This window comes from Telmatherina bonti, assembly GCF_933228915.1.
Source record: "Telmatherina bonti genome assembly, chromosome: 3".
In the NCBI taxonomy this organism is placed as follows: Eukaryota; Metazoa; Chordata; class Actinopteri; order Atheriniformes; family Telmatherinidae; genus Telmatherina; species Telmatherina bonti.
In genome coordinates, this window is record NC_136621.1 from 7,406,989 (window position 1) to 7,479,077 (window position 72,089).

Consider the following 72,089-nt stretch of genomic DNA (forward strand, 5'->3'; position numbering starts at 1 on the left):
CCTTCCAACAGGGAGCCTATAAATGCAGTCTGCATTCATCATCATCACTGTCTGCAGTCACTATAGCCACAGTGTAATGTTCCTTTTTTTGCACTGGTTACACTCTGCCTCTCAGTCAGTCAGTCTTTCAACATCTCGTCATGCAGAGCGCCAAATCTGCAGTGCTTTGCGGGACAATGTAGTGCCGTGTGAAAGCTATCTACAGACTCGTCTGGTTCTTTTTGCCTCTGATTAAACTTTGCTCTCTCAAAGATTACATTTGCTATGAAGTGAGCATCCAGTTTCCCTTTGACAGTTCCACATTCTTACGCTTCCTCAGAGCCCCTTCTGCCACCTCTCCCATGCAGTAAATCAAGGCATTTACTTGATTTTCATCTGCTTGTGTATCTAAACCCGGCACGATGCGATACCTGTCAAAGTGCTTTATCCACTTTGCCCAATCATTCACCTTGAATGAGAACTTCTTCAGCAGTGAAACCTGGAATTGGTTCATATTACAGCCTCTTTCCAGCTGTTCGCGCCAACCCCTCACTTCTTGGAAGGAAGGAAATAAAAGCTGTGCAGCACTGTGTAGCTACACAAACTTGCATTTGCTCTTAACTGACAACTTTAACTTCTGACACAATTTTCAAAAGCCAATATAGTGTATCAATTATTTAAACTGATCTGCTCATAAAAGATGACAAGACGCTCATGTCGTCAACTTGGTGCTCTTCGTTTTATTATGCCCCCCCCAGAATTGTTCTACTCCAATGTTGCTGTGAGCATAGTAGCATAGTGTTCAAACCATTACTAATGTGGTCGTAGCTGGTGCGCAACTGTCCTGATGATGGATGCAAACATTGGTTGGGAAAAATAACTGTGGCCATGACTTGAATCCTCCACTCCCAAAGCTGACCAGTCACACTTTAGGTCAAGGTTAGAAAATCCCACATCATTAGCATACACTCAGGGGAGTAAAATGGTGAAGAAAGGTAAAAATATGGAACAGTGGTGAAAAATATGTATACCTTAGGAAATGTGGAAAGGTAAAGATAAATGCATAAATAAAAAAAGGTGGAATTAAACACATTACCACAGTAACAAAATGTGTAAATAAAATAAGTGTAAAAATAATAAATTACTGCTGAAATAAATATAAATGTGGGATAAAAAAAAGTTTGTAAAAATTTACTATGTATTCATAGGTCAAGCAATAGTAAATGGTCATGAAGAAGCAAAACAAGATAGGATGTACAGTAAAAAATAATACAAAGCATGATGGACCACCATGCTTGAAAAGGACCATGAAGAAGAAAAATTCTTTAATTATGTGCCCTTTTATAAAGAAAGTAACACAGCAATGAATGGTCTTTCAATTTTCTTAACCACAATTAATGGAAAAAAAGAGAGAAAAAAATATTTGTTGTAAATATTCATAGCAGGTCATAGATGGATAATTTTAAATTTTTAATTAAATTTAAATTTAATAATTTTTAACTCAGTTTGTAATAATTTCTGCAAATTTAAATTTCACATACATATAATTATATACATACTCACATTTACATGTACATAAATGTATACACATACATGCATGTACATGTATATATGCACACATAAAACACATACATACATGCATACATCATACATAATTCAAAGTGTTTCTGTCCTGTAAGTTTGTAATATGTGATTTTTAAAAAAAACATTTTTAAATTTGATAAGAGTGGGACATAATTTCACATCATCCCCTAAGTTGTTCCACCACTTAACTCCAGTGGTTGTGATACAATGACATTTAGTTTGTGTTCTTACTTCATCTGTTTTTGGCATGCTTGTACCTCGTAGTGCAAATTAAGTTTCCCTCATCTGAAACAATTCCTGGATACTTTGAGGTACTTTTTTATGAATTACTGAAACATAAATTATATTATTTTAAAATTGACTAGATCTCTGAATTTGATAGGTTTCAAATGACAAAGAGTTGATTTGTGGATTGTCTGTACTGAGTAATTGCGTACAATTTGTATTGCTCTTTTCTGAATGATGTATATTGGCTCTATATTTGTTTTGTATGTACTCCCCCAAACTTCCACTCAATAGGTGTATGGGAGTATGAACAGCACAAAGTATATAATGAAGTTGAATTGATGAGATTTTTTTTTTCTGAGTAATATTGCAATTGATTTAGATATCTTTGTCTTAAAATAACTTATATGTGATTTCCAATTCAATTTATCATCAATTATTACTCCAAGAAATTTGATAGTTGTTACTCTATTATTTATTTTCAATTTCTTGTTCATAATAGTTTGACAATTTCCAAAAACAACATATTTTGTTTTATTCAAATTCAGTGTCAGTTTATTGTCGTCAAACCATCCATCCAATCATCCCTCTGTCCATCCATTTTCTGCCGCTTATCCGGGGTCGGGTCGCAGGGGCAGCAGCCTAAGCGGGGAAGCCCAGACTTCCCTCTCCCCAGCCACATTTGCCAACTCTGTGGGGGGTATCCTGAGGTGTTTCCAGGGCAGCCGAGAGATATAATCCCTCCAGCATCTCCTGGGTCTCCCCCGGGGTCTCCTCCCAGAGAGATATGCCTGAACACCTCACCAGGGAGGCGTCCAGGAGGCATCCTGACCAGATGCCCGAGCCAACTCAACTGGCTCCTCTCGATGCAGAGGAGCAGCAGCTCTGCCCTGAGCCCCTCCCGGATGGCCGAGCTCCCCACCATATTTCTAAGGGAGAGCCCGGCCACCCTGCGGAAGAAACTCATTTCAGCCGTCTGTATGTGAGATGTCATTCTTTTGATCACGACCGACAGCTCATGACCATAGGTGAGGGTAGGAACACTGATTGACTGAGTGCTTTGCCTTCTGTCTCAGCTCCTCACTCAGTCATCAAACCATCTCTTCAAAGTTGTAAGCTCTCTCTACACTGTATTCAGGAGTATGTGCAAATTTTTCTCACTAGAAAATAGAGTCATCTGCAAATAATATGGGTTTTAAGTTGCAGTTCTGTTCAAAACAGCAAAAAAAAAAAAGAGAGAGAAAAAGAACTGAACAAACTAAAGTTAAAGAGTCATTTTAAATTCTGGAACAATCGAGTCAGGTGTGTTGCAGCAAGGAAACATTTAAAATTGTTGGTTTGGTATTGTTGGTTGCAATAAACTGCAATGTTAGGTTTTAAAAGTTTTCAATGGTCAAGCTGAATTTTTGTGCAGATTAAAAACTTTTGGATAAGATATGTTAAGAGCATATTTGCTAATCTGAATAAATTTCCATGTATTTACAGGTTTTCTGAACTGTCCAGACAGACAAACAATGAATTTTTCAGTTTAAGCTAAACATCAGAGCTGTTACTATATGCCGGTTGATAAAGGTTGAGTATAGAGTTTAAATTATTTGGAAATTACAATGTCTTCTACAGTAACATGGCAGATTATGCATTACAACTAAAATGTTGTCAGTCCATGTCAGACCTGTACCTTGACCTGGACTTGAGCCTTTAGACTTAAAACTTGACTTGAACCTCTCACTCATAGACTTGAGACTTGGATTGGACTTGCAAAAAACGACTTGTGAACATCTCAGATAGCAACCCAACCCATGCCAACTTGTTCCATACCAACCTGTCCCATCAATTCAACCCATTCTGTACTGACCTGTTCCATTTCAAACTCTCCTATACCAACCTGTCCCCCACTGATCTGTCCTATACCAAGCTGGACCCAAAATGACCTGCCGCTCACCAACCTGACCTGTCCTGTACTGAGCCATTCTGTACCAGGCCGAACCCTATAGTGTAAAACTCCGGATACACGTGGACAGAGCAACAACACAGATTTCAGATAATTGCCTTTTTTTTTCAGTGGGATTCAACAAGCATGTAAACTTCTTCCATCAGCTTGCCTCTAATTTTAAAAAGGTGCATTTACTTCTCCATGGAGTTCTGTGCTGTTTATAACGCCTGTCTGAGTGCATGAAAGCAAGCTGCATGTGTTTATGACTAATGGAGAAGGGTGCCAGTTTTCACAGCTGGGAAGTATGACATAGAATAAATATTCTCAGCTTTTTCTATTAGGTGCTGAGCAAATGCTGCTGGTGAATAAAGCACACTCAGCATGATGTGAATATTCCACTTTTATACATTAAATATTTTATAGCTTATATTCCAAACTTCACCAATTAAGATTGCCCTGGGGAGGAAGCTCTCTACTTCTCTATTGTTCTCTTTTCTCCTATAGCACAGCGTCAATTAAAATGGCATCTGGTGTCACTGTCACCATCAATGAAATGACAAGTTTCTCCTGAAATCCCTAATAGGATCACCTCTCTGTCTCTCCACCCAAACATGCTGTAATTGTCCGACATTCAACCGTCAGCGTTGGCTCCTGCATATCAGCCCGTTAAATGGACAAAGGTTTCCTTACTTCCATAAATCTTCCACTTTTTTAAAAGGTGCAAAGAAAATTAACACAAAGTCAGCTGATGACTCATAAATCTTCGTTTTACAATGAAAGAATCTACATCAGAGCACGTGCATCCTAACACATGGCACGTCAAGACATGCCAACACCTGCAGATCAGGGACAGTCTTTGCTATGGGACCTTTTTGGGGGCTCTAAAAAAATTTTAAAAAAAGTCAGACTAATACTTTCTACGTCAAGCTAATAAGCGCTGGACACTGGACGCACTACTGACATGTCAACTTGCTGCTGAGAGTCATGTAGGCCCTTACAGGTTGTGTGTGTGTCAGAAGAAAAGGCAGGGGGGAGATGTAAGATGGGAATAAACTCGCAACTGCAGCGGTTGTAAGCAGGTTTGTCTCACTCACGAAGGAAAAGCGAGAAGGGGGGCAGAGGATAGACTGAACTTTTATTACCCACACACACTGCTGCATCCAAATATATTTATATTTCGTTTATAAAATTAACACGTGTGTATAATGCTACATTCATTGCGTGGAAATGTTTTAAAAAAGGGAAAAGAAGAAACACAGATCTGCATCAATGTGAATTCCTTCACATCACATGACGGATGGAAAGGTGATGTTGTTTAATAGAGTCAAAGGAGTGGTGGTATAATGGGCAAAAGACCAAGGAAACCATGAGGTTTCAGAAAGTTTTCAGTCATGGTAATCCCTCATATGAAGCTATAAGCCTTGTTTTAGTTTTCCTTCAAAGTTTTGTGAAGGAACCATCGAACAGTAGAGTCTTCTGCGCCTAATTCCTTCAACATCTGCCCAACGTTTTGTGCCCGGAGATATTTCCAATTTACCTTAAAGTAAACAAGATTTTTGCATCCATGTCCGCCCATCTGAAATGTGGCTTCATCCAGTTGCTCCTCTCAAATTGCTCTGAAAGCAGAGTCTTAAACTCAAAAGGTCCAGCAGTATTCATAGGATTCATTTAGAGGTTTTTCAACAGTATAAAGAATGGGAAATAGTTTTTCCTTCTGCTTGTAGCTACAAAGTGAATTTAAACTAGCGTACTTGCAATGCAATGATGCTTCAGAGAAACTAGTTTTAAAAAACCTCCCGCTTTTGTGTTACTACAAGTACAAGAAGGAAGGCGCGGCAAGGCGGCTTGATTAATAACACAGGCATGTCCAAATCCTGTCCTGGAGATCTACTGTGCTGCAACTTTTAGATGCATCCCTTCTCCAACACATCTGACTCTAATGACTGAATTCTCTCATCTGCCAATTATCTACCTCCCAGAAGCCTGGTAACCATTTATCTGGTTCAGGTGTACAGGATGGGAGATCCCCATGACTGGATTCAGGACCCTTTAATATGAAACATTTCATGCACCAGACAATTTAAATTTCTTTACATTCAACATTAAAAGATTTATGGCAAAGTGCAAAACAAATAATATTTGTTGTAATATTTGAATTACAAAAAGAGGGAAAAAAAAAAAAAACCAACTAAAATAATCCATCCAGCTGGGCCGTTTACTGGTTCTGTTCCTCTTCTACAAGCAGAAACCTTGAGTTCCTGATAAGTTGTAGTTGAATCACTGACTCATAAGTTCATTCATGCATAGAAGCTCTAGAACAAATTACCACTGCATGAAAGCAAAGCATTAGTTTCAAAATGAAATACTGACAGAATGAAAGATAAATTCCAATGAGGTGAAAGTTACTGCTGATCACAGCTTTTCATGCTTTCCCTTTGTTCGTCCAGTAAAAGTTACAACACTAAGACCAGGTGGAAATAAAAGCCAAGAATAAAAACTGAGAAAATGATTTCCTGTAAAAAACCAGTTGACTTTCTTCCCAAAAGTGAATGCTCCAAGTTTAGTTCTGACTGTTGTTCCAGTGAGTAGACCTGATCTTTGTGACCTGACAGATTCATGAATGGATTTTGACCATTAACTATTCAGTACTGAGAGGAAGTAAAGATCTGAGGACTGTTCAGTATCCCTGTGTAACATGTGGTTGGGAGTACAGGGGCTGTGGCCCCCTTAAGCTTATCCTATAAGGAAACCCCTGGACAGAGCACTTCAGCAGGCTAAGCAAGACAGATTAAAACGTTTGTCTCCTGTGCTTACAAAATGTAGCTCCTACCTACTACCTGAAGTGATCTTCAGCATTAATTCCAGACTGGTAAAAACACACAACCCAAATAAAAAAAAAAAAAGAAACACAAACCACATGCAATAAAACCATTAAAAGCCAATCCAGTCTAAAATTACACCCGATCACCAGGCAGGCGGAGGCAACTCTGTACAACAGGAGACCACTAAAAGGAAACAGATAAAAACAGTTAAAATATGAAAAGCACTAAAAACAGGTTATACAAAGAGAGAGAACCTCCCCAGGAGCAACCAGGATGAGTGGCTTTTGCTCAATGGTCTTAAAGTCCCAAAGTAAACTTTAACCTTACAGTTACCAGTATAACTTCTTTTTACATTACCACACTTCCCTTGTCACTTCCACCCTGCTTGCTCTCCCGTCAAGGTAAGCAGGACTGCCTTTTCTAGTGCCACTGGTCCTGATCACCAATTGGCAGCAGCTGTGACCAGGTTCAGCAGAAAGGCAGGGCAGCTCAGCCCAGGTGTCTATGTCACACAGAGTTCTTGTGATTCCAGATGACTTCCCACTACTAAGGAACGGAATGTCAGACAAATGTCAGGGGGAAAACACTTTTATTAAAAGTCCCTGGGTAAAAAGAAAGTATTTTGCTTAAGACAATCCTCTAAAAATTGTCCCACACTAGGTCAGGGAAGTTGGGTCAGCCTTGGGCCAGTGTCCTGCAGGGGGGAATCAACTGCAACCAGCATGGGGCATGTCCTCCTGGATGCACTCTGATGTTTGTGCAACTGCCTGCCTTGGATTTAGCCACGCCGCTGCCAGGGAAGACACATACAAGGAGGGCTAAGACCACACATCCAGCCCACCCACACCCAACAGCTAAGAGTGTCAACCTTCCTTTGACTTAGCTGTTCATGGGATTGGGTTCTCTCCAGGCTGGGGATCCTTGCTCCAGTTCTGACATGGTGTCCCGGTGTTCTTTTAATGCCCCCCGTAAGCAGCCACAGTCGCCGTCGTCGTCGTCGTCCTGTACTGCAACGCTGTCCCTCCTCGTTGCCGTTAGTGTTGCTGTTGCTGGTGCCAGTGTTAGTGTCAGTCCGGGGCCAGTCGCCCAGACCTGCTCCCTTTTATGTAGTCCTCTGCCAATCCTCTGGCAGGGAGGAGGCATACCAGTTGTGGCTAATTGTTAATCAGTCCCCTTGCCCACAAAATCAAATCCACAACAAGATCATGCATAAAAACAGTAAAACCAAAACATAAGGGCAAGGTTTTTTCTGATAAATAGTTCTCCACTTTGACACCCACACCTGTTTACAACATAAAATGAGTAGATGTCGAAGTAGCTATTGGTGCACTAGAAATGCAGCCGCCATATTGGACCAGTAGCTAATCCAATAGCACTCCTTGCAGAGCACCCAAGCAAGAAGATGCCAGAGTATTGTGCAGCTTATTTTGATCGGATTTGTGGACTCCCAGGAACAGGGCACATGGGATTTCTTTTTGTAAGTATGTTTGAATATTGCTGTTAATCATATTGTGTGAACCAATTACTGTCCTATGTGCCCATCAGTAAAATTGTACCGAGCTTGGTAGGCTATGTTTAGTATCGGCGTTCACCAGGCAACAAACTGAGACCTGATACAACTAACACAAGAACACTACTATGGAAATATTACCATTATTGCAATATATTACATTAAGCAGCTAATTTTACACCAGTGTCACAGCCTGTGTTATTCACATATATTTCACCAACAGTAAGCTACTTCTCAGTTTCTTATTCCAACCATATTTACTCAAAAATGCATATTTAGGTCTGTAATTATAATACTGGTACAAGAGGGAAGATGTGGACGTCCCCTTTTCATGTTTTGCCAACAATAAAATAATTTTTTTTACAAGTTTATAATTAAAAGACAATCCAAGCCATCAGGTGCAGTCTACAAAAAAATAAAAAGAAGGATGGAGGAGGAAAAACAGGCCCAAATTTGAGGTTTGTCTAAGTTCATTAAAATCAAGGCAGCACACTGCCATTAGCCAGTGGGCTAATGCTAGCTTAGATGCTATTATCATTAACATTATTCACACATCATAATTATTAAATTGCCACCTTTTTAAAAAAAAGTTGCATGACTTAATGTCAAATTGACAAAATGTAAAGGTTTAAAACAACATTCTAATTTTGTAATTGAATTTGCAATGCAGTATTTATGCAATGGGCTGCACGGTGGTATAGTGGTTAGCACTGTGGCCTCACCGCAAGAAGGTTGCTGGTTTGATCCTTGGCTGGGGCAAGGTTCGGGCAGTGGCCTTTATATGTGGAGTATGCAACAGTTAGTCTGTTTATTGTAAGGGCAGGCTGCTGTTTTTTAGTGATACTGCTTAAACTAATGTATCAAATTTATGTTTGTCCAGATGCACTGAGAAAATATTTGCAGCAACAACAGGCACCTGTGGAAGCTACTAGAGAGGCTCCACATCACTGTCTTTACAGGAGGCTGGAAGTGAAAAATGGAAGTTAATTCAACCAAGTAAAATGACTGCAGTACTATTACTTTTTATAATGTATTTATGTAACAATTATTAAATAATATTCAGATCTGTAACAAACAGATCTAATGAAGAACCATGAATGTACAGCAGAAACATCATAAGGATGATTGCCTACAGATAGACTGTTTTAATGCAGGACTTTTGTATTAAACTTGAAAATATTTATTTTGGGTGTTTTTTATTATTGTAACTGATTTCACTGTTTTATATTGGCAAAGGATTTGCATTTGTCCCATTGCTTCCCTGGACTTTTGTGCTAAACACTAAAGTGTCATTTATTTTGTTCTATTGATCATTTCTGTTGCATTTTGTTTCATTTAGTCTTTCAGTGTGACTAATTTGCTTGTTTGTGTCATGATGCCGTGTTTCATGTGCTTTCTAAGTTCTGGTTTCCTGTTTTATTTTGTAGTTTTCCTTGTTTATTTCCCTTGTGTCCTGTTTCCCGTTTTGCTTTCCCATTCATTTTGTTCCCCTAGACTCATTTTGTTATGTAACTCCACCTGTGCCTTGTTCTGTGTCTCTATATAGCCCTTGGTTTCAGTTCTTGTTGCCGGTCCATTGTGGTTGTTTCTCTGTGATAGTTTGCCTTCAGTTTTGTTCTTGGACATTAAAAACAGCTTGATTCTGCATCCCTGTCTCCCTACCCTGCATCTGGGTCTACACCTCCATCAATCCTTGACAGTTTGTTGATAAACATTACCAGCACATGTGCATTACTTACAAAATGTGTGCAACAGAGTTGTGTAGTTTCAGTTTTGGTAAAAAGTTTTGCCATGTTTTGCCATGTGGAATGGGGGCAATTCTCCTATTTGCTTAGGGCCCCTGTCGGCCTAGAGTCACCCTGGATTTGAGGAAGAAGTAGTTAGTGCCTTTAAGGGGATAAGGATTTACTATCAGTATGAAAAACGGTCATCTTTCAGGGATTTTAGCTTTAAAACCTCTGAGAAGCTTTGTACATGTGTAAATTTGGCTTGGGATGGACATGATGTGTGTGTAAACTTGGGGATGTACATTTACATGCCATTTTCTTTTCTGTATACTTTGTACATCCATAAATATTTCTCTTTCTCTCTCTGCAAATATGCAGTATGTCAATTCTCTATGCAAAATTTGTACAAATTTTCCATTTCTCTGATGTTGAACATTTATTACATTTATATGAGTGATATCGGTAGGCGAGAACTAGGTTGGTTGTCACATATTTTACTTTAATTTCAATTCTGAAAATTGGTAGCCACAGCTGGATCCATTTAAATGTGTAATGAAAGACTAAAGTGTCCTCTCAAAATGAAGGGACTTTTAAATCTGTACGAAAGATTTGGACCACGGAACACAACATGGACTGCTGTTACAACCATTCCCATTGTGGAGTTGGTTGCCACAAGATTATTTCAATGAGAAAATAAACAGAAAAAAGTTATTTTAAAAATTTGTATATTTTAGTTAAATGTTTTCATTTAAAACATTTACGATTTTAGTTGAAAGTTTTAAGTGTTGCTTTATATACCGTACTTTAAGTCCAGCTGTTCTCAAATTAAGTGTCTATAACATGTTACAGTAATTTCAACTTTTAAAATGTTTTTATCCACACTTTTAATAAACAGGCATTAACATCTGTCAGTAAACGTGTGTTGTGGCTTCAGTCTGGCTGTGCAGCAAACGTGATCACCTCCTGCTCTGACTGCAGCCAGAAGCTGGATGCTGAAACAAAGTTTCTTCTTGTTGTTTAGAACCAGAAAGGGGTTTATGCTGCTCCTGCTAACAGATTAGAGTAAAATACACATTCTTTCACATTACTCACCAAAAGTCTCAATTACCTCTAGAAAAAGTTGTATGAATGAATGAATGAATGAATATACTTAGGAAGCAACACTGACTGACAATCAATTCCACAGGCTGTTGTGCAAATGGAATAGACAACAGGTGGAAATTATAGGCAACTGGCAAGACACACCCAATAAAGGAGTGGTTCTGCAGGTGGTGACCACAGACCACTTCTCAGTTCTGATGCTTTCTGGCTGATGTTTTGGTCACTTTTGAATGCTGGCAGTGCTTTCACTCTAGTGGTAGCATGAGACGGAGTCTACAACCCACACAAGTGGCTCAGGTAGTGCAGCTCATCCAGGATGGCATATCAGTGTGAGCTGTGGTAAGAAGGTTTGCTGTGTCTGTCAGCGTAGTGTCCAGAGCATGGAGGTGCTACCAGGAGACAGGCCAGTACATCAGGAGATGTGGAGGAGGCCATGGGAGGGAAACAACCCAGCAGGAGGACCGCTACCTCCTTCTTTGTGCAAGGAGGAACAGGAGGAGCACTGTCAGAGCCCTGCAAAATGAACTCCAGCAGGCCACAAATGTGCATGTGTCTGTTCAAACAGTCAGAAACAGACTCCATGAGGGTGGTATGAGGGTCTGACATCCACAGGTGAGGGTTGAGCTTACAGCCCAACACCGTGCAGGACGGTTGGCATTTGCTAGAGAACACCAAGATTGGCAAATTCACCACTGGCGCCCTGAGCTCTTCACAGATGAAAGCAGGTTCACACTGAGCACATGTGACAGATGTGACAGAGTCTGGAGACGCCGTGGAGAATGTTCTGCTGCCTGCAACATCCTCCAGCAGGACCGGTTTGGCAGTGGGTCAGTAATGGTGTGGGGGGGCATTTCTATGGAGGGCCGCACAGCCCTCCATGTGCTCGCCAGAGGTAGCCTGACTGCCATTAGGTACCGAGATGAGATCCTCAGACCCCTTGTGGGACCATATGCTGGTGCGGTTGGCCCTGGGTTCCTCTTAATGCAAGACAATGCTAGACCTCATGTGGCTGGAGTGTGTCAGCAGTTCCTGCAACATGAAGGCATTGATGTTATGGACCGGCTCGCCTGTTCCCCAGACCTGAATCCAATTGAGCACATCTGGGACATCATGTCTCGTTCCATCCACCAATGTCAAGTTGCACCACAGTCTGTCCAGGAGTTGGCGGATGCTTTAGTCCAGGTCTGGGAGGAGATCCCTCAGGAGAACATCCGCCGCCTCATCAGGAGCATGCCCAGGCGTTGTAGGGAGGTCATACAGGCACGCCGCGTGGAGGCCACACACACTACTGAGCCTCATTTTGACTTGTTTAAAGGACATTACATCAAAGTTGGATCAGCCTGTAGTGTGTTTTTCCACTTTAATTTTGAGTATAACTCCATATCCAGACCTCCGGTTGATACATATGATTTTCATTGATAATTTTTATGTGATTTTGTTGTCAGCACTCTCAACTATGTAAAGAACAAAGTATTTAATAAAAATGTTTAATTCATTCAGATCTACAACATGTTACTTTAGTGTTCCCTTTATATTTTGAGCAGTGTATAAATGTTTGCCTGCATGTATGTGTGCAAATATAACTTTCAGTGAGTGAGCTCTAAATGTGTGTTTTGTGTTCGGATTTATTTCCAGTATTTTATGTGTCTCATTATTGATTTGTCTTTCATTTTACTTACTTTATATTTCTAAAGATAAAATCTTCTGGTTATAAAATTCTCATGGAAGATGATGAAAAGTTCTGCAGATGATTTTACCAGGCTGCAAAGTTGTCTTAAATTGACAATTCATACTTACAGAACAAAGTTAAGTTTTCCTAAGTGCCCAAACAATTTTTATGCTCAAACTGACATCGTGTGAACTTTTACCGCCAGGACTGCCTTGAGGTAATATGTCCATCACACCCGACTCCCATAGTCCAAACAGATACCAGCTTTTTTTTTTTGCCCCTGAGGATTTCTGCCAATCACTCCTCTCATTGCGCTAAAGAAAATAGGAAATGTGTTACTTTATTTTTATTTATTTCCACTCCTACAAAAGGAGAAAAACTGTCCACTGCCCTAAAACTTGTCACAGGGATCAAGAAATGTCAAAGTGTTGCTGTCTCACATTTAGACAACATTTACCCACACATGCACACACGTTAACACTCATGGATACCTTTAAGGACCTCTGAGTGTGTGTGTGTGTGTGTGTGTTTGGACCATTAGGGACCCATGGGAGGAATGTCAGTCTGTGACAAGGGACCGGTCCATTCCCCAGAGGGGACAGCAGGGAAGGGGTAATCATGGCGGTGATAGGTAACTTCCACTCCGTCTTTTTTCACTTTCTGTGTGAGTGTGTATGTGTGTTCCCCATCACATCCACATGAATGTGCAAGCTTGCCTAAGGGTCTTGGCTTATCCTTGTGGGAATACTGGAAGTGATGATGATTTAATTGCTGATAGTAATAATTTTTTTAATCATATTGATGATGAGGGAATTAAAATTAGGGAGTAGGCCTAAACCTGATTCCACTGATCATGAACCAATAATTATAATTAGCTGTGAAATGGATCAGAGGTGGGCGATATTTGTTATCTAAATTAAGTATATCTTCAGCACTGTGAGAGCTGTATGTATAACCTTGGTTTCCACAGAAAGCTAACACATTTAAGATAACAATGGATAAGTCAAACTCAACATATGTGTTGCTATGTCTGATTGAATTCACATGTAACTCAGTAAAAAATGTAAACCTTACTTCATCCCAAAGAAAAATAACATTAGTTTCAGTGAAAAGCAGCAGCTCAGTTTGAGAAAATGAAAATAGCCCTAACAATGAATAATGTAATCCTAACACCATAATAATCCAATGAATGAGAAAAGTAATAATACGGATAAGCAAAGTAGTCCAAGCATTGAGTAAAACGATCATAGGCACAAGTAAAATAGTCCACAGGATTAGTAATCCTAAGAATAAGTAAAATAGTCCCAAGAATGAATGACGTAATCCTTGAAAAAAATAAATGAATTCCAAATGAATGAATGAAGTAATCCAAAAAATTAGTAATTTAATCCCAGGAACAGGTAAAATAATCCTAAAAGTAAAGTAAGGCAATCATAGAAACATGTAAAGTGAATGAGTGAGTCCTAGAAATAAGTAAAGTAATCCTAGAAATCAGTGATGTAATTTCAGGAGTGAGTAAAGTAATTTTCCTTGTGTGAAACTATTAGACTACTACTGAAATTACTGTCCTATAGTACTCTCTCCTAACCCTCCCAACCTCTCACTGGGCTCAAACAAACCTAGTATCCATTTGCAAGTGGATATGATGGCAATTATGGTGAATCTAAATAAAATCTCCTGGTGAATGTGTCTAATAGTTGGTCAGTGGTGTCAATAACTAACCTCACAGAGACAATGGGAAAGTTGAAAGAAAGAAGATGTCAAAATGATTTAGACAACTGTAGTTGACGGAAATATAATTTTTCAAACAACTTAGTGATCATGCATATGATTGAAATTAGATGAAAATTGCTTACATCAGTGAGATCTCCTTTAAAATTTGGTCTTACCCTTTCAGTTTTCCAAATGGGAGGAATAGAGCAAGTGTTTTTAGATAGAACAAACAAATCAATTAGCGGATACACAAGTACACTAGATCCAAGTTTTAGAAATTTAACCTCAAAACCATGTGGGCCCACACTACTGTGCTCGTCATCTGGTCTGATCCGGCTATAAACTTGTCTTGTGGTCCGATGAGTTCAGTCTGACCTTGTTTCAGATTTGGCGTTTGGTTTCATGAGTCGAGATGGACCTAATTATTATTTTATAATTATTTATCTTGTGGTCTGATGAATCCAGAATGACACCGCTGTTCCGGACCCATCTTTCAGTCTCAAGAGTCCAGGTCGACCCGGTTCCAGATTCATCATGTGGTTCCATCTTTCTGTTCAGATGTTTCTGTGGATGTCAAGGAGAACTCTAGCGGGCAGGATGCTGGTAGAACTGTTCTCTGAACCAACTTCCCCCCCATCAGCCCCCTCTCTCTGCCTCTCTTTGGCCCCCCTCCCTTTCTCTCTCTCTCTCGCTCTCTCTTTCCATCTCTATCACTCTTTCTGTTCCTGAGAAATACTGGAACATTTTCTTCTCCTAAAGTTTTCCATTCTGTTTGCTTAGACACTTGTGGCCATAATTTGCTTTTAGGTAATTGAATTATGTTACGATCTTATTGTTTTATGATTTGTTGCTGCTGTGAGCTTGTCGTCCCTGTAAATAAGGGAAACCTCTGTGATTAATGAGTTAAAATAAAAGTTTAGATAAAAAGAAATATAAAAAAAAAAATTGATAATGACCAGCCTGCTTGTGAGGAGATACCTACCATAGCAGGTGACCGCCGACTCGCTCTCATTAACCAGCATAAACAGCTCAGCTGCGGGCTCAGCTGACGGCCTTCCTGCCTCTCTAAGTTCCCTGCTCGGGGCTCCTGTTTATGACTGTTAGGGAAGGAATATTGTCAGGGGACTATAACAAGACAGAATCTGTCTGTCTACCTTTGTGTGTGGGTGTGTTTGTGTGTGCGCGCACCTGAACATGTTTCTGTGGTCCCAAAGCAGTGATTGATCATTAATATTTTATTTTTTTCTGGTTTGGTGGAGCCCATCCGGAGGAAAACATGTTTTTATTATTCACACACATTCACCTGTCTCACACATCCACATAGGCACCAACACACCAGCACACTTAGCTTCAGCCACGCAAAACCGCAGAGACATGAGCTACAAAATCCTCACACACAAACACACACATGCACAGTCCAATTTGACTCCTCAGTGGTTGATCTGTTTTGGACAAGAGGTCTCCAGGGGACCAGCTGTGTCCACTCTTGGACCATGTGCTTTGTTGTGGTATCAACATACTTTTCTAATGTGTGTGTGTGTGTGCATGTGTGTTTGAGCATGCATGCTCAGAGTCAACTATTTTATGAGACCATCAGAGTGAATCAAGACACATCAAAAATCATAAAAAGCTCTGACAAAATTACTGGATGGAGGAAACGAAACAATAAAAAGAATGGATAAGATAGAGGTTTTTACCAGAGGTCATCTGGTCTTCTGAGCTGGCTCTCATTGAGGAAACAAGTTTCTGTCCAGGTTGGCCCCAGCCTGCGCATCCTACTTTCTTTATTCATGTGGTGAATGTGAATGTGTTTTATTCCCACTTAGCCTGTTGGATTTGAGTTTAAAGGAGTTCACTTGGCAGCCATTATTCACCAGCACAGAAACAGAGGTCGATATTTTCATGCTGCATGCAAGACGTAAAACACCAGCATAGAGAAAGGAAACGGGCATACTTGTTTTCAAGCCAGTTCATAACTGATTGGGAGAAATGGCAAGCAAAGTACTGCAACATCTGCTGAACGTGAATTTATTGCCGGTCTGGATGTTTCTTTCAAATTGTGTTGGCTTTTTGATTATTTCTATAGAATGGACTTTGTGCTTTACACTACATGTCACAATCACCCATTCACACACACATACCCTGATAGGTAGTCAGGTAAAGCCTGAAATTGATCCTTAAACTTTCTGGTTAAAGGACAACTGCTCTTCCTCCTGAGCTACAGCTGCCACAGACATGCTAGGCATTTTTTCAAATCTTACCATTTTTACCTGCATGGCTCCTGAATGCAGAGTAAAACCTCTGGAAAAACTGTTCTTCATGTTTTCAAAAAAACAAAACAAACAAACAAATTACTCTTCAGACCACACAATAAATCTGGACCAGCGGGGCCCACAATTATTATTTAAATCATGATTATTGCATATTCCTTATGTGTTTTTAGGATAAAGTATTATTTATTTGAATTTGGTCTATAAACAAATACTAGTATTTGCATAAATGTATTAACCTGCATTTCACAATTCAACTCCTTGTATTCTTTCCCCTTACCTCACTCTGATGACTTGGCATCTGCCAAGCCTGTGTATCCTGGACAGTAGCTGCACAAAAAGCCTCAACCACACTTCCAAATGCTCATCAGTCATGGTAGAATGGTTTAATGGATTTAATAATCTTCATATGGGAAAAGGCTGATGTGCAAAAATAGGTGGAACCAAATTATGCAGTTAGGAAGGTAGCACAGTTCATTATGTTGGGGTACTTTTCTTCAGCAAGTTCCAGAAATGTCTGTGAATCCTGGACTTCAGCTCAGTGTCAGATTGTAGAGTCATTCTCAATCTCATTCTCGCAGTGGTCGCAGTAAGCCTTCTCCAAGTTTGCATGCAAGAGCAGTGTTTGAAGAGATCTGGCACAAATATAGCAGGCTAAAATGTCCTCTCAAAAGACCATTCCAAGACCAATAAAGAGTCACAACTAAGCTGTGTTACTCACACAGGCTTCACAGTGTCATGTTACTGTATTTCATGATAGCTGGAGAACTTTGATTGAAAATAACATTTCCTTTTTGTTTTAGAAATCTCAGAATTATGAATCAACTGCTTCAAGAAACGCGTCTTTAATCATCTCTCCCTTTTGGAAGGTCTTTTTTATGTTTAACAGTTAAGTGACTCACCCAGAATGACGCTTTGGTGGCAGCCTTAACTTTTTTGTTCAGATGTAAGAAAAATGACTACTGTCCAGACAACTGGGATTTTAGTGCTTTTACCTTTTTCTTTCTCAGCTCGCTTTTCGGAGGAAATCTATTGTCATAGTGTCTGTGAATGGTCCAAAAACACCCCTGACATGTCTCTCCTTTGGAATAACAATGGTACAACAACTGATCAGACAAATGCACTTTGAAAATTGCATTGTGGAGAAAAAAAAAACTACTCCCATTTCATATGGAAGTGATAAGTTTTGGGTTTCTTATTTGGACCAGCTACAGCACTCATTTTTATAACCTTTCTAAAAAGTTAGATAAGTAAACTAGAAGCAAGCTATGCAAAATTGTAGGTAAAAATAAAAACAATGGATCTAATAAAATATGAGTGTGGCCTATTGAATGTTAGATCCCTCTCAAATAAGTCTTTATTAGTCAATGACTTGATAGGTGATCACCCTATTGATTTATTCTGTCTTAAAGAAACCTGCTTACAGCAAGAGGATTATGTTAGTATTAATGAAGCTATGCTAACTATTTAAACTTTCACATTCTTAGAACTACATGCAGAGTAGGAGGTGTTGCAGCTGTTTTTCATTCAGAATTATTTATTAGACCTAAGTTCAAAACAACTATAAATCCTTTGAATTCCTGACATTAACTTTTTCTCATCCAAAATGGAATTCAGAGAAACCGCTACTTTTAGCATTAGTGTATCGCCCACCTGGACCTTACTCAGAATTTCTGACGAACGTCTCAGATCTCTTGTCTGAGTTAGTGCTGACTACTGATAATTGTGTTAGGTGATTTTAATATTCATGTTGACAATGAATAAGATAGCTTAAACATTTCCTTTAGTTCTATTCTAAACTCAATTGGGTTTTCACAAAATGTCCATGGAGCCATTCACTCTCATGGTCATGCTCTTGATCTTGAAGTTAACATGTGGTATAGAGAGTGACAAGCTCAAAGTTTTTCCTCAAAACCCTGTCTTGTCCGATCACTTCCTATTAACCTTTGAATTCACTTTATTTGATTACTCACTGACCAAAAATAAATTCTACTATCGCAGATGTTTATCAGACAATACTATTACAAAATTTAAGAAATCAATTAAATAATTTTTTCCCCCTCTACCATGTGCTAACATGACTGAGAGTCCCCCTTTAAGCCTTACTCCTGCTCAGATTGATCCGCATATCGATACTATAATAGCTTAAATGCGTACAACTTTGGATAATTTGCTCCCCTAAAGAAGAAGAAATAGGGTAACATTATGAAGGCTCCCTGGTTTAATTCCCAACTTCGAGCTCTAAAACAGGCGTCAAGGTGTTTGGAAAACAAATGGCGTTTATCAGGATTGAAGGGACTCACTTAACCTGGAAAGAAAGTTTAATTGTATACAAAAAAGCCTTACGTGTGGCAAGAACAGCTTCTTATTTATCATTGATAGAGGAAAACAAAAACAACCCTCGGTTTCTTTTCAGCACTGTAGCCAGGCTTACTATGAGCCGGAGCGCTGAGGAGCCATGTATTCCTTTCTCACTTAGCTGTGATGATTTCATGTATTTTATCAGGAATAAAATTGATACTTTTAGAGAGCAAATCCACAATATTCTTCCTTCTACTTATAATGTTGAGCTTGTTGTGGTCTCCAAAGCATCCTTAGAACCTGGATCTGACTTGTATCTAAATAGCTTCTTTCCTGTTCAACCCTCTGAATTAACTAAAATAATAGCTTCATCTAAACCATCGACCTGTATCTTAGACCCTCTCCCAACGAGCCTCTTTAAGGACATTTTCCCTTTAGTTGATACATCACTATTAAATCTTATCAATATGTCTTTAGTGACAGGATATGTACCACAATCATTTAAAACTGCTGTAATCAAGCCTTTACTTAAAAAGCAATCTCTGGATCCAGAGGTGATAGCAATTTATAGACCTATATCTAACCTCCCGTTTATGTCCAAAATTCTGGAGAAAATAGTTTCAGCTCAGCTACATGCCCACCAGAGCAGAAATAATTTATTTGAAAAGTTTCAGTAAAGATTTAGATCTCATCATAGCACTGAGTGCATTGGTGAAAGTTACTAATGACGTTCTTATGGTCTCAGACAAAGGACTTGTGTCCGTACTTATCTTGCTTGATCTTAGTGCTACATTTGATACAGTCAATCATAACATTCTGTTACTGAGACTAGAACAGGTGGTTGGAATTACAGGTACAAGTAATCATATTTATCTGATAGACTTCAGTTTGTTCATGTAAATGACAGGTCCTCCTCACAAACTACAGTAAGTCATGGAGTTCCTCAAGGTTCTGTACTTGGACCAATACTCTTCACGCTATATTTGCTCCCTTTAGGCAAAATTATTAGACAGCATGGAATAAACTTTCATTGTTATGCAGATAATACTCAGATATACTTATCCTTTGAACCAGATTAAACAAATCAGCCCGATAGGCTACAAAATTGTCTCATAGACATAAAGACTTGGATGACTTGAAATTTTCTCCTCTTAAACTCAGACAAGACTGAAGTAATTCTCTTTGGATCTGAAAAACTCAGAGATAAATTTCCCAGTTTTGTAATGAACCTGGATGGCATTACTTTAGCTTCCAGTGCTACAGTGAGACACCTTGGAGTTATATTTGACTCGGACCTGTCCTTTGGCCCATCATATTAAGCAGGTTACTAAAACAGCCTTCTTTCATTTACGTAATATAGCCAAAATTAGGGACATTCTGTCTCAGAGTGATCCAGAAAAACTGGTCCATGCTTTTGTTACTTCGAGACTAGATTACTGTAACTCTCTATTACTGGGCTGTCTTAAATATGCCCTGAAAAGCCTTCAGCTGATCCAGAATTCTGCAGCCAGAGTCCTGACCAGAACCAGCATGAGAGATCATATTTCTCCAGTTTTAGCCTCTCTTCATTGGCTGCCTGTTGAATCTAGAATAGAATTTAAAATCCTTCTCCTTACATATAAAGCCCTCCACAACCAGGCACCACTATATATCAAAGACCTCATAGTTCCTTATATTCCAAGCAGAGTACTTTGTTCCCAGACTGCAGGCTTACTTGTGGTTCCTCTCACAGAGCTGAGCGGGAGGCAGAGCCTTTGGCTATCAGGCACCTCTCTTATGGAATAAGCTCCCAATTAGTGTTAGGGAAGCGGACACCCTCCCCCCCTTTAAGACTAGGCTGAAGACTTATCTTTTTATAAGTCCTATAGTTAGGGATCGTTAGCATTCCTTAGTTATGCTGCTATAGGTCTAGACTGCTGAGGGATATTTCCTGATACACTGAGCTTCTTTTTCTCTCTCTTTATCTCTCTCTTATCGCCCCCCATAACAGTGTTGCATCATAAACATGTATGTCTCCTGTATCAGCATGTCTTAGCCGGGAGTAGCAGTTCCTCTTGTCTGTTCCCCCCACACAGCAGAGGCAGATATGGCTGCCTGTCCTTGAGCCGGGTTCTGCCAGAGGTTTCCTTCCTGTTAAAAGGGAGTTTTTTCCTTCCCACTGTTGCCAGTATGCTTGCTCAGGATTGGAGATTGAGTTGGACCCTCCAACTCAATCTGTTGGTTTTCTTATATAGACTATAATCAGTTGGCTTTAATTATGGTTTTTTTTTTTCCCCCTGTCTGTAAAGCGTCTTGAGATGGCATTGCCGTGATTTGACGCTATATAAATAAAGATGAATTGAATTGAATAGCCTGCAAAGCGAAAGTTAGCATGTTTAAATATGCATGCATAGGGTGGCAACCTGAAGGTGATCAAACTTCAGCTTGGCTACCCAGTATGTCAATAAAAGACAGACATCATCATACAATGGACAACAGCCTGTCATCTATCCTCTCCTTTTTTAAATGGTGTAAATGTATTTTGTAGGCCTTTTGTAAGATTGCACTGTCTTTGCAATTGACTGGTACGTTGCGATCAACATATTAGGTCACTCCTAATCTGAATTTGTTAGAATTTGGTCTGGACTTATCACACGAGTCTGGAAAAGTAATTAATTTAATTTCATTTGATTGCTGCAGCTTCTCTGGTATTCTCCTCCCCTCATGGAGGAACATATTCTTCATCGATCAGTTTCCAACTGTCTCATGTAGCCAATGACAGAGCAGCTCTGCATGATGGCGCCTCATCATGCATCATTAGTTTGCATTGTCACCACAACAAGAAACTCACACTGAAACTTGTCTGTTTTGAGATGCATTTATTACCATTTCTGAAGTCAGTTCAGCATCATCACACAGCAAAGCAAAGCAGTTTTTTTCTTAGACATTATGAAGTAGTGATGCTTATTGGACACCTAAATAGCTGAAAGCAGTCCTTATCTTCAGGTTTTAAATCTGTAACGTTACAGTTCATTGAAGCACAAAAGAATCTCTCATGCCTATAAAGTCGTTCCTGTCATGATGACATTGTTAATCTTTAATAGTGTATTCATTTCTTAAATTACTGATTTTTTTCTCATTTTATCTCCAAAAGTACAATATTCAGCAAAGTTTCTGTCTTCACTCACTCACTCTTTAATCACCTTTGAACTTAGTGAAATCATGGTTATAAATGATTGAAAGAGAAAGTAGAGTGGATGCTCATAGTCATCCCTCCAGCCAACCACCCATCTGATGAATTCAGATTCAGACCTACATTCACACTGATGCAAAGTAAGACAGTTATCTTTCTGTCTGTAACATTCATTTATTTTCTTAACCGCTTAGTCCGATCGAGGGTCGAAGAGAAGCTGGAGCCTATCCAAGCAATCATTGAGCAAGAGGCAGGGTACCCCCTGGAAAGGTCCCTAGTCCATCACAGGCTGTCTGTAAGGTATAAAGACATAAAATTGTGAAGGTACAGTTGGTTAATTTATCAGGAAATATATTCTTCTTTGTGTTAGCTAAGGAGAAAAAAACTTTAGTCTGTGATCTTGGAGCTGATCCTGCTCTAGGACTTCCTGACCGTGTCAGTGCAGCCTTCAACTTTTGTAAAATCTGACATTATCTGATCTATAAAATATCAGCATGTAAATGTCTTCAAATGCCACCCACCAACCTTCCTGCCAAAACCTCATTGCTAAATAAGACAGGAAAATTTAAAAAGACCCCCAAAAAGATCAATCATCGGAAATGTGGAAAGAAATATTTACTGTAGATGAGGATTTCGTATACAGGCGGCTGAAATGAGTTTCCTCCGCAGGGTGGCCGGGCTCTCTCTTAGAGATAGGGTGAGGAGCTCGGTCATCCGGGAGGGGCTCAGAGTAGAGCCGCTGCTCCTTCGCATCGAGAGGAACCAGTTGAGGTGGCTCGGGCATCTGGTCAGGATGCCTCCTGGACGCCTCCCTGGTGAGGTGTTCCAGGCACGTCCCACTGGGAGGAGACCCCGAGGAAGACCCAGGACACGCTGGAGGGATTATATCTCTCGGCTGGCCTGGGAACGCCTCGGGATCCCCCCCGCAGAGTTGGCAAATGTGGCTGGGGAGAGGGAAGTCTGGGCTTCCCTGCTTAGGCTGCTGTCCCCGCGACCCGACCCCGGATAAGCGGCAGAAGATGGATGGATGGAGGATTTGATTAGTTGAAAAATGCAGAAAAACATTATAAGCTACATTTTTTTTCCTTATGCAGAAAAAGCATTTCTTGGCTACTAATTGAATATTTTTATGTTGTACTAGTGCAGAAGAAATTAGTCAGTTTTCCTACAAGGTACAGAACTGCAGCAAAAGGAAATAATCAAGCACTGAAGAGTTGCAATCAGCCTCCTTCAGCTTATTGGATCAATTCATAGTAATGCACCATATTTAACATCCAGTAACTGTGAAGGCATTGCAATGATGGAAAGAGTATTTAATTTGTTTACTCAGTTACTGAATACTTAAACACTGCTCCTCATAGCACTGTTCACTGGGGGCCTCTGCTACATCACAAAACTGAAGGATTGCAGAAAATAATATACCAAGCTTTTAAGCTTTAATGGGATACATTTATATATTTAATATATTTATTTTTTTTAGCCCTTAAATACCTGTTTTTATGCTCTATTGTGTGTAGGAATGGAGAAGATATAATAGATACATTCACATCAGTCTTTTTGATCCGAATCAAAACTCGTTTGGCGCATTCACATTTCCCCAAACGAATTTTGATTCAGATCAATGAATCGAACTTGGTTCGCCTATGAACACAGGTCTCACCCTATTTCACGGGGACCAAATACAGGAAGCCCAGTACAAAAAGAAAAGCCACTTCCTGCATTTGATGTAGCATTGCATTGTGGGTAAATACATGGCAACAGCGTTAAGAGTCCTCTGCCTCATCTGTTGTTCGTACTGCTTCCATTGTTGCAGTATATTTCTGCAGGATACTTGCATAAGACAAAATAAAAAAACCCAAAACAGCAATAGTTTTACATTCTATGTTAACTCACAATGGAGTTTTCTTCTTCCTGTGGATCTTATTCTCTATTTTGCAAAATACCAGTGCAGCACCATGCTTGGTGGTAATGGGGATATATTATTGTAAAGGTTTGGCGCATTTGACCAAAGTACAGCATGAACGCGATCTTGGTCTGAATGGATACACCTTTCTACAACTGAGCTGACTCCCCAATTGGACCGAGTCTAGCGGACTATCCTGATGTGAATACACCTTAAATACAGTCTTAAATATAGTCTGTCCTGATGCTGAGTAACCGTCCATTTTATTAACCGCTTAGTCCAATTAAGGGTTGTGGGAAGCTGGAGCCTTTCCCAGCAATCATTGGGCAAGACCAGCAATCTTATAGTTAGAGTGCATTATCCTCAAAATGTCTGCTTCCTGGCTTTTTTTATTTGTGAAGTCTCATAGAATATATTTATAATGCTATTTAACAAAGACATAAGGTAGCTACAATATAAATAAATGTATGAATCTGATACTAACACATTTGATTGTTCATTGATTTTGGATATATCTACTTGTGAAATGTATTTCCACACAATCTGCTTTCAATATTTCACCAGTTATTGCAACGATAGGCTGAACAAAATACGGGAATAGTTGCTGGCTTTCTCTAGACTTTCTTTTTTTACATTTATTATATTGTCTATATAGCAACACAGTTGTACAACGTCTGAAAATAAAGTATTGTATCAAAATTGTACAAATCAAAAGTTAACAATGAAACATGAACAAAAACAGAAAGAAAAAAAGATACCCACATAAAACATGCAAAAGTAAACGATCACGCATGAATTGGCAGCATCAATAGCTGGACTCAAACCACTGACCATCAGGCCATAAGATATGCAGCTCTACTAACCAAGCCAATTGTCACAGTATACAAAAAAAGCCTTTATAATGGCATAAATGCCACTGCTTGCTACTGCAGTTTCTTTTATTTAGGCAAATGTTTATTTTTAAGTTTGTAAGGGGAGTCATAAACACACAAAGTAGCTACAGATAAAAACGGGCATTTTAATTCTCCTTACAAGAGGCTGAAGAGGCAGCTTTGGGGCCCCCTGGTGGCTTGGGGCCCTAGGCATTTGCCTAGTTCGCTTATAGCAAGAGACGGCTCTGCTTCAAAGTGCCTGGTTAAATTGAATTTTTCAGGGAAATGTAGCAACATTAGTGAGAAAAGTCCTGTTGCGTAAAGCATGACTGCTTTATCAACCTCTGCCAGTATCGAGAGGGGCATGCAGAAAGACTTTGTCTGAATGAGGGGTCAGTTCCTTTTCTCTATGGAAAAGATGGACAAAGCAAAGTGGTAAGCTCCAAATAAAATTACATGAAGCTTTGTTTTAGCCATGGATTTTGATTTGATGTACCAGCCATTGTTTTGATAGAATTAACAGTGTGCCTGCTGCTTCTGTTAGCGCTGTGTGCTAACTTTTAAGCTGCTTACCTGAGAATAGACCATGGCAAAGACAGTCACAACATATATTTTTCATATTTGATCCTGCAACAAATCCCTTCGAACAATGAAGACTGGGTCTGAAGTCAGTTATACTTAACATATGAATGGGTAAACAGATTAAATTTGAACATGTTATTACAGTAGCCTTAATGTTTTTAAAAGTATTTAACATGTAGTTTGTGTTTCATAACTGAGTGAAGGTAACTTGCTATATTCAGTTGCACCTTTGTCAGTAACTAATATAAAATTATCAATTATTACTATTTTGAAATATCTTCTTTGACGTTTGAGAATTTTATTTAACACAGTTGTCATTGTGTTATTTTTTTCTGTGTTTCGTATGAAGAGTACATTTCCTTAGCTTACAAGTTGCTTAGTATTGTGTTGTTGTGGGGTTTCCTTGATTACATCACCAATATTCTATTTAGAGTTGCTGCTTGTCGTGCATTGCTAAAACTAGCACATTACCTTTACAATAAACTTCATAAATGTTGTGGGATAATTAAACAGTTTTGTAGATATTGTTGGTGGCCATTTTTCTTTTTTCAGAGGTCTGCACCAACACTGGCTGTCAAACCAGCGTTTGACAGGGGAGGTGGTGGTGGGGATCACCCACCACAACCAAGTGAGGTTGCAGCCAACTGGCGTGTCTTCCCAACTCGCCGTTCGTGAGTGGAGGGAGGGGCAAGGTCCAGAGAAGGCAGTGAATAGTAGAGTGTGTCTGTAACAGTGAGTGTGTGCGTTGAGTAAGTGAGTCTGTGAACTATCCCCCAGTTTTTTCCTGTGCTGCCTGTTGATGGAAACGCAGTCTTGAGAGCTGAGTTCAGTTTAGTTCCACAGGCCTGAGATAAGAGTGGGATAGGATAGTGGGACTGAACGTCAGACAGCATAACATTCCAGGAGACTCGATAACCAGCCTGCCCACGGCCAGTGAAGGGAGCCAGATTGACATTTGATGTTGTTGACACACATATCCAGCAGGATGCATCCGTCAGGACATTCGGGCTCCCCTTCACCCGTTCTTCGGGAAAAAAAAAAGATTTGTTCAATTGCATTGAGAGACCAGCTGACCAGATCCATGATTTAAATTTGGATGGAACTGGAGAAAGAGGCTCAGATAGATAGATTGACAATACAAAGAAGCAGCAGGGCAGAGTTAAAATAGGAGGGAGAGAAAAAGCGTCTGTCCTCACAGAGAGCAGGAAGAAAAAATAAACATCCTACATGATTATTTAAATTAAACCAACTTCATTTTAACTGTGTTCATATTACTCCTTTTAGTTATTTATTTTCATTTCATTCTACTCAGACATGTCCATGCAAATCGTTCCTTTACTTTTTTAGTCCAAGAACCTTTTTTATCTAATGAATCACACATTAAAATTCCAGTTTTATAATCTGTTTATTCAAACACCTGTCGGTGGCTCACTGACAGGAACAGGACTGAGTGTATAGGGGAGAGTGGGGTTAGATAAGCCACTTTTAACTCGTGTTGCCCCGGAGGTAAAAATGACAGAGAATTATTATCAAAACACTTTATTTAAGGTTGTCTTTTATCAAATGTAAGGATCAGAATGCCTCTTTAACAAAGCTGCTAAAAATAATTGGCATTCTAAAATAAATCAACAACATGAAACTTAAAACATAAAATAACCAGGCCGAAATGTCTAAAATGTCATGCTCTTGAGATTGAAGTAAGTTCTTTTGTATAAAAGTACCTTACTTTAAACTAGGTCTAGTTATTAAACGCAACACTAAACCTGCATAAAATATTCAATAAGTGCAGAGCAACTTTTCAATTTAAATTTGAGGATAGCTTAAATGTCTGAACTCTCAACAGTGCATGCTGTATGCTTGTATGCATACAACACATTCCAAAAAATCAAACATTTCTTCTTTAGTTTAAAGGACTACTCGCATTTTCCTTTGGCACAGGAGCTAATTTTTTAGCAACATTATCTTAGGACTTGCTTTCAGGTCCTCCAACGTAAAAACTGTAGTGGAAATTAGACGCAGCATGTTTTTAATGTGTTACTCTTTTATTAAAGTTCTTTTATGTAGTACAAAATGTATTCTGCATAGTTTAAAGTACTTCAGAAAGCTTGCCTTAGTAAGTTCACGCAAAAGCTGAATGTTCTGCATCAAGGGCTGTTTCAGCTGTGTCTATTATCGTCTTCAGCGAGCAGTTGTTTTGACTCGTGCTGCCAGGCAAAGCTTGTTTGTGTATGCCAAAAGAACGCTGTGTTACATGCTTCTTCTGTGCATTGTCAATAAACTGAACAGAATATAGTTGATTTCTCGACTTATTTTTTATCAGATAAATTCTGCGACAACACTTCAATAGTATTTTTCAGTTCTTCTGGGTAGCTGAGGTATTAGCCCCATTAGCAAGGCACATGCTCTGGGATTAATGAGTCTTTGTGCAGAACCTGATAGGTGGTCAGATCCATTTAATTTGATTCAGTTTTGTTGAAGCAGGTGCTGCAGGAGGGAAACCTGCTGAATTGTGGACCTCGTGAATCCCCTGCCGTCGAAGGTAGCTGTACTTGAATATACAGAGCCCACAGGATCCCACATATAACCCCATAAGTGCTTTGTTAGAAATACCTGAACATATGTGAGCAAAGCTGTGCCAGCAAATGTCTTCTAAATTTATGAACATTATGAATGGGTTGTAGCTTCTGTTTTTATTTTTGTATGTTTTTTTTGTGTTACTTTATTTTAAATGTCATTACAGAATGGACCTAACCACTCAGACCTACAGAAAATCTACTTTCCAGTTTTCCAGTACAACTCAAAGCACAGCCATGTACAGAAGTTCGCTGATGACCGAGCCATCATGGGGTGCATCAGGAGTGGAGAGTAGAAGGAGTACAGGAGCCTGATCCAGGACTTCATGGCGACTCCAACCACCTGCTCCTCAACACCTCAAAGACCAGAGAAATGATAGTAGACATCAGGAGAACTGGCCCCATCAAGAGTCAGTTGTCATTAAAGGATACTATGCAGTGGTTTTCCACACATACAAATATCTAGAAGTGCAGTTGGATGTTTGGACCTGGTTGGACATCCAACACAGATGCTCTGTGCAGGAAAGGTCAGAACCTTCTGTTTCCTGTTTCATGATTTTTCCCAGTTGTCCCTGAAGGCATCCTCCTGTGCTGATGTGCTGATGGTTTCCACCTGTGCCTTCCTCTATTTGAGCAGCAAGCCCAAGATTGTTGGTTGCCAGATTGTCAGATTTACTCTGTCCGTTTCCAGCCTTCAGTAACTCTCAAGATCACCCTGTATTCCTGCCCTGTTTCTCCTTCTCCCGAAAACCTGCCTGCCCAGTGTTTTTCCTTGACTCTTCCCATTGTTTGTCAACTCAGAGTATGGACCTTGGACTGGATTTTGGATTTGGATTTTGGATACTGGACAAACCCTCAATATTCTTGGGTGAGAGGAACTCCTTTTTCTTCCTTCTTGGACATATCTCCCTGGAGTTGGCTTCTCCCTATGTGCCATTTAACTAACCCTCCTGTGGTCACCCAGTTGGGATCCTCTAAGGGGACTTCAAGCCCTTCTTGAGTAGGCGTCCTGCTTCCTCGACCCCAGTTCCATCCATCCATCCATCTTCTGCTGCTTATCCGGGGTTGGGTCGCGGGGGCAGTAGCCTAAGCAGGGAAGCCCAGACTTCCCTCTCCCCAGACACATTTGCCAACTCTGCGGGGGGGATCCCGAGGCGTTCCCATGCCAGCCGAGAGATATAATCTCTCCAGCGTGTCCTGGGTCTTCCCCGGGGTCTCCTCCCAGAGGGACGTGCCTGGAACACCTCACCAGGGAGGCGTCCAGGAGGAATCCTGACCAGATGCCCGAGCCACCTCAACTGGTTCCTCTCGATGCGGAGGAGCAGCGGCTCTACTCTGAGCCCCTCCCGAATGACCGAGCTCCTCACCCTATCTCTAAGGGTGAGCCCGGCCACCCTGCGGAGGAAACCCATTTCAGCCGCCTGTATACGAGATCTCGTTCTTTCGGTCACGACCCACAGCTCATGACCATAGGTGAGGGTAGGAACGTAGATCGACTGGTAAATCAAGAGCTTCGCCTTTTGGCTCAGCTCCTTCTTCACCATGACAGACCAGCGCAGAGCCCGCATTACTGCAGACGCCGCACCGATCCATCTGTCGATCTCACGCTCCATCCTTCCTTCACTCGTGAACAAGACCCCGAGATATTTAAACTCCTCCACTTGAGGCAGGACCTCACTCCCGACCCGGAGAGGGCAATCCACCCTATTCCGGCTGAGGACCATGGTCTCAGATTTGGAGGTGCTGATTCTCATTCCAGTCGCTTCACACTCGGCCGCGAATCGCTCAAGCGAGAGCTGGAGATCACGACCAGACGAAGCCAACAAGACCACGTCATCCGCAAAAAGCAGGGACCCAATCCTGAGGCCACCAAGTCAGATCTCCTCAACACCTCGGCTGCGCCTAGAAATTCTGTCCATATAAGTTATGAACAGAATCGGAGATAAAGGGCAGCCTTGGCGGAGTCCGACTTACTACCGGCAATGCGGACCAAGCTCTGACACCTGTCGTACAGGGACCGGACAGCCCGTACAAGGGGGTCCGGTACCCCATACTCCCGGAGTACCCCCCACAGGAGCCCCCGGGGGACACGGTCGAATGCCTTCTCCAGGTCCACAAAACACATGTAGACTGGTTGGGCAAACTCCCATGCCCCCTCCAGGACCCCAAAGAGGGTATAGAGCTGGTCCACTGTTCTGCGACCAGGACGAAAACCACACTGCTCCTCCTCAATCCGGGGTTCGACTATCCGGCGGACCCTACTCTCCAGGACCCCTGAATAGACCTTACCAGGGAGGCTGAGGAGTGTGATTCCCCTGAAATTGGAACACACCCTCCGGTCCCCCTTCTTAAAAAGGCGCACCACCACCCCAGTCTGCCAATCCAGCGGTACTGCCCCCGATGTCCATGCAATGCTGCAGAGGCGTGTCAGCCAGGACAGCCCCACAGCATCCAGAGCCTTAAGGAACTCCGGGCGGATCTCATCCACCCCCGGGGCCTTGCCGCCAAGGAGCTTTTTGACCACCTCAGCGACTTCAGCCCCAGAGATAGGAGAGTCCACTCCTGAGTCCACCAGCTCCGCTTCCTCATCGGAAGACGTGCTGGCAGGATTGAGGAGGTCTTCGAAGTATTCCTTCCACCGACCCACTACATCCCGAGTTGAGGTCAGCAGCTCCCCACCTCCACTGTACACAGTATTGACGGAGCACTGCTTCCCCCTCCTGAGCCGCCGGATGGTGGACCAGAATCTCCTCAAAGCCGTCCGGAAGTCTTTCTCCATGGCCTCGCCGAACTCCTCCCATGCCCGAGTTTTTGCCTCGGCAACAGCCGAGGCCGCATGCCGCTTAGCCCGCCGGTACCCATCAGCTGCCTCCAGAGTCCCACAGGCAAAGAAGGCCCAATAGGACTCCTTCTTCAGCTTGACGGCATCCCTCGCTGCTGGTGTCCACCAACGAGTCCTGGGATTACCCCCACGACAGGCACCAACGACCTTACAGCCACAGCTCCGGCCGGCCGCCTCAGCAATAGAGGCACGGAACACAGCCCATTCGGACTCAATGTCCCCCGCCTCACTCGGGACATGTTCGAAGCTCTGCTGAAGGTGGGAGTTGAAGCTCGCTCTGACAGGGGACTCAGCCAGACGTTCCCAGCAGACCCTCGCAACACGTTTGGGCCTGCCAGATCTGACTGGCTTCCTCCCCCACCATCTGAGCCAACTCACCACCAGGTGGTGATCAGTTAATAGCTCCGCCCCCTCTTCACCCGAGTGTCCAAGGCATGTGGCCGCAGGTCCGACGATACGACTACAAAATCGATCATCGAACTGCGGCCCAGGGAATCCTGATGCCAGGTGTACATATGGACACTTTCATGTTGGAACATGGTGTTCGTTATGGACAATCCATGATGAGCACAGAAGTCCAATAACAAAACACCATTTGGGTTCAGAGGGGGGGGGGACCATGCCTCCAAATCACTTCCCTCCAGGTCTCACTGTCATTGCCCACGTGAGCATTGAAGTCCCCCAGCAGAACAATGGAGTCCCCAGAAGGAGCACCCTCCAGCACTCCCTCCAAGGACTCCAGAAAGTGTGGGTACTCTGAACTGCTGTACGGCACATAAGCACAGACAACAGTCAGGACCCGTCCCCCCACCTGGAGGCGGAGGGAAACTACCCTTTCATCCACCGGGGTAAACCCCAACGTGCAGGCACCAAGCTGGGGGCTGATGAGAATGCCCACACCTGCTCGGCGCCTCGACCCCAGTTATTGACAATAAAATCTTTAACCAGTCCTGAGGTCTTCTGGTTCTTTTGGGTCCCATCTCCTGAGCCGTTTCAGGTGTCCTTCAACATCTGCAAAAAGATGCTTGTGACCTTCTACCAGATTGCGGTAGCCAGTGTCCTCCAGTATGCAGTGGTGCGCTGGGGAGTAGTATCATGAAGGACGCTGCATGCTTTGACAATCTGGTGAAGGCTGGTTCAGTCGTCTGGACAGTCTGACATCAGTGGCACTGAACAGACTCCTGACCATAATGGACAACCCAAGGCATCAACTGCACAGCACCATCTCCTGGAAGGAGAGTCGCTTCAGCAACAGACTGCTGTCATTGACACGATTCACTAACAGACTCAGGGAATCATTCCTCCCCTACGCCATGTGTTGTTTTTTTTTTTTGTTTTTTTTTTTTGGGCATTTCACATTGGACTCAATTAAAGAGCCACAGACTCATAACACACACTACGCACACTAACCACAGGCACTCTTTCACACACATACACACTTATTGACTGACTGTACTGTTTGCCGGCTTTTTTTATTTACTATCACATTTTAATTTTTTTTTTTTTTTTTTTTTTTTTTTTTTTTGTAACTTTCCATCTGCCCTGCGATGGACCAGCAAGCTGTCCAGGGTGTACCCTGCCTTTCGCCCAAAGATTGCTGGGATAGGCTCCAGCTTCCCCGTGACCTTCATTAGAAAAAGCAGTTAGTAGAATGAATCTTGTGTATACTTATTGGCCTTTTCAAGCTGCTGGAAATTTAAATTTCTCTTGGGAGATTTATAAAGTATTTATCTATGGTTTAAAAAAATCATTTTGGAACTTTTTGAGGCATGTCCTTTGTGTCAATGAGTGACACACAACCAAGAAAATAGAATTTTATTTTTTGTGTAGAGCAGCAGTATCAGCATTGAGTTAGGAAAGGGAACAGTTGGCCCATACATGGAGGTAGTGGAGGAATCTTTCAGAAGCTGTATCTTACAATGGTGGCTCAGTTATCATAGCTGCAGAAGTAAGGCTTTCAATAAATGACATTTGTTACAGTGTTAAATATTTGCATCTTAAAGAATTTTAGTTTTCCTAGATCTTCTGGGGCAATGAGGGTGTAGGCAACACCTACATGTGGCATGGCAGACTGGTTATTGAGCCAACTTTAATACACACATGGAAATCAACACAGAATAGCAAAATGTCGTACTTAGTGGTGACATGCGAGCTGACTCTCAAGTATACACTGATCCTCAACTGCCTTTTTTTTTGCATTGTTTTTTTTTAATTACTTTTGACTTAACTCTAAAATTGTTTTTAATTGTATTCATACTGTGCATGTAAAAGGACAAAGGAAGGAAAGGAAGGAAGTTATATCATCCATCCATCATGAGCAAGAACATCAACTTGCAACTGTTTCAGGGAACTGAAAAATGTCTAGCCTACTTGAGCAGATATTAAATGTCATCTAACATGTTTTTTGCACTTGCAGAGCAATGAAGTAAGTTGAGCTTGAGGGATTAAAATGCAGCCTTGCTCTCTTGACTGTACTGGACTGTATTGTGACAGACCATCATTCACAGGTCCAACAATATTGTGGTGTCCTGGAGGACATTTGGAAGAATTAATGAAGGCTTGTTTCTTAAACAGCTTTTTAAGCTACTAATGGTTACCGTAGGCCATAACCAGCAAGAACCACCAAAAACTAGTCCAGTTCTCTACGTCAGCAGACACCCCAGACTCTTGAAGAACCTTTCGTCTCTTTTTCTCTACCCCACCCCTTTCACTTTGTAACCACATATCTGTCTTAACATACATAGTATGTAGCATCCTAGCCTGTTAACAGACAAAACATTGGAGCAGTTAAAATTAGCAGGAACATGAATGTTGGATCACTACAATATCTATGAGAACAAACAGATATCACTCGCTACTATGACGTCTAACACATAGGAAAATATATTTTATGTTTTTACAATGAGCATGATGTAAGAGAAGTTTTAGTTTCAATAGTACTTGTATGGTGACTGTTGAGTGAAAAGTTGACTGCATTTCATTATGTCTGTTTCACAAAACTGAGCAAGTTAGTTTGCAGTCTAAAGGACCACATCTATTGGACTGCTGCTTTATCCAAGACTCTAAAGACTGACTAAAGGGACCTCATGTTTTAAACCAAGTGCAAGAGTTTAACACACTTGTAGATCTTGTTTTCTTGTGACAGGTTACAGATTGTAAAAGTTGATGTATTTTGCATATTTGGAAAAGTTGATGCTGGATTTGCAGGAGTTAAAATGTTAAAAATGTATATTTTATAATTGCATTGTTCATAATTGCAACAACTGGGAACACTCAATACAGTACCAAAGGTATCAGTATTGTGTGTAAATATTTACAATTCAGTAGGAGTTTGATGATTGCAGGCTCGATTGCTTTTCACCAGCAGGGAATTGTGTCGTGCGCACGCACAGTGATGACGTGTTCTTTTTGACAAAAGTGAAACGGAGTGAAGATGTCATTTGCATCTCCTTTCTCTACCTTACTAAGAAATAACTACTTACCTCTCCCTAACTGTCGGAGCGGAGGGCGCAACATTCTCTCAGTGTAAGTAACGTACGACCAGCAGAAACTGGGGGATCGATGTGGGGCTCACAACCATCTGGGATATTCAGGCAAAGATCAAGCCCAGCCCCCTGTATCACATTCATTTCTATGTTAGAAACAAATAAAATGATTATCCTAAAGGACACACTGAGGGTTCTGTCACCATAACAACCAAAGTGCTGATTAAGCATCAATGTGATATCTGCTTTTATTTGGTGAAGCTGTGACGAAAGAAGTCTGTAACATTGACATGGATCTAAACAGCGCTGGTGTTTGTAAAATGGATTCTTGTGCCTCTGCAGGGTGAAACATCATTGTGGAATAAGAGAACACAGCTTGTCCTGTTCATTATAAAAGACGTCTCCTTTACTGTGTTGTAATGATTACATTGTGAAACTGCCATCTGTTGAACTATGCAACACCTCCTGTGGCGTTTCTCTGTCTTTGTCAACACATCTGGCTTTGAATCGATTTCGGTTCTTTGCCTTCACCACTCCTCTCCTTCCTGCTCAGACTGTGTCATTGTAGGTGAAGTCAGACAGATCTGCATGTGCAGCTCTGTCACATTAATTACAGGGTTTAAATATGTGCTTGTGCTGCAGGGAAGTGAACAACAGAGAATCTCTAGCTTCTCCATGTCCTGGCCTGAGGGGCGCTGGTTATTGTGTTAACATCTGTCTTCCTGTTGCCTCTGAATGCTTGCTTACTTGGCAGCAAGTCTGTGTTTTAATGAAAGTTAGAAAAGAGAAATATGTGGGTAAATTCTATGTGTGGAGGAAACAGGGTGTGAACATGGTTGTTTAACTCTGAGAGAAACCCTTTAATACAGTTCATTTGTGAGGTTTAGTTTGTTTTTCCAAGGATAAAAAAAATCATGTAGTTTAGTCATTAAATAAATATATGAATCATTATTTTTGTTTGAGTTAATTTCTCTTAAATAAATGACAGTGGATATGATTTTCAATCATCAGAAGATATAGTAAGTTTTATAACGATCTCAATGTTATTGAACAGTGAATGAAGTGAAGTCAAGTGACGGATAACTAAAGTCCTTTAAAAGTACTAATTATGTATGTAACAGACTCTGGATGGATAAAACTGTCCGTCCATCTGTGTCCAGTAGAAATGGACATTTTTTGTTGTTTAGTTGCTTTTTAATTTGTCTACCATTAAAGCAGCATGAACCCCAGCCACCCCACTCCAAAGATGACTCCCTGTCCACCCAGCAGGCAGGAGAGGGAGACCCCTGCCAGAACCCCTTGCAGCCAGGTGGCACATGCCTAAACGGGCCAAAACTGGCAAACACCAACTCTGCCGAGAACCGGCTGCCCAGGGTGGACAGAGCGAAGGCCCCAGGACCCCAAGAGCCTGAAAGTCATCTCCCCACCACCACAGGCAGAGGGCCCACACAATGCCAATGGATAACCAGGGTACCCCAAATGGCCAGACAGTCACCTGGCAAGCACCAGTGCATACCCCTTTGTCCCACTTACACAGTCCACTTACCCCCCTCTCCTTCCTTCAGCTCAAGTTTAGCTTTCCGTATGTTCGGCTGTGAGTGCCCTTCCTATCAGATACAACTAGTCATCCTCTAGTAATTTAATTCTGAGATTCTTGAATTTTCCTTGTGTTTCTTGTGAGACGAGAAGGAAATTATTTTCCCTCTCATTACCACTTTTCCCACCTCCCACAGAACACAGTGTAATTACTGTTTTCCATATGTATGAGCCATTCTCTCTTATAATAATCAATAAACTTGGGATCTTTGAATAATGATTGGGTAAGTCTCCAGTTTCTAGTTGCTCGTTTATTGTTTTTAATTGATACTGGTGCTGTCAGTGATGGTTATGGGATGGATTTTGCTGTGTATTAAATATCCTCATACATGCTTTCTTATGTGTTCCCTCATACATTGATTATGATCATTTGTATTAACTTTGCAAAATGTTGATGTGTGTCAGCAAGCTGGCCCTGATGTTTGAGCGTCTGCGTGTGCTGAGGTTTGGATTAATTTGCCGGTGGGACTACAGTTATTATTGTACAGCTGTTGATAAGATGCAACCTCTGTGTAATAAAGGTCTAATGATTTTCTTTAGATTTTCTTTTTATTGCACATCCAGTAAATTCTGATAAGGCTAAGGATTACACTAGGTAGTGCATACAGAGTGACAGTTCCTTCCACTGAGCACAGTATGGTAGGATTAAGCCAATGTGCCACAAAACAGTGATGTTCTTGAGGGGTAAAGGTTAATGTGACTGACTGTAACAACCAAAGCGTACACACTAATGCTGTTTGATCCTGTTTCTTCCCCTCACAGGAATTTTGATTTGGTTTAAGTAACAGTGCCTCCCTGTGGAACAGCTTGGCTGTTTAAGGATCAGCTCAACAGATGAAACTTTACATTTATAACTTTATATGTGCATATCTGGAGCCATTTCATGAATAATAAACATAATAACAACAATAAACAAAATGTGCCATGATTTTCTTTCCAGATCACAACTAAGGACGTGGACTGCCCTTTTTCTTTTCTTTTCTTTTTACTTATTATGTCAGATTTGATTGCAAATATGGATATCTCCCAAAGGGATTCATTCAAAGCAGTACATGTTATAAAAGCTACGTCACACAATTAATATGTCGTACAGAAGCTGCCATACCAATAAAGTTCTAAATGAATAATTGCAATAAAAAAGACGTGGTCGCCCATCATTGTGATCAGGGTGCTTACCCCCTGCAGATACAGAACATGAAGTGATGGTTGAATATAAAATGCACCCAAATGTGTAAAGGCGCACCGTGGCTTATCTGTCCCTGCTGATGAACATGGTGCATGGAAAGTCTGGAGTCCAGCCTGGCATCTTCCAAAGGGAAGTGATTGACAAGTCGGGGCTGCTCCCTTCTTTTCCCAACACAGAGCGCAGAGTAACAGAACTGTGTGCACCACAACCAAACACTGCGAGGTGTAGTGGTCATCGAGCTGATGAAGTGCAGGCGGAGGTGCCTCAATGCACAGGAGGAAACCTGTTGTACATCTGCACGTGTGTGCCGATGGTGGAGGCGCTTCATAACATGGTACTAAATGGGAACATGTCATGTTCACCCGTGACAAGCGCTGTTGCAGGTCAGCGCTTCACCTGCGTTCACCTGCACAATCATCCAATCTGAATGATTGTGTTGTCAATCGTCTTCTCATGTTGGAACCAAAGCGTCTGCTTTACACATTAGGAGCGCAGCTGCACCCCCTTCCTCTCTGGTGAACATACTCCTCCTGTGAACAAAGATGCACTTTCTCCCTACATTTTATTGTGTGACCGCTTTATTTTTACTTTCTGGATAAGTCTGGTGGTCTGATGAGATGCGTTGACAGCATCTGTCACCTGCTGATGCTCATCTGCCTTTCTGGTGGTGTTGATGTCCATCCCATGTCCACCAGATAAACTATTTTGACATTTTACTACCTTATCTATTAGAATTTCTACCTCGTACACATTCCTCTTTTCTTTTTCTTCTTTTTTTTTTTTTTTTTCATGGAAATTAGATCAATTATTATTTATCAGGGGCATTCACCTGACCTTTTATAGCCAACATGTGGGCATCACAAGATGGTCCCTTATGTGAGCAAAATTTAGTCTTGATCCTAATTTATAAAGCAAAACAGGTGTGGGATGTTTACAGATGCGGCGCATCTAGGTTCGTAATGATAACACTGATGGAAGACGTGGACATCGCTTCGTCATCAAGTGCAGTCTACAGCAAACGAAAGAATGAAGGGGAGGAAAAACTGGCCCAAATTTGAGGTATCTGAATTAATTAACATTCAGACAGCGTGGGCTACCATGACGACCATATCTGTACAGCTATTAAAGTACCATATTTACTATGTAATCAATGGCTTGTGTGACATAATATCAAAATAAAATCAAAAATTAATCAAAAATTAAAACAACGTAATAATTTTCAACTTATGCAACTGTTCTGTTTATTCCAACTGTAGGCAGCTGCTATCTGATGATACTGCTTAAAGTAATGTATTAAATTTATGTTTGTCCACATGCACTGAGGAAATGTTTGCAGCCAGGCCCCTGTAGAAGCTACGAGAGAGGCTCCACCTCATTGTCTTTACAGGGGGCTGGAAGTGAAGAATGGAAGTTAATTCAACAAACTACAATGACTGCAGTACTATTACTTTTGATGATGTCACAATTATTAAATAACATTTGGATATGTGGCAAGCAGATCTAAATGAAGACTTGAGTGCACAGTGCAGAAATGTCAAAAGGAGGATTGCACACAGACAGACTGTACTATTTGCACTTTTGCCTTTTTATTTACATTTTATACTAAACTTGAAAGTATTATTTATTTTGCTTTATCATTATTGTAGCGTTTTTTTCCTGGGTTTGCTTCTTCAGCCCTCATCAGACTGTGTCCATTTAAAGCTGACCAATCAGCAGCAGTGCGAACATGCCCTCAGTCCCACTAACAAGGAATCAGATGGAAAGAATAAACAGAGGATTTAAAACTAAAACTTCAATATTTCCAGCTGAAGAAAGTAAGTGGGTCTCCATGAAGATGAGATTTTCCAAATTGATTACTGATTACTTTAATCATCTGTACCCAGTGGTGCTCTCAGGCAGTGCCTGCCAAAGGCAGAAAGAAATAATTATAATTCATTCATTCATTCATTTTCCGAACCGCTTATTCCAATTCAGGGTCGCGGGGAAGCTGGAGCCTATCCCAGCCGGCTTTGGGCGACAGGCAGGGTACACCCTGGACAGCTCGCCAGTCCATCGCAGATAATTATAATTGTAATAATAAAATAATTTTAAAAAAATCTAAGAATTCCATTTGAATTATTACTTTATATATTTTTCACTTTCTTTTACAATGATTATTTTTACTACAATCTTTCAGGTGATAATTTCTTACAGCCTGTTGTACCTGTCAATTTGAAACTGATTATACAGTGCTTTTCATAGCTCAATAAAAATGACTCAGCAGCACCTTCTCCTGGCCAGGAAGAGAAGCTGCACAACTCACCCTTGTGCTGTATTATGGTCAAGGCCACACCGTCTACTGGAGGCATTGATCTGCCTTTTCCTCTGATCACAACGATGTGTGTTTGCACGTGTGTGGTCCGTTTCCTCTTGTAAAATATTGTACATAAAAAGGGAAAACACAGTGCTGCCTTTTTACATTACTGTACGATGCCAATGATCTATGTACGTTCACAGAGAACCAGTAAATTGATGCTTCGCTCTCAAAGTTGGTTGATGTTCTCACCAGAGGGATGACCCTGCTATAGAGGCTTAAAGAATTTTCTTCTGGGGAAAACGTCAACATATGCAACTGGTTGTTAAAGTTAAATAGCCTGGGGACTGCTATTGAATTATTTAGCTAGCTTTGCAAGTTTTTTAATGGTGTCTTGCAAATCTTGATTGTGTTAGATTAAGCAGCCATTTACCTGTCTACACAGTTAAATGACCATTTTTGTGCCTGCCTACCTAACCCTAGAGCTCACAGCATCTGCCTCTCTGTATCTTACTTGTGCTGTTGTAGCTGCTCGGCTTACCAAGACAGATTGTGGACTAATTCATGTTACATATTAACATTAGTGTATATTTTTACTCAGGTTCATTAATCTGTCATATTCTCCCTTTTAAACAGATAAATAAAGGAATAACACATTTGTGAGGATTGTTTCTTTTCTCCTTGTCATTCTTAACACTTTACTATTCACACAGGGAGAAAAGCAACAGGAAAAATGTGACTTTAGACATGTACTCTTGTCCTTTGGACAATAATTAGAATCTTTTTAACAAATCGTTGAAATGTTAGTTGAACAGAAATGTTATAATATTGTCGTTTTAAATGTTATAATAGATATTCTGAGCTCCATGGCATCCTCTAATATGCTTTTCTGGCAATGTAAAAGAATGTCTGATAATGTAAAGGTATTTTTTCTGCTGAAAGCATTGTTAGCCTGATGAAAACAATGACGGAAGAGATCAGAAAACATCTGCAGGCCGACACATCTATCTGAACCTGAAGAAGTCTTAACATAGATGCTGGTTTTTATTCCCTAAAGTTCCCTGTTCTGCTTTATATCCTACCATTTATGACCTGGGATTTACTCAGGCATTTCCTCCAGTTAATGCTGACAAAAATGTTTTTTTTCTGGGATATTTAAAGAAGGTGGGATCTGTATGTGTTTAAATTATCTGTATATGTCAGTTCATCATAGAAGACAGTCTGTGGAGATGCTTTCTATGTCTTGGAGACCATTTTATATCCCGCGAGGGCTGAGATGAATCTGTGTGATGTATGTGATGCATCCACAGCAAACATTTGTTTGTTTTTTTAGTTCCTGGGATACTTTAAGTTCTAATTAACAAAGGTCTGCATGGCTTTCTGTTTTTATTCCATCTGAAGATCAGTAAACGTTCATATGTAAAAGAGAAGCAGTAATGACACTGAGCGCACCACATGCAGCACAAAACACCAGCAAACAGCTTCTGGACCATTTCCTTCAGGCTGAGCACTATAAAAGACTCAGAAATCAAGGAAAAGTTTCCTTCATCCTAAATCATTGTTGATCTTTTATGATTCTATTCTAACCCTGAGAAATGTGCTGATCTATTTAAAACTGTTATTCCAGCTAATGAAAATCTGATTATCATTACTGTTGATGAAATCACTTCTATTTTCCAGAGCATTAACTCAAGGAAAGCCTGTGGATCTGCCTCATCTGGTGCCAGTGAAATGGTTTTGTTTTATCAGCCAGTTTTCTGTTGACTGTCACATCATTTCTGCAGCCTGGGAGACTTCTGCTGTTTAGCTGCTTCCAGAAAGTCATCATGTTTTTTTGGCCTGTAGCTCGCTCATAAGTGATGAAGGGTAATTCAGTCTTATTATATTTTATTTATAGAAAAGTATGCAGTGCTGTGAAATATATTAGCTATACTTTAATATATAATCATGTCTCCATGCTGAAATGTGTTTGTGACCTGTCTCGGTTTTACCACAATTTAGTCTGATTTTTTTTTCTGCACATTTAGTTTCACATTTTAATCATGTCATATTTATTTATCATGGGTTTATTTGTTTTATCAGAAGACTTGCCACCCGCACCATAAAAATAGAACTGAACACTGCAAGAACCAATCTCTGCAACGGCGGATCGGACTGCCAGGGTGCTGCTGCTGCCCAGTTCCCATTGCACCCGACCCCTATGGCTCTTCCAGCAGATGGTGAGCACACGGGAGGTGGGGCCTACCCTTTCGGGCTGAGCCCGACTGGGCGGCACGGGCAAAGACCTGACCACCAGACGCTCGCTCTCGTGCCCCACCCCCAGTCCTGGCTCCAGAGGGGGGCCCTGGTGACCCTGTGTCCAGGTAAGAGAACATAAGGTGGCCACTCAGGGAGGATTTGCAGCTTAGTGTGAAGCTGTTGGGATGGAAATCAGCACCTCCAAATCTGAAACCATGGTCCTCAGCCGGAATAGGGTGATTGTCCACTCTGGGTCGGGAGTGAGCTCCGGCCTCAAGTGGAGGAGTTTAAATATCTCGGGGTTCATGAGTGAGGGAAGGACGGAGCGTGAGATGGACTGGCCTCTGCAGTAATGCAACCTCTGCGCCGGTCATAGCAGCTGCTATGATGTGGATTCTGCATCTGCTTTGTACTCCGTGTTGGTCATCGTAGGTCTGACAACATCCTGATGCAGAGGGGGGGATTGGTGTTTAATTCTGGACCTGATGAAGGATACACCACAAAGTAAAGCAGCTTATTAGACACAACGTGACTGGCATATTACATCTGAGTCTCCTGTAGAAGTTCCTAAAAGTGAACTCAATATTTTGTAATAATGTAATTTACTATGATCAAGAAATTTTTGACATAACTGCTCTGTGAGTTCTACCATGATACAACACAACATGTGTGCACACACATGCGATCACACTTCCCTCACAGACAGCGAGCGTACGTCAGAAAACACACCAACAAGCTGAAAGTCAGACAAAATTAGGTTTTAAAAACTCTCAGGAAGCTGAAAATGGAAACATTTGCAGTCCAGCAGTTGTTAGTGGAGAATGTCACCTGCATGAAGAGTAAAACTTGATTAAATATCATTTAAAATGTCCTCGGGATGTTTTTTGTGCTGCATTTCCTGTATCCCTACATACACCAGCTGGAGTCAATGTTGCTGCACTCAGTTTATAAATGAGGCCGCAGATCCGGGACGTTAGTCACACTGTACAGTTTTAGTGGCGATCTAGAGGCCTGTCACACAACATAGTTTTCTTTGATGTAGAACAAGTAAATTTGTAGCCAAGAGAACAACTAACACAGCTTCTCCTCATATCACCGTTTATCCAGAAGTTGAGTGACAAAATAATTAATAATTGATGCCCTTTTTAGCTGCATCCTGGATATCAAGTCCTGGATGAAAGAGAACCTTTTACAGATTAACCAGCTGTAAAACTTAACCAGACAGAACTGTCCTGGTTACGTTTTACTTAACCACCTCGATGCCCTGACAGAGAAACACAGATACTGTCCCTCCATCCGTCTCTGCAGGTGAAAAACCTAGCCATCATTTTAGAGTCTGACCTTAGCTTTGTCCCACATGTTAGGAACACAACTAGCATTGGTTTTTATATTCTCAAAAATATAGCCAGAGTCCGCCCTAGCCTCTCTCAAGGCAACACAGACATGCATGCTTTTATCACTAGTCGCATGGCTACTGTAGAGCTCTGCTTTCTGGTTTTCCTAAAAAGAATAATTTGGCTCTTCAATTATTACAAAGTTCTGCTGCATGTGTCCTGACGAAGACCAGGGGGCGGGCCCACATTACACCTGTTTTAAGGTCATTGCATTGGCTTTCTGTGTGTTTCAGGATCAACTTTAAGGTTCTTTTACCTGTTTATAAATATCTTAACGGTTTTGGGCTTTCTTATCTTTCTGATCTACTCTTACTCTAAAAGACCTTGCGGATCCTGAGATCCTCTGGTGCTGGTCTTCTAGTCATTCCTAAGGTCAGGACCCGTCATCATAGAGAGTCATCTTTTCAATATTATGGCCACACTCTCTCGAACAGCCTCCCAGAGAACCTCAGGCCTGCAGAAAACATTAACGTTTTTATCAGCAGCTCAAAACTCATCTTTTTATTTTATTCTATAGTCATTTAGCAGACGCTTTTATCCAAAGCGACTCACATACACACTCATAGCCCGAAAGGCACATCGGGGACAACTTAGGGTTCAGTGTCTTGCCCATGGACACTTCAGCACATTGTCAAGGGAAGCCTGGATTTGAAATCCCAACTTTCCAGTTCCAAGCTGACTGCTCTTCCTCCTGAGCTACAGCCGCCCATTTGGCTTTTACTTAATATTTGTTATGGTAGTGTGAATATTTCATATGTTTACTTCTACCCAATTCCTTTAGGCACATTTTATTCTTCATTTTTATTTTATAATTGATAATACTGCTTTTGTAATCTTTATAGAGTTATTTTATTGAGAATATTTATTGTTTTATTATTTTTATATTTTTATGAATTTAGTCATTTTAGCATATTTTCTGGTGTTCCTGAGAGGGAGCCCTCTGCACTGAGTGTCATAGTGGCCCTGTCTGCGGGGGCACCTTTCATGTCTCTGGTCTTTTGCCTGGTGACCATGATGGTGCCCCTGATACTGTGGTCTGGTCGACTCCTGGTGCAGACAGCTCCTGCGATGGGGTTTCCTTACCCGGCTCATCTGTGCTATATAAGACTGAAAGATACAGAAGATCATTCCTGCCAGCAGCCATCAGCTGTAAGACTTCCTCAAGTTAATTATATACTACAATATTGAACTTCCCTTTAGGGATTAACAAAGTTTTTTTTTATTTAATTTAATTTCTTAGTATCTTTCATTTTATACACACACACACACACACACACACACACACACACACTATATATATATATATATATATATATATATATATATATATATATATGTGTGTGTGTGTGTGTGTGTGTGTCATTCATTCATTCATTCATTCATTTTCTAAACCGCTTATTCCAAATCAGGGTCGCGGGGAAGCTGGAGCCTATCCCAGCTGGCTTTGGGCGACAGGCAGGGTACACCCTGGACAGCTCGCCAGTCCATCGCAGGGCCACACAGAGAGACGAACAACCACACTCACTCCTAGGGGCAATTTAGAGTGACCAAGTAACCTATCATGCATGTCTTTGGATGGTGGGAGGAAGCCGGAGTACCCGGAGAGAACCCACGCATACACGGGGAGAACATGCAGACTCCACACAGAAAGGCCACTGACCAATATATATATATATATATATATATATATATATATATATATATATATATATATATATATATATATATATATATATATATATATATATATATATATATATATATATATATATATATATATATATATATATATATATATATATATATATATATACACACTCATAGCCCGATGTGCCTTTCGGGCTATGAGTGTGTATGTAAGTCGCTTTGGATAAAAGCGTCTGCTAAATGACTATAGAATAAAATAAAGAGATGAGTTTTGAGCTGCTGATAAAAACGTTAATGTTTTCTGCAGGCCTGAGGTATATATATATATATATATATATATATATATATATATATATATATATATATATATATATATATATATATGTGTGTGTGTGTGTGTGTGTGTGTGTGTGTGTGTATAAAATGAAAGATACTAATAGATTAAATTAAATAAAAAAAACTTTGTTAAACCCTAAGCTCTTTGGATGCTCAGCACCCCTAAACCTTTTATCCTAGAATCGCCCCTAGAGACTATGTTTATATGAATTATTGTACTTTGCTGCTGGTCTGAAGAAAGCCTCATCCACTGAAGAGAAAGACTCCACTGTCTGGTATGTAATAAGTAATGGTGTGTGTGTGTGTGTTGTATGGGCGGGTGGGTGTATGCATGTACATTTGTGTGTGAGCATCCCTGTATCCCTGTATGCAGTATGCCTGAGCCACTGTGTGTGGCCTGATTCTTATTCAAAGTGACATTTTAAGCTGTTTAGCTGTCACTCAGCAGTGCAGCGGTACGGTGTTGATGACTACCACCCCCCCACGGAGGCTTTGGTACGACCCACTGGAGCTTTGCCAGTTAATAAGGGTCCTGCCATGTCCAGTGGGTGGGGGTGGTTGACAGGATAAGTGGCTAGCCTAGCAGGAGTGACACAGTTGAATAAGTCTGAGGTCTCTGATGTGATGTCTAATAAGATTTTAAAGGAGTGAAAAAAGAAACAGGAAGACATTTAACTGCAAGTCATTTCAAGCTTCTCCTTGCATTGCCTTCACTGACAGACAATCAATCAGACTTCAGAACTTTCAGGACTTAATGAATGAGTTGAGTCTATTATCTGGAGAGCTGATGCCAACATATCCGAACATAACACTGCTGTTGTGCTCTGTACCGAGATGGAGCAGAGGTCTACACGTTTGGTCGTGAGATAGGATTATGTAGATCAGTAGGCTGGGATAGGCTTATGTAGATGTTTAGGATAGGACAGGATTATTTAGATCTTTTGCATTGGATAGGTTCATGAGGTTTCCATCAGAAGTTTTCATCAGAATTCATCTGTTTGAGAGACTCCTGTCCAGATCCACCCATCATCCAAGACATGCATATGTTTGTCCAAAATACCATGCACTGAACCTACAATGCTTGTTGTCATCCACTTCCTCCTGTATTTGTAACTGACTAAGACAAAGCAGGATTCAGCCCAGAACTGAGTTTGTAGGTGGACCAAGTCTAAATCAGTTCATTTTGGGAGATTTACATTATTCCTCAAATAAAGCGACTATCCCTGCAGAGAGAGCAGTCTTCAGATTAAAAAAGATGTTTTTGACTTTGTGATTTCATAAAACATCATAAATGGACTAATGGCAACCTACATGTTTACAAATTCTCTAATTATGGGTTTACTTATTTTTTTAAGTTAATTTATATTGAAAGTATTGAAAATCTTAGATACTCTGCCTTTAATGACCACAGGTCTAACTTGAATGAACAGAAACAATAAGTCTGGTGGGCCTCTCATGTACAGTCTAGAAATGGTTTTACTCCTATCTCACAAATCAACAGTTCTTTGTAAGTATGGATATATGCTCCTCAGGGACCAATGAAAAAAAACAAGTGGAATTTCCCAAAGTTCAGTTTTAGGCCCGATTCATTTTAATCTGTACATGTTGCCTCTTAGAGATGTTATCAGGAGGCATTGGTTTTCACAGCTTTTCTGATGATATACAGGTTTCCATTGACGTGTTTCCAGATTTAGAGCCAGCAGAACAATTTTCTACAGATCAGTTCTTTTTGGGGGATTTACACTATTCCCCAAATGAAGCGACTGTCCCTGCAGTGAGAGCAGTATTCAGATTAAAAAAGCTGTTTTTGACGTGTCCTAACAGACTTAATATGTAAGAAAGAGCTCAACGGTCTTCAAATTGTGCAGCTGCGAAGCTTCTACCTCTCGCTGAGGACAGCATTTTACTCCAGTTTAGCACCTTTTCACTGGTTACCATGAAAATGAATTTTAAAAGTCGTGTTATTGCTTTTTTTTAGCTCTGCATAGTTAGGCTGCTACATGCATTCCAGTTTTTTTTTTTTGTTTTTTTTTTAATTTGTTTATTACCAAATTTACACTAAATGACTACGGGACCAAAAGAACAACAGATAAAAGTCAATGAACAGAAAAGAGGCAAACAAAAGATGAAAGAGAGAAGAAAAAGGTAAAAACAATCAGATTAACCAAACTGCTGCAGCTGGAAACAAAGAGCAGACATACTGAACAGGATGTATCACCTCCCCACAACCTGTTAATAACTTTCGAATAGTTTCCCCCAAACTTATGAAAATAATCTGAGGTGAACAGTGAGGTATTTGTACAATGTAAATAATATTGTGTTTCTGTAGTTACTTGCCAGTTAATTTTTATTAAAAGTACCCCACAGGCTCCAGCTCCCCCACGATCCTTGATCGGATTAAGCGACTCGGAAAATAAATAAATTATGGTTTTTGTGATGACTCCAAAAATATAATGATCTTTACCATAAGTGTTGACAGGTGTGTTTTTTTGCCATCAAAGTATGGTCCAAGCTGTGTAAATGCTATCATTCATACACATAGTTAAGGAAGGAAAATAAGAACAAATAAAGGAAAAACAAAGTAAAAACAATAGGGTAGTGTTCCAGCATGCTGGGGTGTTCTGTGCATCCCAGATCCTGTGCTGCACCGTGGGCCTGGACCCCTAATAATGAAAATAAAAGCAGAAGATCAATGAAGCTGCAGAATCAAAACAATCACAGATTTTATTTTTCGTATCTATTACAGATGATGATGATGATATATATATATATATATATATATATATATATATATATATATATATATATATATATATATATATATATATATATATATATATAATTCTACTTCTTAATGATCACATTTATCTTCAGTGTTTATTCTGTGATACCTGGCTTGTCTCTTCAGTATTCCTTGTGCCTCCTGGGTTTCTCCCTTCTCTGGATTGTTGTGCTTATGTCCCTCATCAGACCACATGTAAAATCTGCTTTTGACTCATATGGAACAAAAACAGATTCAGACACATTTATTTAATTAAATGAAAAAACAGTGAAATGAAATGATCCAGTTTAAGTAAAATAAAAACTCATCTTGTCCACATTTACTATCCAACACATGTCTTCCTGAGACTGCTGTAGGACACATCACTGTGTATCATTGCTTTGTTGGACAGACATGTCTACTTGTCTGACTTAAACGTACCATCAAGTCTTTCCAAAGCAACATCAGAAAGAAGCGATGACACCAGGAAAGAGTAGAAAAATGTTTCTTTAAAAAAACTTCAAATATTTCCTTCATGAGGAGAAAGCAAGCGATGGAGAGATGAAGAGATGGAGGAAGAGAGAGATAGAGAGAGATGGAGGGAGGAGGAGTGTGTATGTGCAGGGAAGTGTTTCTGTAGCTGCTTGGGAATGCAGAGGAATTAAATATTCCTACAGTTTTAGTCCTGTCTGGAAAAGCAGGTCTATAAAGTGTGTAAGGTACTCTGTGTGTGTGTGTGTGTGTGTGTGTGTGTGTGTGTGTGTGTGTGTGTGTGTGTGTGTGTGTGTGTGTGTGTGTGTGTGCTCGTTCACATCTGCTGAGCTCCAATCTGACAGCTTCAAGGATCAATCAGAAACTTCCAGGATTGTTTAGGAAGTAAGAAAAACATGGCTGGTTTGTTTTACATAGACACACAGAGGAAGATGGAGGGACAGACGGAGGGAAGAATAGAGAACTACATACTGGTTCCCTTTGTTTTATATAGATGTTTTACATATGGACAGAGGAAGGGTTAGGGTCAGGTCTGGACTTTGACTCAAGTACTCAAAAACCATAATTTTGTTTTCATGAAGCCATTCAGAGGTGGACTTGCTGGTGTGTTTGGGGTTGTTGTCCTGTTGCAGACCCCAAGAACGCTTGAGCTTGAGGTGACAAAATGATGGCCGAAGATTGCACTTCAATATTTTCTGGTAGACAGCTGAATTTATGGTTACATTAATGAGTAAAGTAAGTTGCAAAGTAGCCCCTGTTTGACTGGTATTATCCATCCATCCATCCCTTTTCACGGGGGCAGCAGCCGAAGTAGGGAAGCCCAGACCAGGGGCCTCATTTATAAAGCTGTTGCATGCACAAACCCCAGCGTACGGCAATAATAGTCAACTTTTGGGATTTATAAAAACACGACTTGGCGGTAAAATGTCCTTAGATTTTATATTTGATATTCTTACTCCACCACGTAAAATGGCAACCAGAAAAAAATTATTCTAAAACAAAGCAGTTTTATAAAAGCCATTTTTAAGTTGTACAGAAGCTGCCATACTTATAAAGGTCGAAATGAATAATTGCAATTAAAATGATGTGGTCGCCCATCATTAGGCTATGATCAGGGATTTGATCGGCTGGTCTCTCAACGCAGTTGATCAAATTTTCTAAACCTAAAGATCGGGCAGAGGAGAGCCCGCATGTCCTGTAACAGAATGGGCCTAGGTAGCAGTGCACAGACTCTTGCGTTGACCGGACTCGATCGAAAGCAGCATGCCAGTCTCGCCCATACTGGTCATTTGGCCAAGGTCCTGGAGCTGGTCCGCAGAATTTACAACAACATGGAGAAGATGTCTGCCAGAATCGGTGGAAATTGCCAAATTAGCTTTAACTCTCCTCGGTGCTGCCACAGGTTTTTTTTTTAGACTCCTCCTCAAGTAAACTGGCATTTCCTGGCCCTGAGAAGAGATATTCTTTTGGCTCCTCTTCAAGTTCATCATCAGAGCCCTTTTGTCCCTCTTGCCTTTGCAGATCTTCACTCTCCGCACACTCAGTTCCATTTTTAGAGCAACTTCCTGATTCTACCATTAGATCCAAGCTTCTAGGTTCCTGAGTTGCTTCTTGTCCCACTGGGCACTGCACCTCTTCCACCAGTATGAATTCTGGGTGTTCGTCCTCAGTCTCACACTCTTGCCACTTATCCGCAGAGTTAACTTTCCTGCCATGCTGTCTTTACCTGGGTCCAGGTTCAGGCCCCACACATGGTCTCAAGTTAGATCAGTGCACTCTTCTCACTGGTCCTCCTTCCAGAGGCACTACTGTATATGTTGTTCCCTGAATATCAACCACTTTGTACATGGTGGCTGCCCAGGCATCTTGAATCTTATTCCTTCCTGGTCGTCGGTAACGGAGATACACCAACTGTACGATGTCTACAAGTGGACAGAAAACCTTATCTTTTTGCTGAATTACCCTCTCTGCAGCTTTCCGTTCAGCATACTCTCTGGCCTTGGCATGTGCATCTTGGAGACGCTCCCGGTGTATTGCTAACCAGTCCAGCTTGTCATCTCTCACTGGCTCCTGGCCCAGCAATGCATTGACTGGTAGGTGTGGGTGAACGCCAAACAGTAAGTAAAAGGGTGAGTATCCTGTAGTTGAGTGTGGCGTTATGTTGTATGCATAAACCAGCTCTGACAGGTGCTCAGGCCAGCGCCGCTTCTTCTCAGAGGGAAGCGTGCGCAGAAGGTTGTGTAAGGTCCTGTTAAACCTCTCACAATGTGGATTACCCTGGGGGTGATGGGGTGTTGTCCGAGTCTTTTTCACCCCATACAACCTCCATAACTCAGCAATTACTGCACTTTCAAAATTTCTGCCCTGGTCTGAATGAAGGCGTTCTGGTACCCCATACTTCATGAACCACTCTTTTAGGGTGAGCTTGGCAGTGGTATCTGCCTTTTGATCCCTTGTAGCAAAAGCCTGACTAAACTTGGTAAACACGTCTGTTATTACAAGCACATTCTCGCGACCGTCAGCAGCACGTTCAAGTGTGGTGTAATCAACAGCAACAACTTCAAGGGGGCAAGTAGCCAAAAAGGGGGTTTGGGGTCCCTGCACTTTAGGCTGTGGCATTTTTGTTAGCACACACCTCTGACATTTCTTCACCCACTGCTCCACATCTACATACATCCCTCCTCAGAAACATCTCTGTCTCAACAACCCCATTGTCCGTTCAATTCCCTGGTACCCCATTTGGTCATGCACACTTTTGAGCACTTGTTCTTTGAGACAGGCAGGTAATAGCAGCTGGTGGCATTGTCCAAGATGTGCATCTTCCATCACACGGTACAGAAGTCCATCCTTTTCCCTGATCCGGGGCCACTCTTTTAATAGGGATTGCACAGGTTTGGGCAGACTCATTCTTTCTCGGTAAGTAGGTTTCTTTTGACAACACCAAAACTCCTTCAAGACACCAAGTGTTGGATCTGATGCCTGAAACTTCTGTAGCTCTGTATTAGAATAACCAGGCATGGTTGGTGTGTTGTCCTGCACAGTCTTGATGACAACATCCTCATCTGCCTCAGATGCATGCAGAAGCCTAACCCTGCTGCAACTCCTGCTGCAACTAGATCTACACCAAGATTTGTATCAGCTCAGAGCTGGGACCAACACAGCAAAATATCTCCCCTCTGAGTCAAACAGAGACACAAGCTGAACAAATTATGTAGAAATGAGGTGGACTTTAAAATATACCGGACGCCATAACTCACGCCAACCCGCTCTTCTGAGTTTCTTAAATCGCGGCAGGCCCTCACACACGGTGCACGTGTCTGCAAAATGGCGATTTCCGAGCCACACACACCCGCTTGCGGTTCACAATGTGGTAACACTCCCGGTCGCAGCCCACAGCATGAAAAGAACCTGCGCGCATGCTCAAGCCTCGAGCTGCTCTTAAAGGGACAGCGTCACCAAAATACCCCAGACCAAGACATCACAAAAGGTGCTTATAAACAGATCTATGTGAAGAAATAAACAATTAAAAATGCAATAAGCACTATTTCCCCATACTAAAAGGTATGACATTTGTCCACTTGGCTACACTAATGTATCTCTGTTCTTATCTGTTATAAGGCGGCGCCAGTAAAACTGGCTGCGTGGCCTAAGCTTAAGCTTGGTTCTGTATTATTCTTTTGACATTAATGTTACATGTCTATATATCAAACCTTGGAAGAACTGGCTTGAAATTTGAATTTCCCCTCGGGGATGAATAAAGTATCTTTGATTGATTTGATTGATTTGGGTGTTTCCCCCACCTGCAGATGTACAGAACATGAAGTGATGGATAGATATAAAATTCACCCAAATGCGTAAAGCTGCACAGTGGCTTATCTGTCCCAGCGGATGAACATGGTGCATGGAGACTCTGGGGTTGAGCCCGGCACCTTCCAAAAGGAAATTACTGACAGGTCGGGGCTGCTCACACCTTCTCCCAACCCAGCGAGCAGAGTGTGCCACAACCAGACACGCCATAGTGTAGCGGCCATCGGGCAGATGAAGTGCAGGCAGAAGGAAACCTGTTGTGCAGCTGTAATGTGTGCAGATAGTGGAGGCGCAACATAATATGGTATAAATGGTAATGTGTCACGTATCTGAGTGATTATGTTGTCAATCATCTTCTTATATTGGAACCAAACACTGCTGCTTTACGCAGCGTCTAAAAGTGATGCAACACATCAGACGTAGAAAATTCTTATTTATTCACAAGTTTATCTTTTAAGTGTAATTTCTGTCAGGGTGGTATTTATTTCTCTACATCTCCCGCACCTCTTCCTTGATTATTGTGTCCTCTGTGAGGACACGCCTGCTGGAGGGCACAAGGTGGAATCACTGGCCTCCCCCTCTCCAGCTAAGGTGCAGCGCTGCAAACCCAGCTGGGACACACAGGAACACAAAGGAGCATTTGACGCATTTGGTTCCAGCGTATCTCTGGACTTGTTCATTTTTTCCGCCAAATTCTGATATGTGGTAGTGGGCAGCAGGCTCCCTTCCTCCCTGGAAAACATACTCCTCCTGTGGACAAAAATGCACTCTCTCCCTACATTTTATTGTCTGACCACTTTATTTTTACTTTCTAGATAAGTCTGGTGGTCTGATGAGATGCGTTGACCGCATCTGCCACCTGCTGACGCTTTATCTGCCTTTCTGGCGGTGGTGATGTCCATTCCATGTCCACCAAATAAAATGTTTAAGCATTTTACATTATCTATTAGAATTTCTACCTCAGATTCCAGAAAATTCCTCTTTTTTTCCTTTTTCCCTGCTGAACTGTCATGGAAATATGATTGATTAAGATTTATCAGGGGTGTTCACCTGACCTTTTATAGCCAACATGTGGGCGTGACAAGATGTTCCCTCACGTGTGCAAAATTTAGTGTTGATCCTGATTTATAAAGGAAACAGGCATGGGACGTGCGTGTGCACTGGGAAGGTTTTTTGAGCTGCATTTCCTGTTTTCCGTACGTACACCACCTGTAGTCATTGTTGCTATGTACACTTTTATAAATGAGGCCCCAGGCCAGCTGAGAGGTAAAATCGCTCCAGCATATCCTGGATCTCCTCCGGGGTCTCCTCCCAGAGGGACGTGCCTGGAACACCTCACCAGGGAGGCATCCTGACCAGATACGTGAGCCACCTCAATTGGCTCCTCTCTATGCAGAGGAGTAGTGGATCCCCTCCTGGATGACCAAGCTCTTCACCTTACCTCTAAGGGAGAGCCTGTGGAGGAAACTCATTTCAGCCGTCTCTATGCGAAATCTCTTTCTTTCTGTCATTATCTACAGCTCATGGCCATAGGTGAGGGTAGGAACATAGATCGACTGGTAAACCGTGAGCTTTGCCTTCTGGCATAGCTCCTTCTTTACCTTGACAGACCGGTGCAGAGTCTGCATTCTGGCATGTTGATCTCACACTCCTTCCCTCACTCGTGAACAAAAAAAAAAAAAAAAAGAGATATTTAAACTTGTCCGCTTGGGGCAGGACCTCACTCCTGACCCAGAGAGGGCAATCCACCCTATTCCAGCTGTAGACCATGGTCCTCAGATGGAGGCCATAGAGGCGTGGATTCCCATCCTAGTCACTCATACTCCACTGCGAATCGGGCAATCGAGAGCTGGAAATCATGGCCAGATGAAACCAATAGGACCACGTCATCCGCAAAAAGCAGAGACCCAATCCTGAGGCTACCAAACCGGATCACCTCAATACCTCGACTGTGACTAGAAATTCTGTCCATTTAAATTATGAACAGAATTGGTGATAAAGGGCAGCCTTGGCGGAGTCCAGCCCTCACTAGAAACAAATCCGACTTACTGCTGGCAATGCAAACCAAGCTCTGACACCTGTCATATGGGAGCCGGACAGCTCGCACAAGGGGATCCGGTACCCCATGCTCCTGAAGTACCCCCACAGGAGTCCCCGGGGTACACGGTTGAATGCCTTCTCCAGGTCCCCAAAGCACATGTAATTCAATTCAATTTTATTGATATAGCGTCAAATAATGGCAATACCATCTCAAGATGCTTTACAGACAGGAAAAAAAAAACATAATGAAAGCCAATTCATAATAGCCTATATAAGGAAACCAACAGATTGAGTTTGAGGCTCCAATTCAATTTCCCATCCTGAGCAAGCACACTGGCGACAGTGGGAAGGAAAAAACTCCCTTTTAACAGGAAGGAAACCTCCGGCAGAACCTGGCTCACGGACAGGCAGCCATCTGTCTCGGCTGTGTGGGGGGAAGAGGACAGAAAGACAACAGACAACAGGAGCTGCTACTCTTGGCCAGGGTGACCTGCTGAGACAGGAGACATACATGTTAATTATGCAATACTGTTAGGAGTCTAAACCTATAGCAGCATAACTAAGGGATGCTAACAATCCCTAACTATAGAACTTATCAAGAAGATAAGTCTTCAGCCTAGTCTTAGAGGTGGGGAGGGTGTCTGCTTCCCTAACACTAACTGGGAGCTTATTCCATAAGAGAGGGGCCTGATAGCCAAAGGTTCTGCCTTGGCTCTTTGAGACTCTAGGAACCACAAGTAAGCCTGCAGTCTGGGAACGAAGTACTCTGCTTGGAATATAAGGAACTATGAGGTCTTTGATATATAGTGGTGCTTGGTTGTGGAGAGCTTTATATGTGAGGAGAAGGATTTTAAATTCTATTTGAGATTCAACAGGCAGCCAATGAAGAGAGGCTAAAACTGGAGAAATATTATCTCTTCTGCTGGTTCTGGTCAGGACTCTGGCTGCAGAATTCTGGATCAGCTGAAGGCTTTTCAGGGCATATTTAGGACAGCCGAGTCATAGAGAGTTACAGTAATCTAGTCTTGAAGTAACAAAAGTATGAACCAGTTTTCTGGATCACTCTGAGACAGAATGTCCCTAATTTTGGCTATATTACGTAAATGTTTTAGTAACCTGCTTAATATGTGGGTCAAAGGACAGGTCAGAGTCAAATATAACTCCAAGGTGTCTCACTGTAGCACTGGAAGCTAAAGCAATGCCATCCAGGTTAATTACAAAACTGGAAAATTTATCTCTGAGTTTTTCAGATCCAGCGAGAATTACTTCAGTCTTGTCTGAGTTTAAGAGGAGAAAATTTCTAGTCATCCAAGTCTTTGTCTATGAGACAATTTTGTAGCCTATTGGGCTGATTTGTTTCATCTGGTTTAAAGGATAAGTATATCTGAGTATCATCTGCATAACAATGAAAGTTTATTCCATGTTGTCGAATAATTTTGCCTAAAGTGAGCAAATATAGTGTGAAGAGTATTGGTCCAAGTACAGAACCTTGAGGAACTCCATGACTTACTGTAGCTTGTGAGGAGGACCTGTCATTTACATGAACAAACTGAAGTCTATCAGATAAATGGGATTTAAACCATCATTACGCTGTACCTGTAATTACAACCACCTGTAGACTGGCTGGGCATGCTCCCGTGACCCCAAGGAGGGTATAGTGCTGGTCAACCATTCTGCGACCAGGACAACAACCGCACTGCTCCTTCTCAATCTGAGATTCAACTGTCCGATGGACCCTCCTCTCCAGGACCCCTGAATAGACCATACCGGGGAGGCTGAGGAGTGTGATTCAGCTGTAGTTGGAGCACACCCTCTGCAGGAGGGTCTACTAGTCCAGAGGCCCTGTCCCTGATGACATGCAATGCTGCAGAGACATGTCAGCCAGGACAGCCCCACAGCATCCAGAACCTTAAGGAACTCTGGGCAGATCTCATCCATGCCCAGGGCCCTGTCACCAAGGAGCTTTTTATCCACCTCAGCATCCTCAGCCCCAGAGATAGGAGAGTCTACCCCTGAGTGTCCCAGCTCTGCTTCCTCACCAGGAGACATGTTGGTAGGATTGAGGAGGTCTTCAAAGTGTTCCTCCCACCGACCCACAATGTCCTGATTCGACATTAGCAGCTCACCATCTCTACTGTACACAAGTGTTGATGGAGCACTGCCTCCCCCTTCCCTTGGTGGGAAGTTTTTCCCTTGCAGTCCAAGCCAGATGCTGCTCAGCCCATTGGTACCTATCAGCTGCCTCCAGAGTCCCATAGGCCAAGAAGGCCTGATAGGACTCCTTCTTCAGCTTGACAGCATTCTTCACTGCAGGTGTCCACCGAGTTCTGGGATTACCACTACGAAAGGCACCAACGATTTTACGGCCACAACTCCAGGTGGCCGCCTCAACAATAGAGGCACGGAACATAGCTCATTTAGACTCAATGTCCCTCACTTTACTCGGGACATGGTTGAAGCTCTGCTGAAGGTGTGAATTGAAGCTTGCTCTCACAGGGGGCTCCCAATCACTCCCCTCCAGGACTCACTGTCATTGCTCAGGTGAACATTGAAGTCCCCCAGCAAAACAAGGGAGTCCCCAGAGAAAGCTACCTCCAACACTCCCTCCAAGGACTCCAGAAAGGATGGGTACTCTGAACTGCTGTTTGGTGCATAAGCACAGACAACAGTTAGGACCCACCCCCCTCCTGGAGGTGAAGTGAAACTACCCTTTCGTTTACCAGGGTAAACCCCAATGTACAGGTACCAAGCTGGGGGCCAGTAAGAATGCCCACACTTCTCACCATGAACAACTCCAGAGTGGAAGAAGGTCCAGTCTTTCTCAAGGGTACTTGTTCCAGGTCCCAAGCCATGTGTCAAGGGGAGTCCAACTAAATCTAGCCAGAACCACTCAAGCTCAGACTCCTCCCCAACCAGAGAGGTGACATTCCACATCCCTAGAACCAATTTCTGCAGCTGAGGATAGGACCACCAGGGTCCCTACCTTTTGCTGCCACCCGGCTCACATTGCACCCGACCCCATGGCTCTTCCCGCAGATGTTGAGCCCACAGGAAGTGGGACCCATGTAACCCTTTCGGGCTGAGCCTGACCAAACTCGACAGGCAAAGACCCAGCCACTAGATGCTCGCTCTCGTGCCCCACCCTAAAGCCTAGCGCCAGAGGGGGGCCTTGGTTACCAGTGTCTGCGCAAGGGAACTTTTCCACCAATGGTCGTTGTCATCATTTTACCAAAATTGGGCTCCTTTCTACTATATTCCATGGGCATCCCATTTGAAGGGTATGAATGATCCACTTTCATTGGACAACAAGTTAAATGATCTAAGGTCCTCTTTGCTTGTTTCCTCTCAAAACCTCCAGCAACACACAGGGATTCACAGCCAAACCGCATAGTCTAACAAGATGCCTCTTTTCAACTAACGTCTTTAAACATGGTGATGAAACATGGGGGTCACCTATGTATTTATAAATAACTTATTCTAAGCTACAAGAACGCTTTCATTTGGATACAATTCTGATTAAATGTTGGTAAAACATGTATTTGAGAAAACAATACTTTGTATTTGCAAATAAAAAGCCAAATTAGTTCCACACTTTACCTTTACCTGAGGCAAATAAGGCCTGTAGTTCTTTACATATTGTTCGGGGTTACTTTGTGACCTCCTGGAGGAGTTGTGTTGTTGTGCTCTTGGAAGTAATTTTGGGAGGTCGACCACTCAAATTTGATTTGATTTGATCATTGGACAGACATGTGGATGGAAGGACAGAGGGAAATTGGTGAGACATGAAGATGATGACTCAGCAAACTGAATGACCAGCTCTGAAACCTCCATCTAAATCAAGAGTTATTGGATGCTGTGTTCCACTCTATTTTAATTCAAAACAGCAAAAAACAGGAAAATGGGTAGTTTTTTTCATCCTCTGATAGTTGCTTATTGTTCAGTTGCTTTTATTTCTGTCAAAAAGTTTAAGTTTTACATGTAAATATTGAATAATAAAGTTAAAGAGGGATTTCTGTGTTTGAGTCGTAATATCTCAGGTTGAATTAAACAATGTGAAAACCTTGAAACTGAATCAAGATGACAACTTCATGGTTAAAACAAAAACATTTAGTTTTTGTTTTTATTTTATTTTAAATGCTAGAACCTGCCGAGTTCATGAAGTAAAATAATTTTCAAGCCTGACCAGCTGGAAGCAACCTGAAGTCTCGTCTGACCTGACTGTGCACCATGCACGTGCACTGCCTCCCATTACTGTAAATCACTTCCTGCCAAACACTCAGGAACCCCCTCAGGGTAGAAACATGTGTGATGACCCTGCAGGGCTGCAGACTTGATCACCCGCAGAGAAAAAACGGAGCTGGAGCAGATGTTGAGACTACACACAGCTAAGTGTTGGTAAGGGGGGTACATTAGAACTCTTGTTTGACTGCCAACATGATGTGTATTTAGCTGCTTGAGTAAACCCTGATACACATGCCACTTTTACTTATAGCTTTAAACAAACAACAACAAATTAGCTGATTCTAATTAACCCTGCAGGTCAGCAGAAAGAAAACACTGGTACATAAATAAATCCTGGGATACCACCTGCTGCTTAACAGTCCCAGGAGGTCAGGCCCCCCACCGCAGGTTAACTTTCAACAGTGTACTGTAGAAGAGGTTAATGATGAGGTTATATGTTCCACACAGTGGTCTGAACCTGAAAACTGTCAGACCAGTCTGATAGGGATATTAAACATACTGTAGCTTTAATGTGGCAGCACATTGTCATCCAGGTTGGCATTAGCATCCATTAAACAAACTGACCACATAAGTTATATGAGCCACCGCCAAGGTTTTAACTTATTCAATCAAACTCAAATCAAATTCACTTTGTTCTGTTAGAACTTCATTTGCAAAGGAGACGGTTCTACGGACACAATAAAAACGTTGAACATGTATACATAACACATCCGTTCATACTGTTCATCACAGCAAAAACATTAAATAAATTAAGTAAAATTAAGAACTACAGTATCCAAGTCAGCTATTTCACAAGCAGATAGAGGGTTGGGACAAAACTAGAGGATTCCCTCTTTGTCCTGATTGAAAGGGACCTGTACCAGCGTCCTGAGGGTAACAAGATGTAGTGAGAATTCAGTGGGTTTGAGGAGTCTGTGGAGATCTGTGCACCTTTTCTCAGGGCTCGACTACTGTTGCTGGCCCATCATTTTATTACCAAGTCTGATTATTTTATTTAGAATATTTCTATGAGTAAGGGTAAGTGATCCAAACCAAACATAATGTTAAATGTGAGAATAGATTTAATTAAACTTTTAAAAAGTTGAGAGAATGGACAGGTGAAGCTCTAGTTTCTAGCTTTGAGTTTACGAAGTAAGAAAAGGCACTGTTGACAGAATGTTAAAATGTATTTTCATGCCTATTGATCCTTTTAAGGACTGAAAACGACCAACACAACCAATGATAGTGCCATTGTTAATCCTCACCTGGTTGAGCAACTGCTCTGTGTACAGAAGCTACAGGCCTTCCTGGCCTGCATACAACTGCTACATCTCATTTCGCTTCACTCAGTAGTGGTTCTAGACCAACACTGAGAGGGGAATTTTAAAACTGACCGTATACCATATTTTTTGGGGCACAGGGTGCACTACATTAAAAGGCACAGTCTCAATTACAGAGTTTATTTTTGTCTTAAGGTGCACCGCGTGGGTGCAAGTAAAACAAAGTAACGAAAGCAAAACAGTGAGTTTGGTGGAACTTTATTCAACAACAGTACCTGTACTTATTTTAAGATAAGTCTGTTGTGATCCGTCAAAGTCCTCATCTTCTGTGTCTGAAGTGAACAGCAATTTCACCATAAAGCATAACGGGTTCTCTCTCTTTGTTTTCAGAGTCAGTGTCATTGCTGGGTGGACATTCAGCAATGATAACGGCGTTTGTGAAAGTTTGGACAACAATCGATGGAGATGTGTTAGCCCAGGCATCCACAATCTACTCACATATGGTGGTATAACTCGCCCGATGGTGCTTCCCAGTCTTTGTGGAGGTGTTCGCCATCTCTCATTCATCGCTCCCATGACGCTACAACCTCCTCTTTAAACGCCCTGTTCACACCAGTATCCAGCGGTTGTAGTTCTTTCGTTCGTCCTCCCAAGATGATGGCAAACTCAGAATTAATTTGCATTACTTGATTTTTCACAGTAGCGGTGATATGGCATGTTGTTACAGTTTAACAGAGTTAAACCATCCAGTCTCTTCACATACACCTCTCTCAGCCACTCTTTCATTTTCTCCTCATATTACGCACCAATGACCATGGGAAATGGTCTTACAGTCAATCAAGCAGAGCACTTACTAAAATCGCACAACAACATTTTTATAGATTTTGGCATTCAGCACACACAAAAGGTACACCAGGGGTGAAGGCACACCGCCAATTTTTGTGAAAATGAGTGGCTTTTAAGTGTGCCTTATGGCCCGAAAAATACAGTAATTAAGGCAGTAATATACATATACAACTATTTACCTAAAAATATGGGGTTCTCTTAGTTTTTTGTGTTTTGATGATTAAGTGAAATTAAATCTGAGATGCAAGCTGAGAAGCAATTTGGTCCCAATTGCAGCAAACAAGGCCACCCTGATGGCCCCCCTTGCTGCACACCCGGCATGATGTGTATGCTCCAAACAACCTACCTGTATGGAATAGAGAACAGGGAAAAAGAGGGGTCTGGGGATGTAGGTCCAGAGGGAAGGGAGCTTCCTTCCTGAAGGATGAGCAGCAGCAGCCAAGCTTCCCAGGGTCCCCAAAAAGCAGGATAAGCCAGGAGCAACCGTCCACATGACAGGGCACACAGCAACTGTAGCTAAAGAGCTGCCAGTGGCCCCAGAAGACACCAAGTTCCAGGAAACCAGCACTAAATGCAATGAACAGAGCTGAGACCACTCACCATGAGGGCGATCGTATGCTCGCCCAGGCAGGAAGAGGCAGAGGAAAGCTACAGTCACAGCCCCCTCGCCAACCAGAGGGTGCAGGGCCCAGGGCACCCAGGCCAGCAGACTGATCTTTATTTCTTTCAGGATTATCTACTGGATTCCAGAGCAGGGGCCTCATTTATAAAGCTGTCCTACACACAAAACCCAGCGTACACCAATTATAGTCAATTTTTGGGATTTATAAAAACACAACTTGGCGGGAAAACATCCCTACCTCCACGCCAACTCTGACCCTGCTGTACACACAAAATCAGGAGAAACAGGAAACGGCAACACCGAAGGCAGCAAAAAAGAAACAAAGAAATGGTGAGAAATCGGAAACATTTGTTCAAAATCAAATAAAAATTTCACACAGAATGTTGTACATTAACAGCATTTGCTAAAAAAAAAGAATATACATATTTGATATTCTAACTCTACCACGAGAGAAAATCTAGACTTCCATCAGAAATGTAATAAAAACATCAACCACTAAAATATGTTCTGAAACAAAGCAATTCTACAAAAACCAGATCACACAATTACAGAAGCTGCCATACTAATACAGTTCTAAACGAATGCATTGCAGTGAAAATGACATGGTCACGCATCATGAAAGGGCAACAAATGGTAACGTGTCACATTCACCTGCAACGAGCGCTGTTGTCCCCGATCTCAAACTCATCCTCTCATGTTGGAATCAAACTGCTGCTTTGCACAGCATCTAGAAGTGATGCAACACAAGGTGGAGAATTCTTATTTATTCATAACTTTATCTTTTAGTGGCATTTCTGTCAGAGTGGTCTATATTTCTCCCCAACTCCTGCACCACTTCCTTGTTGGCAATTATTGTGTCCTGCTGGGGGACAGAAAGTGGAATCACTGACCTCCCCCTCTCCAACTAGAGCTGCAGCGCTGCAAACCCAGCATGAACACATAGGAAAACCAACATTTTACCAATAAATAAACTGAAGTCAGAGACGTGTCATTTGTGCAGATTTACTTTATTTTGTGAATCAAAAGAACAAACCATCTGCAGCATCATCCAGGGCCTCTGGTGTATTTGGTTCCAGCATATCTGTGTAGGCTACTCGTTCATTTTCCTCTCCAACTTCTAATCTGTGGGAGTGGGCAGCAGCACGTCCTTCTTCCCTAGTGTAAATACTCCCCTTGTGGATGGTGATGCACTTTATCCCTACATTGTCTGACCACTTTATTTTTACTTTCTGGATAAGTCTGGTGGTCAGATGCTGACAACATCTGTCACCTGCTGACGCTCCTCTGCCTTTCTGACGTTGGTGATGTCCCTCTTTTTGGCTTTTCTCTCTGTTGAACTGTCATGGATTGAGATCAATCATTAGTTATCAGGGGTGTACGTCTGACCTTTTAAAGCCAACATGTGGGCGTGACAAGATGTTCCTTCACATGCGCAAAATTTAGTCTTGATCCTGCTTCATAAAGGTAAAAACAGGCGTGGAATGTGCATGCGCACTGCTTTATAAATTGGAAAGTTTTTTTGCGCTGCGTTTTCTGCTACACGTTTGTGCTACACACAGTTTTATAAACGAGCCCCCAGGCGATTGGCTTGTTTACTCCAAACTTTAGTTTCTCTCTGCGACCCGGTGACAGTGTTCTTGGCTGTGTTTGGGATTATGATCTCGCTTGAATGTCTTGCTTAATCTTCATTATTCTGGTAGATGGCTGCAGACTTTTTACCACAGATAGATAGATAGATAGATAGATAGATAGATAGATAGATAGATAGATAGATAGATAGATAGATAGATAGATAGATAGATAGATAGATAGATAGATAGATAGAAAGATACCAGAAAACAAACCAAACAGTTCTGCGTTGGTGTCATATTACCAAGCTGTTTTTTCCCAGTAGTCCAAAGGCTTGTCTGTTTATACAAGCTTCAACATGTCTTTTCTTCAGCGGTGGAGTCCTGCATGGTGAGCATCCATACAGGACAGAGAGCATGTCTTTCTTTTAAACAATGTATCTGCTGATTGCCGATCTTTCTAAAGTTCTCAACACATGCTCCGTGGAAAACTGCTGTGACAATTCTTTTAAATCTTCTGACAGAAATCTTACAAGGAGCAACTGCTTGTGGTTGCTTTATTGTGTAATGATGTTCTCTCTACATCCACAACAGTTTTGACTGTTTAGAAATCCTTCTGTAACCATCAGCTTGTTCTATATCAATAAAGTTATAAAGGTCTAGAAAGCACTCTTTGCTTTTACCCATCATGACTCTGTTAGTTGGGACTGAACCAGCTGATATTTATACACAGCGAGTGACAGGACTGGTTTATTATTGCTGGTAGATTTCAGCTGATGTCCTGGCTTTCAGAGCCTTTTTGAACCTCTCATTATTTCTTTGTTCAATTTTCCCTGTGTTATTCCAGTTTCCAATCAAATCCAATCCACTTTATTTATATAACACATTTTAAAAACATAAACGGTTTCCAAAGGGCTGCGCAAGTAAAAACAATGTTACAATACTAAAATACAAACTATACTAAAATAGCAATAAATATAGTTAAACCATGGGATGGACTGGCGAGCGGTCCAGGGTGTACCCTGCCTTTCGCCCAAAGCCAGCTGGGATAGGCTCCAGCTCCCTGCAACCCTGAATTGGATTAAGCGGTTTGGAAAATGAATGAATGAATAAATAAGCCAAAAAGCAATCATAAGAAATAGACAATAAATAATTTAATAAAAAGGAAATAAAAAATAAATGAAAGAAAAAAAAGACACAAAGGAGCACAAAACATTTATGGACATTTAAGGTTTGAAGGAAATTTTTATGTCAATCAAACCTTATATTAACAGAAACATGCTGACATGGTCAATGCTTCTTTTACCTGCTGAATGAAATCTTTCCCCAATTAAAGAAATAAACTTGGATATTTTATCTATTAAATAAATTGAACTTAATGCAATATAAACCCAAAACAAACTTATTCATTTTTTTCTGTTTTTCTCAAACATATAAATGAATAAAACAAGATATTAAATCTATTTTCTACTGGTCAGTGAATGCAACATCTTGTCATGTAATTTCATTCCAGCCACTTGATGGCACCATTTAGTCACCATACATCAGAAGATGTTGCCGCTCTGCTGCAAACAAGGCTGAAAGTTTCACCTGGAACTGCTGAACTCTGACTTAAAAAAGGATTAGGTACCATACTGAGCTTAATGTTGAACCAACTGGGTTAAAAGTAGACAAAAATCTATTCGTGTTGGAACAAACAATCCATCAGATTGAGTTGTGATGTTTGGTGTCTGGAAACATTTTAGACTGGGTGGTTCAGCCTTTGTTTCCTGAAGCATCAGTCTGTTGCTAGGCAACCTCTGTTATAACACACCATTAGCTGCTTCCAGTTCAATCTCGAACTTCTGAGGGATCAAACATCCCCTCAGGACATGTCAGGCCATGAATGGGGAGGGGGACAAATCAGGCAAATACATGATTGCTGGTCAGTGATTACAATAACGGCTTTCATTTTTAAAAAAATTTTTATGCAAAACAAATTTGTGGTTTAGATCATCTAAACATCAAACCCAGTGTATGAAATGTCCCTGCATCTGTCTGCAGATTTCAACCTGTAGCACACCACACCAGTGAGGTAAAACACAACACAAAATCTAGGGGATAAATGATGTCCAGGTGGAGCCTGCAGACATGAGCTTTCTGCTAGACAAATGGTCTACAGCAGACCTCATTGGAGCAGAAAGGACTGTGATATAAAACTAAAATCCATCAGAGGTATGAGGTTCAAGGAAGAAAACCGTTCAGCAAGTGCCAACAAGCTCCACCAAGATCCTGTAAATTCCAAGAAGTTCTCCAGCAAGACCCCAAAGGTTCCTGAAAGTTCCTGAAGATTCCTGCAAATTTATACAAGTTGCAAATTCCTGAAAACTCTCACAAGTTCCAAAAATATCTTAAAGGTTCCTGCAAGTCGTGGAAACACAGTTTAACAGAAATGTTTACATGAATTTACTGCTGCACACAGAGACTCCTGCACCTCACAGATATGTAATAATCCTTCATTTCTTTTTAAATAAATAACCCCATTTAGTTTTTTTATTATTTGAATAATTAGTTTCTCCTTATCTGCTTTAAGATTCTATCTCTATTTTTGTCTTATGCTTGTGTGCCTGTGCATATTTGAAGCTTTGCTGAAAGCTGTAATGCTCCACCAAGCACTCAGCCTAAAGTGAATCAAGATGTCCAGCATTTGATAGGACGACCTCCCCGAGCCTGGACTCCAGCAGAACCCACTGAAAACATTCCTCTAGTGATGTGAGAGCTGCTCTGCCATAAATAAAGCTTTGTGTTCGTTAAATATTTTAAGTCCCATGTGATTGACTGTTTCATTTCCATGTTTAGAGTCTGAAACAACAAGCTCACATAAAATAATGTGTGTTTTCCAAGGATTTAATATTAGCTAGACCAAGCGTCTGCCAGCACTGGCGGTAACCATGTTTTTATAACCAGAGGGAAGGAGGAACTCCATCTCTCCCCCTCTCCCTCGTTGTAGTCAGTCAGATAGATAGATAGATAGATAGATAGATAGATAGATAGATAGATAGATAGATAGATAGATAGATAGATAGATAGATAGATAGATAGATAGATGGCCAGGTTGCCTCCTGGACGCCTCCCTAGTGAGGAGACCCCGGGGGAGACCCAGGACACGCTGGAGGCATTATATCTCTCAGCTAGCCTGGGAACATCTTGGGATTCCCCCCCCCGCAGAGTTGGCAAATGTGGCTGGAGAGAGGGAAGTCTGGGTTTCCCTACTTAGGCTGCTGCCCATGCGACCCAACCCCAGATAAGTGGCAGAAAATGGAAGGATGGACTATGATAATTGTTGCATATAAAATATCTCAAACTTTAAAAAAATAGGAATGACAGATCAACGTAGCTTTGGTAATTTTATCTTGCAAGGAGCTCACTTTCAGCACAAATACAGAAAACAAGAAAATGTGAACCAAATGTGAGCTAAGAGCGAACTAAGGAACAGTTGCCCAGAACAAGTGTTAAAACTGTGTTAACTTAGCAAGATCATGCTCAGTTTTCTCATTGAAAACTTGCTTATGTATCTACTGACAATTTATTCTCAAACAGATGAAGTTACAATGTAATGTTTAAAATACAGAATTTTCACACCACAGAATATAATTCACATAATATGCTTGTAATGGTATTAACAAAACAATTATAATATTATAAAACTGTGATCTTACGGTGACCCTCAGGTGTTACAGCAAAACAAAAACCACAACCCAACACAATTAGCCACAACACAACACATTAAGCCACAACACAACACAATAATCACAAGAAACCTTATCTATCTTTCTTTCACCCTAGTAGATCAGTAGGTCAATATCTAAGCTTACTGTCCTTATATGTTCATGTATCCTTTATGTTGGCATGGCTATTAAGCAGCATGTTGACCAGAGGGCAGCAGAGAGTTCACCTCAAAGCTCTTATGTCAGTTTCAGACAACAACAAACATGAAGACGATGTAGAAGATCACAATGATGTTTGGTCTCAGCAAAAGAACAGTAGACCGAAGTGGTCTGAAAAGGACATTATGTCATTGGCGGTAGGTAATTGTTATAGGTGAGAGCCCCAAACTGTCAGAATTTTGGAGCATTTCGGCTCATCTTTCAGGACCCACAGAAAGTTGAGTTCCAGGACAAAAGAAACCGCAAAACGGCAAAAACACAAAAACACAAAACTGCAATACCAAAAAAGACGTCTTTGGGAACCAGTGAGTCAAAAACGTGACCACTTCTTCTGACTTCACTGGTCATATGTGCGCTAAAGTCCTACTGCACAACACTGCCCCTTAACCTGCGGTGGTACTGCTCCACTAGCAGTCTGAAGGCAAACTGACATGACACTGTAGATGGCGCCATTTCTATTCACTGAGGAGGATATCAGGGAAGCCAAGAAGCAGATCAACTTTCTTCTTGACCTGCTGTGTTGTGAATATACAAGCAATCTGATGGTTTGACTGAAGATTATTTTATGGCTATTAAGATTAAGACTAAAACACACACAGAAACACATACGGAGCATCCAGACAGGTTTTCTAATCTGCGCAGCTCTTATCCATGATTATTCAGTGAGAATGGTTTGAGTAGCGCTGACCCTCGGGAAATACATTTAATGAATTGAAGTTATAGTAGGTAATCTTGGTCCAAGACTATTTTTTTACTCTGGGTAAAGTGTCTCCTCCACCTGATGGTAATTCATACATTTTTTAATCATGAACAATAAGAAATATAGTTATAGACCCCTCAGTTTACTGTAAATCTGTAAAAACTGAAAAATCCAAACGTGCGGACCGAACTGAAGTTGTTCATTTCTTGTATTCCCATAGGCTTCTTCTCCCGGCACCCCTTCCTTCCGCTCCTGCAGCGCATACCTGATAGCCACTCCCTGCATTTAATAATCAAATCAAATCAAATCAATTTTTTTTTTTTGTATAGCACTTTTCATGCTTAAAAACAATCCAAAGTGCTTTACATTATAAAACAATTTACATCAAAATAGATAAAACACTAACACACATACACATCCCCTTTCACCCACCCACAACCACCCTCACCCATGCCCTATTTGCCCTGTAACAGTTAAAAGAAGATGAATGGCCAGGTGCATTTGTACCAGATGTGCACCAGATAAGGAAACAATATTCTCAGGAAGCCTCTACACAAAGGGCTACCCCCAACCAAGACCACCCAGGCCATCACCATGGGGGCCACCGGGTCCGGGCAGACAGGACCCACGCCACAACTGTAAGGCTGCAGCGCCGGATCTCGACCCACCAGACAGGGACAGCCCCCACAGCAACACCCATGCATTCAGAGCAGGGGCAGCCCTTGGTGAAGAGGACCCCAATGAGGAGAGAGCTGGAGTGATAACTAAACAAAAATAAAATCCATTAAAAAAATAATAAAATCTATACTAATATGTAAATAAATATATAAAATAAATAAATCAAATTAACTAAAAAGATGTAAATCAATATATAAAATATATAAATAAATAAAATTAACTAAAAAGAAGAATAAATATGGGTTAATATAAGAATGTTAAAACTTAGTTAAAAGCTAAACTAAAAAGGTCTTCAGCGTTTTTTTAAAAACATCAACAGTATCTGCAGCCCTGAGGCCCTCAGGCAGGCTGTTCCATAGGAGAGGCCCGTAATACTGAAATGTGGCCTCGCCATATGTTTTTGTACGAACTTTAGGAACAACTAAAAGGCCAGTACTTGAGGACCTCAGGGTCTGTGAGGGCACGTACTTTAAAAACAGGTCAGATAAATAAAACCTTCTTATTTATCTGACCTGTTTTTAAACCATTGTACCATTAAGACATTTATAAACCACTAGACGAACCTTAAAATCAATCCTGAAATGCACGGGGAGCCAATATAGCGACTTTAAAACAGGTGTAATCTGTTCCCGCCCCCTGGTCCTTGTCAGAACTCGTGCCGCCGAGTTCTGCAGTAGTTGTAAACTAGAAATACTCTTTTTGGGAAGACCAGAGAGCAGGGCATTACCGTAGTCTAGTCTACTAGAAATAAAAGCATGCATTAGTACCTATGTGCTGGCAAGAGAGAGAAATGGGCGGACTCTGGCGATGTTTTTAAGATGATAAAATCCTGTCTTTGTAACATTTCTGATATATTGAATAAAATTCAGCTCAGAGTCAAAAATAACACCCAGATTTCGTACACACTGGGAGGATTTAAAACTCTGCAGTTTGCATGAAATGATCTCTTCTTGTCTTCAGGACCGATGATTAAAACTTCAGTCTTGTCCTGGTTGAGCTGTAAGAAGTTCTCTGCCATCCATGACTTTATATCTAAAATACAGTTTAAAAGGTTGTTAATTGACTCCAGGTCATCAGGAGACACGGCGATGCAAAGCTGTGTATCATCAGCATAGCTGTGAAAATCAATGCCGTGTCTCCTGATGACGTCCCCAAGTGGCATCATATACAGGTTATAAAGTAATGGGCCTAAAATTGATCCTTGGGGAACCCCACATTTTATTTTATGGGTCTTTGAGGAGCATGTATCCATACTTATAAAAAACTGTCGATCTGTGAGATAAGAGTACTGAGATCCAGCAGCACCAGGACAGAAAGTTTTTGTGCATCCAGATTGCCTCTTAGATCATTCACAATCTTTAAAAGGGCCGTCTCAGTACTGTGGTTTGTCCTAAAACCAGACTGACATTATTCTAAGATATTATTCCTGTTTAAAAACTCATTTAGCTGAATAAAAACAACTTTTTCTATCATTTTACTAAGAAACAGCAAGTTGGATACAGGTCTGTAGTTATCAAGAATGTTGGGATCCAGATTACTGTTCTTCAGAAGGGGCTTCACCACCGCTGTTTTAAAGGCGGTGGGGAAGACACCCGTCTTAAGAGAGGAATTTATTATAAGTAAAAACTCAGACTCAAAGAAGCCATGAAATTTCTTGAACAGTGATGTGGGAATAGGGTCTAAAAGGCAGGTTGTTGGGTTCAGCTGGGAGAAAACTTGACCAAGCATCTTCGTATCAACCAGGACAAAACTCTCCAGCTTCTCCTCGGGTGAAAACAATGCTTCAGATCTGTTAAAATCAACACTGCATTTAGATAAAAGACCAGATCTGATAGCATTGATCTTTTTTCTGAAATGGTCTGCAAAGTCCTCACATGCTGTTTGTGATGGTTGCATGGAGGACTTATTAAAACCAGTGTTTATTAAAATATTAATGGTTTTAAAAAGGAACTTTGGATTACTTTTGTTGACAGTTATGAGTTTTGAGAAGTGATCAGTTCTTGCCTGTTTTATTGTGTTATTATAGATTCTTATGTGATCACGCAGGATTTCATAGTGCACAACAAGTTTAGTTTTTCTCCATCGTCTTTCTGCTCTCCTGCAGTTTTGTTTCAGCTTTTTTATTTCTTCAGTTCTCCACGGTGGCTTCAATTTGGTTTTTACAGTTTTTAATACAAGTGGAGCTGCTGTATCAATTGCTGATTTTAGTCTATTATTAAACTGATTAACAACTGAATCGCAGGAAGCAGGTGAGATCTCAGAAGCTGTTTGGTATAAAATTTCAATAAAATTCTCAGCCACTTCAGAAGTAATATATCGTTTCCTCACAATTCTCACTGGGGCCCCCTGCTAGTTAAAACTGGTTATGTTAAAAAACACACAGTAGTGGTCCGATATGGCTAAATCCACCATAAAGGACACACTAACTGACAAGCCATAACTAATAATTAAGTCTAATGTATGTCCTCGGTTGTGAGTCGGCTGTTTACTATGTTGTGTAAAGTTAAAACAATCTAATAGACTTAAAAACCCTTTTGTCATTGAATCAGAGGGATTGTCCATGTGTATGTTAAAATCACCAGATATGATGATAAAATTGTGGGCGGCATTAGACCTCTTCAAATTTGACCTTTTTCATCAAACATATACAAACTGATATTATTCCCATTCTCCAAGGTCTAAATAAACTATATATATAATTTACTTTGATCTTGGACCATGGCTATGCCTGCCTCATGAGCCATGTTGTTTTATTTTTGACGTTTTTCAAAAACGATGCAAAATTTGGGATATTATGTCCTTGTTTTCTTTGTAGCTTCCCAGAGGTTGATGCTTTAGCACTGAAAGTTGTACCAAATGAAAGCTCATAAAATGTTCTTGCATATGGTTGTAAACACATTAACAACAATGTAAATTTGAACTAATTTTATTTAGGTGTCAGCAAGAGTAGTGAGCCAGTCACATTTCACTCCAAGAGCATCAAACAAAGTGAGACTCTGGGGCGACCAGGTCTGTAGCTGTGTTCAGGACAGGTGGTCCTCAACAGGAGGTTCATAAGCTGGAGTTCATGGATAGCTGTGTCAGCAGATAGCTGCATCAGATGTGATGGTTACACAGTGGCTGGTGGCTTTCATTTGGTACAACTTTCAGTATGAAAGCCTCTGGAAAGCTGTAACTCTAAGGTGTTTCTGACACCTGAGCTTCTCCTTTGCAGATTTGGTCATGCCGTCATGTGAACTGAACAAGGTGAATGGCACCAGTTCCTGGGTCATACCAGCTACCATTTTCTGGAGAACCAATTCATAGTCCTGCTGCTTGTATTATATTGCAGCATTCATTCATTTTCTGAATCCAAGTAAGGGTCCCAGTCCCATGTAACCAGTCTATCACAGAGCCAACACAAACAGACAAACAACCATTCACAATATATAGTAATTGGTGGGAGGAAGCCAGAGTTCCTTGAGAGAAGCATACACAGAGAGAACAGCTGAATATTGAACCAGTGATCTTCTTGCTGTGAGGCCACAGTGCTAACCACTACGCCACCTTGCAGCCCTTGTATGGCACCATGTTCTTCATAAGCTGGAGGTCATGGATAGCTGTGTCAGCAGATAGCTGCATCAGATGTGATGGTTACACAGTGGCTGGTGTAAAATAGCTTTCATTTGGTACAACTTTCAATGCAATAGCATCAGCCTCTGGGAAGCTACAATGAAAACAAGGACATAATGTCCCGAATTTTGCATTGTTTTTTAAAAACGTCTACAATGAAACTACATGGTTCATGAGGCAGGCATAGCCAAGGTCCAGGACCAAAATAACTGATATATTTAGTTTGTTTAGACCTTGGAGAATGGGAATAATATCAGTTTGCATATGTTTGATGAAAAAGGTCAAATTTGAAGAGGTCTAAGGCGGCATGTATTACTGATACAGTTTGGAAAATTCAAAAGCAGCATCATGTTTGGGTGGTCTGTAAACAGTGATGCAGAGGATTGGGGGACTGTTAAAAACAAAAGCATGATGCTCAAAGGTGGTGTACTGATCTAAAAGTATTTGTCTATTATTTAGGAGACTATTTGTTATTGATGCAGTACCACCACCTTTCTTGTGACTTCTAAAGGAGAATAAAAAATTAAAATTTGGTGGTGAGGCCTCAGTGAGAATAACTGGTGCATCTGTACCCAGCCATGTT